The sequence below is a fragment of the Cryptomeria japonica genome, chromosome 7 (genome assembly GCF_030272615.1).
Source record: "Cryptomeria japonica chromosome 7, Sugi_1.0, whole genome shotgun sequence".
NCBI classification, from domain to species: Eukaryota; Viridiplantae; Streptophyta; class Pinopsida; order Cupressales; family Cupressaceae; genus Cryptomeria; species Cryptomeria japonica.
The window spans coordinates 2,321,585-2,393,673 of record NC_081411.1 but is presented as its reverse complement, the minus strand read 5'-3'; the positions used below and the strand labels follow the sequence as shown (position 1 = coordinate 2,393,673).

The 72,089-nt window shown below is 36.2% G+C and overlaps 1 protein-coding gene across 1 annotated transcript; it reads right to left on the bottom strand.

The window, feature by feature from the left end:
- Window positions 1-24,691: 24,691 nt before the first annotated feature.
- Window positions 24,692-63,890, bottom strand: LOC131050205 (uncharacterized). Its single transcript, XM_057984386.2, has 3 exons — window positions 63,635-63,890; window positions 63,080-63,245; window positions 24,692-25,627 (listed from the first exon to the last, which is right to left on the bottom strand). Exons 1-3 carry the CDS (start codon window positions 63,678-63,680, stop codon window positions 25,339-25,341), a joined length of 501 nt encoding a protein of 166 aa, XP_057840369.1. The 5' UTR covers window positions 63,681-63,890; the 3' UTR covers window positions 24,692-25,338.
- Window positions 63,891-72,089: the final 8,199 nt, after the last annotated feature.

Here is a 72,089-nt window from a genome sequence, read left to right as displayed (position 1 = left end):
TCAAAGACAATATCTTTGAGTAAACTAGAATTTGAAATCTTGGTCAATTTAATGAAAAACAGGTTTGCATGAAGTAAAATCGTTTTGCAACAAAGAATGACATAAATTGATTATTCTTTTTACTTGCCTAAAGTTGAAGTGTGGATTGTGATTTTTAAGTCCGGATTGATGCAAGGAAATCAAATTTGTGTTGTTGATTTTAAGCACCAAAAAAAAAAGAGTCCTAACTTGCAATGAAGGCAAATTTGAAGTCGTTGTTCTTTTTACCTTGTAATAAAGAAAGATGAATTTTCTTTTAAGCACCAAAAACAAGTTTGAGGTTCATTTTATGCACTCCAAAATAAAATGTGAGGTTTATTTTAACTTGTACAAGAAGGGAGAGTGGATTATTTTTAACCAACTTTTGTTGAAAGAAAGTAAAAAAAAGAAACTTAAAGCCTCTAAACTAACTCCTTCCCCTGCACAAAAAAGATTAAAACCTGCACATAGTCAGTGATCAAATGTTAGTGTGAGCTTACACAAGCCTAAATTCTGATCTTGGTTATAAATTCTACAATCCTGATCCTAGAATGCCCTGAAATTTGACTAAGTCTAAAATTTGGAGGATCTTCTAAAAACTAGATTTTGCATTATAACTCCTAGAGGTCTGAAACCCCTCTCAAACATCCTAACAATATATATGGAATATAACTTAAAGTATAAGAAAGAGAAAAGAGAAGAGGAAATGTCAAATATATATTCTGCCTCCCACAAACCTAAGAAAAATAATTTTATCGATTACAAGACCTTTTTTACAACGTTTTGTTATAATAGCGCTAGTCTGTGTAAAAACAGAAGCACTACTTTAACACAAAAGCGCTAAAAGAAAAGATTTTTACAACAATACAAAAGCGCTAATATAAATACAAAAGCGCTAATTAATGAACAAAAGCACCAAAATACTTGCAAAAGCGCTAATTCTTTGACAATAGCGCTATTGTAAGAACAAAAGCGCTAAAAGACAAAAAAATAATAGCGCTAAAACGCGACAAAAGCACCAAAGCGCGACCTGTGTGTCAAGTTCAACATTCAAACATGTTAGTTGGTTTTTTTTTTTTAAGTTTTTAAGTGTTTGTGATTCACGTCAGGTTCACCAAATGATGCTCTGCAAAATACCCAAAGGTTAGACTAGAACCTGTAGTCGTATAACACACAAAAACACACAAGAAATCATTAGTGTTATCCAACCAAGAACTAATCTAAGCAGACATATCAAAAGAGATATTAGAAACATGCTAAAATAATTAACTAGGGAAACAAGTATAATGAGGCATCTCCAAATGCCTTCTAGCATGCTCTTAGTTCCTTCTCCTTTGTTCCTCTCCTCTCCAAGTTCCAAATTAGTGTAGCTCTCAGCAACTTTTTGCACTATGGATGCTTATGGAGGTTCAAGATTGTAGATGATTACAAACTATGCTATGCAAGTATGAATAAAAGATAATATTAGATGCTATGATGCTAAAATGATTTATTTTAGGCCAAAATAACAATATATTAGTGATTTATGCTAAATGCTCTCTAAAATTCTCTATAACTTAGATGCATGCGAGTTTTCAGGATGATTGAGGCTTGAGGATTTTGAAAATGAGGAATGTGAGCTCTTATTTATAGGTAAAATAGAGCAATAGATGGTTGAGATTGAGTAATCTCAACAAGGGTCGGGATTGAATGATTTGAGATCCATGTGAGGGCTTTCAACCCAATCCCAGAATGACAAGTGTCAATGTGAGATAGGTTGAGAGGAGAGAGAATAAGCATTAAATGCTTGACATGACCTAAGAGTTAACTTGGGAGTTAAGGTCAAGGTTAGTTGAATGAATAAATTCTTTATTCAAAGAATAAAGCTTTTATCCAATGGATAAACTCTTGTGCAAAGGCAAAAGGGATAACCATGGTCAAAGCAATAAATGCTTGAGGAGACACGTGAGTGCAAGTTGAAATAACCATAAATGGTAATGTAAGAGCCATAAATGGTCATGTAAGAGCCATAAATGGTCATGTAAGAGCCATTAGTGGTTTGGAACACTTTGAAGGTTAAATTGTTGAACACACAAAGCATTAAATACTTTTCAAAGACTTTGAAGTCTTTGAGAAGTGACTCCAAGTTGCTTAGGAATGTGACAATAATTAGGGGATGGATTAGGCTAATTAGGAAGGGGTTAGAAGAGTCTAGAAGGAGTTTAGGAATGCAAGTGGATTTGGTGGGTGAGGGAAAATAGGATTTTTATTTAAAATAAATTAATTTATTTCAATAAATGTGTGCAAGTTGCATTTGTAGGAAAATGCAAGTGGGGGGATAAATGATTTAAATAAATGTTTGATTTTAATTTATTTAAAAGAGGAATAAGGGATTAAATGAAATAAATATGATTTATTCATTTAATTGATTTGTGAATTTGGTATAATGAATTAATTAAAATAAATTGAATAGGAGAATGTTTTGAAGATGAATTAATTAAATATTAATTTAATTAACTGATGGCTAGTGGATTTTTAATTAAATAAATAGGAAATATTCATTTAATTAAATGGACAGATTTATGTGACTACAGCATCCAATCACATCAATTCACCTGGATTGTGCTTCCTCTTGGAAAATCTTGACCGCTCATCATCATTTGATCTCAGTCGTTGGTTTCTTTCTGAATTTTTTATAAATTCGGGCTCTCATCTCTCATTCAAAAATCCTGGAGAATATATTGTTATTATGTTGTTTTTGCTCTAGGTTCATTGAGAATTTGCATTGAGGTATTGCATATTAGTTATTTCTTATTGTTTAAATCATTAACTTAAATATTCATATATTGCTTAAATAATGTTAGATTAATCTTGCATATCTAGCTTATATCTTGCATCCATTTAGCTCATACTCATGCTCATATAGATTTAAAAATCCTTCGTTTAGGTGTTGTTTAGTCACTGGATAGCTTAGCAATATGTGAGCAATCTAAACTCGCATCTACTAGAAGGCAATGGGTCGCTTTGTAATGGTTTATTATTTATTGATTATTGATTTACTAACCATACATCTAATGACTTAATTGAATTGTTGTGTATTCCAGATACAGATACAAGTCTACTTTTCACACTCACATTTTTTGCGTCCACCGTGGGGCTCGAACCCACGGCTACAAGATTTCTAATGTTTCTTGAACAAATTTAATGTTTGGTTTTTATAACTAATAAACATGTGTTAAATTTGCAAATAAAAATCTTTCTTTTTGCTTGTTCTTCTGTGACAGTCAAAAATGGTCTCTATATGGAAGGTATAACATTTTATTGAACCGTTGGATCTAAACAAATTTTTGATATGTTGTTTAAAACCAAGTTGTATACAGTTTCAGCAAAGCGATTTTCCTAATAATTTATGGTTTGAAAGTTAGGAATGACAGAGTGCAGTACTATCATTTTACTTATTCTTCTGTGACAGTCAAAAATGGTCTCTATTCGGAGGGCATAACTTTTTATTGAACGGTTGGATCTAAACACAATTTTAATATGTTGTGTAAGACCAAATTTTCTACTTGTCCACCAAAGCAATTTTTATAATTAACTCCGGTTGAAAAGTTATAAATGATCGATTGTAGTACTATCAAAACTGTCATAACTAGGATAGTCGTAAAAAATGAAAATTCTTGTTAGATTAGTTTAATTTACAGTTTGCATGCTAGAATTTTCTTTTGATGATTTTTTTTTATGTTATTTTGGCAACTAATCTTGGGCTTTGATTTGTGCAAGTCTGCTTGACAAATAATTCAATCATTAAACATACGCTTGCCAAAGATTATAAACTTGAACTACTAATATCTTTGTTTTGCAGGTTGCCTCCGGAGATACAAACAAACATTGTGTCTTCTTAATATTTTTGGGAACACTTCAATTTATATAAGGGAAAGAACTTTGTTTTACGTGTTTTTGGGAGAAATATAGAGTAGGAGAGTATGCTCTTATCCATTAGGACAATCAGAAATCTAGACCTTGAGTTTTTTTCTATTAGAGTTTGAGATCTATTGATACCTTTAGAGGGCCTGCCTCTTGAGAAGCCCCGAAGACTCGGTGAGAGGGAACGACCTAAGTGAGTCCAGCCAAAGCTAGGAATCCAACTCACTATAATAAAACGCTTCTGGGATGAAAGTCCCATGAAACGGAATAATCGATGGCACTGCCTCATTTATGAGGAGTGTCTCATGTTGAGCATCTTGTAGGGCCTCGCGGTCTAAATTACGCTTGCATGACTACATGGTTTCAACATCCTGTTGGGTGTGTATCTAAATCACGCTTGTGTGAAATTCAGGTAGTCCTTCTAAATGTAACCCTTACTAAAAGCTATAAGATAGAGGCTACCCGATTCACCTCCGAAAGGGGGATAATCTTTGTGCAAGAGAGATAGTAACTCTCCCAAGACACTTGCCATATCGTGCCCCCACTAGCATTTGGAGTCGGCTAATATGGCATTGAGAATCCATTGTGTGAGACTCAGCGACTGTATTCTGATTAGTTATTGGGTGTGTACCTAAGTCAACAAGCAAAGATTTTCTTCTCTAAGCCAACTTTTGTAGGGTTAGCATGTTGTGATTGAATTATTATACATCTTGCATGTTTTATGTGTTTTCACCCCTAAAAATGAAACTGGAGAAAAAAAATCAACAACTCAGTGATAAAATTTGTCATACAAATTCCTATTCTTGTCAATCAAACCTACCCAGATCAGTCTACAGTGAGCATAAAACTAGACATCATCCTCCTGAGCATAAATAATCTTGATAGTGTATCCCTGTTGTTGCGTTGCACGATTTTGTCGATCATCTCTCAGTTAGTTCAAACAACCTCTTATTAAACCTAAGTTAACTTAGATAACATCTTACATAGCATAGATCATTCCTTAAACCAGACCAAATCTTAGTTACTTCACTCAATCACTACATTAAACGAAAAACTAGCTTCGATTTGATCTTGACTTCTGCAACACATCTAGCTCTCAGTCCTGTCGATTGTAAATGCCTATTCAAACCAGAAGCTCTTCTAAAATTTTTGACAAAACTAAGAATCCCATGGCTACCTTAGGTCCAATTCCCATGGCTACCTTGGCTCAAATTCTTCAAGATATCAAGAAAGAAATATATGACATGAAAATCCAACAAAACAAATCAATGACTCCATTTGAAAAACAAATGCATTATATCAAGAGTGAGAAACTTCAAGGAATGCTAAAACGATTATATGATTTGAGAATAAAAAACCAGCGAATAATTGACAATCAAAAGCCAAATCTCAAACAAGCTCACAAGACACCTTCACCAAGACATAAAGACATTTCCTCCAAATATCCCCTAGATAGACAGTTTACACCTTTGGGGCAATCTATTGAGTTAGCTTTGGAAGAGCTTCTTAAGAACAATCTTATCATATTACCTAAAAAGACCACATGGGGATGTGAAGTTTTGAGTAAGTATTATGCATATCACAGACAAAATGAACATAAGACTTCAAAGTGTGTGGAAATAAAACATAAGATTCAAGATCTGATTGATAATGGTGTCATTGAAATTGAAGATCATAATGACTCACCTAAATAAAAAGAAGGAACTACTGCTAAGCATGATCAAAATCATGAACCTATGTCTAGCAAGGTTCCATATGTGGCCTACATCCCTTCCATGATGCCTTCATCTCCTTCAAACAATGAAAGTTCTCATGTTTACCTTCAAGGGCTATCTCCTATGGAAATCCAAGTTAATGCTACAAGTTCCTCTAAAGATTTAAATATCCCAGATCATATGCCATCATGCACTCCAATTCCAAACGTACCCACTCTAGAGAGTCCCACTCAAAATGCTTCCCCATCATGCCAAAATATGGAGACCTTCCAAGAATCCCCTATGCCTATGAAAAATCTTATCCCTTCCTTAGAAGTGATTCCATGCCAAGAGTATAATTTTAAGAATGAAGAAAAAACTCCTATCATAAATCAAGATCAAGACACTAAAACTCCTCAATCCCATCTAATGATTGAAAAATATCCTATTTTACTAGAATCCCATTATGATCCCATTATACCTTTCCATTTCTTCCAAGATGATCCCCTTCCATCTCAAGAACAAAGCATCCTTCCAAATCTCATTCCTAATCCACTTCCTATGCAAGATCAAGATATACCTTCCATTCTTTTCGATGATTCCATTGAAAGTCAAGAGAATAGCACCTTTAAAGAGGAATCCAGTGATCTTCCTCTTCCATGTCAAGATCAAAGTATCCCTTTATTCCCTTGTCATAATCCTCCATGTTCAACTTAAGGATCCATCATGCCTACAAATCCCCTTCGTGATCCTATCATTCCTTACATTCTACCTCCATCTCATAATGGACTCACGCCTTCTTTCCAAAGCAAAGTGTATACTACAAGTCAAAATATTTATAAAGGCAAAGGGGTAGATCTCCACAAGCAAGAACCCCTCCATATTAAAGAAAATTTTAAAGGCCATGACCTCAGGGACATTTCTCAAGATGTTGGTATCTCTCATAAATCCTATATTTCTTCAGTTAAATCCAAATATACACTTTCCCTGTCATCACTTCCATCCATTATAGGTCCCTATATCCTTCCATCCCTTATGCGGGATCAACAAAGGCACACATCTTTGAGTACCTTCCATCGATCTAAAATACCTCCATATCATTCCTATCCATTCATAATTCTTTTCCTTCTCCAAGCAATTTGGATGCCAAGAATAAAAGTCATAAGTCAAGTAATCCACATGTATTCAAGGATCAACATGTCCCATCTAATCGACATGTCAAAACAAAGAAAAATATGATCCAAAAAGAAAAAGAAAAAAAAAAACGCCACAAAGGCCCACAAAGAAAGAAGAAAAGTCAAAAGTTATATGGGTTCTGAAGGAACTTGTACAAGCAATGCGCTCTAAGGAACTACTAAAGCATGAAAAATCAAAAAACCATGGGAATCCCTGAGAGGTTGCTTGAAGCACAACAGTCTAAAGAAAAATCAAAATTGGCATCCAAAATTGTTGTTCCTCCATCCAAACCTTCCGAGTCTATTCTTCCATCACCTCCTTCATCCATTTTGGGTTCTTATGCCCCAAAATTTGTAAAATTTCCTCCATCCAAATCTCAAAATATGAGATTCACTTCTCTTCCATATGTCCACCATCCCTCAAGGTGTGTGCCAATGTTGATCTTTCCATTATTTCCATCTATCCATGCACAATTCTTCCAATATCCCATCCATTATCAAACACCTTTTTTTCACCCTTCCATCCCTCTTATCCAATCTTTCGCATAAATCCTTGCCCTAGTTTCATTTCATTATCCTACCAACATCTTTGAGCATACCTTCATAGCCATGGTCTATTGCAACTCATATTCTAAGGGTACCATCCAAAGAAGCGAGATGTTGGGGTCCTTCTTCCTTCCCTTATCATGCCTCCATTATCTTCCAAAAGAAAAAAAAAATGATGAAAATGTGAAAGAAAAAAAAATCAGAAAAAAAAAGTAAAGAGAAATAAATTCGTCCTTGTGTGAAAACCACTTCTTGTAGCACCTTGGGCAAGTACCATGATGAAAACCTGGCAAATAGGAATCATGCTTAATCCATTATCCTTTTGCACTTTACACTGGGGGAAAGTTCCATCCTTGTACATCCATCTATTATCCTTCTTCCTCCATTATCCTTCATCCTCCATTATCCCTCATTCACTCTATCTACATTCATATCCCTTTTCCACCTTTGATCTTGACAAGGTTAAGGATCTTTGTAGGCTTCATGTGTCCTATCTATTACACTTGATCTAGACCCTTTAGCTCCTCTCCATTGCTCGTTTACATCCTTCATTACTCCCTTTTGATCTTGCTTATCATATTTGCCTCCTATCCTAATCTATCCCTTGATCTTGATCAACACTATTCACAAAATGCAAAAACATGCTTTCCACAAACCTCTTGACATGGCCAATTCTTTGGACCATATGGATTCGTTACACTATATCCTTGCTTTACATTTCTAAAATCCTTGCTTTACATCGCTAAAATCCTTGCTTTACATTGTTATATCTGGTCCCTGTGCTTGGATTAACATTGTGAGATGATCCTTGAAAGCATCCACCATCATTCGCTTATCCATTCATGTACTCAAAATCCCTTTTACCTTGCTAGACACTAGGGGTAAACATCAAAATCCTAAAAAATCATAAAATGTCTTGAACAAAATCCTAAAAATCAGCAAAAAAGTCCTAAAGAAACTCAAAAAAAGAAAAGAAAAAAAGGAAAAAGAGATAAAATGCCTTGGTGAAAACCTGGTAAACAAGCACCTTGGTAAAAAAAAATGACTCTCTGTCAAGCACGTGAAAACCTGGCAAACAGGCGCCTCTTGTACTCAAGCGCTCCATCTATCAACGCAATGTTGGCATTCCCTCTTTCATGCATCTTTGATTTCGCTTGTACATATCTTTTAGTCACTTTTGTGACATCCTAGTTCTTTTGGAACCCTCATGGCTTGAAATTGATCAATGTCCTAGCCTTAGGTTAATCAACAAAGCACATTACATGTCCTAATCAGTATCAACCAAGTCAACTTTACGTCAGTGAAACCTGGTCATCCACTCTGAGTCAATCACCTGTCTCCTGACTATTGAAGAGTTTTATCACTGAGTACACAAGCAAACCAACATTACTAAAAACAATCACTAAACAGTTTGAGCTATGCATGAAATTTTCTTTGTGTGTTGTCTTTTATATTGGTTTTCAATTATTATTCCTCTAAGTAACTCAAGGAAGTCTATCTTGAGTAAGAGGAGCAAGGATTGAGGGTATAATATTTTCTTTGTGTTCTACTTGTAGGAATGATTTTGATGATCTGGAAACATCTAATTAGTTGGGCGTATGTGATAAGAGCCTTCACATTAAGGTGAAATCGCCACACATACCTCGACTCTACTTATTTGTATGCTACAGAGAGGTTTGCATCATTTGTTTGTCTGTTTTGAGAGAATTTCTTTAGCATGCAATCTAGGTCCCTACGAAATCTGTCCAAGGATACGAACAAAAAAAGGGTCATTCCGGACAAGATAATTGATATTTCCCGTGAAAAGAAAGGAACTCTAATATGCCTACTATGTTTGTAAAATGCTCAATGATGAAAATTAAGCATTTCAAATCCAGTGACTAGGTTTAGGTGGCATCTCATTTTGCATTTCATTCTGCATTTTGTGAATTTAGAGTGATTTCTGCATAATAACAATAATCTCTTTATCTTCTGAATGAGAGTTTGAAGCATTCGTCATTTCTCTGCTTCATCATTTCTCCAATTGAGTAGTTGTGTATTGAGATGTTAACTGCATACATGAGCATCTTCTATAGATTCATGCATCCATTATCACTTATTTGCATTCATATTATTGCATGAAGAAAAATAAACATTTGCATTACTAGTTACTCATTCTCCTCATTTATTTGCATCATCATTTATTTGCATAAAAAGAAACAAAAACAAACATCCATATTCCATTTGCATTCATTCATCTATACTAAAAAGATATAAATACATATAGAATAAAGCATATAGAACAACATCTCACAATCAATCAACACAAGTATGATGAAATCAAATCAAGAGCTCATAAATTGGCTGTCCTGAGTCCATTTTCGGGATCGAAATCAAAATCTGACGTCAATTCTCTAATCGAAATTTCATGACGTTGACGACTTAACGCTTTTATCAACTGCTCATTCTCTTCTTCAATTTGCGCTCAATTTCTTGTCAATCAACGCAAAGTGACAATTTTATTCCTTTGAATCACTTTCGTGCTCAAATCATCATCGTCACTAAAGCAATTACCTATAATCATGTACCCTCGCTATCCTTCGATTTCTCTCTCGAGGGGGCATACTCATGACCTCAAATTCAAAAATTTCTTTCAAAAGTCTGTGTTGCAAGTCGAGCAGATAATGTTTTCTAAACATCAAACAAGACCTCATCACCAGGGGCATCTCAAATTCATCTCTTTATATCAAGTTGATATTTCTCGATCATTTGAATCAAATCAATCTCTAGGGGCATGTCAGTTTCATCACTTCAAATCAAGTTGATATTGTCTTTGTTTGAATCAGTCTCTTAACGTTAATCAATTTATCACTTTTCATCAAGCTGATTATTCGCTTAAACTCAATCAAGGGTTTAAAGAGTATCTTTGATCACACACTCAATCTAAGCAGGTGTTCAATTTCATCGTATCAAATCAAGCTAGACAGTTTATCTTCGCTCAACGTATCTTGATCCATCAAGTTCAAGATCGATTTTATCTTCGCTCATTGTCTCCAGTTCAATCAAGTTCTAGATCAGTAAGATCTGCTTCTTGATCAATCAAGTTCAAGTTCGGTATCTTCGCTCTCTATCGTTCCTAGTTCAATCAAGTTCGGGATCGGTATCGCTTTAATCAAACTTTGTTCAGCTTCATCGCTTCAAATCAAGCTAAACACCTCGCTCTTCATCTGGTTCGTGATCAATCAAGTTCAGAACTGGTATCTCCTAGACATTAAATATTCTTTGAACCAACGCATTGGTCGCACATTAATTCAAAGAGGGGCAAATGTAACACCCTAAAAATGGTCATCTAAACTATGAGCCCCTAATCTCGACAACGTCACCAAGATCCTAACCAAAGGCAATTAAATCAATCTTGAGCACATTAATTAATTCTTTAATCATCAAATGTCACATGGCAAATCAATCACTCATTATTAATTAAATATTTATTTAATTAATTGATCATTCCAAATGAATCATTTTAAACAATTATCTTATTTATTTTAATTAAATATCTTTTTCATATTTAATTAAATAAATCAATTTGCCATTAAATCATCAAAAAGAGGAATTAATTTGAAAAATAAATAAAAATTGCCATAAATATTCAAAAAAGGAAACAAATCAAGAAAGAGGAATTGGAAATTATGAGCACAAATCTTCAAAAAAGGAATTAATTGACAAAAAAAGAATTAAAAAATTTGAGAAAAGAAATCAATTGGAGATAATCTTTTAAAACAAATTAAAAATTGATAAATAATCTCAAAGAAAGCAATTAAAACAATTAAATATTCAAATTGAATGAAATAGAGAATAAATCAGTTTTTTCCTAATTTTATCTTAATTTTAGTTCAATTTCCTTTAAAACTGAGAAAAGCATCCAATCACATCAATTCACCTGGATTGTGCTTCCTCTTGGAAAATCTTGATCGCTCATCATCATTTGATCTCAGCCGTTGGTTTCTTTCTAAATTTTTTATAAATTCAGGCTCTCATCTCTCATTCAAAAATCCTAGAGAATATATTGTTATTATGTTGTTTTTGCTCTAGGTTCATTGAGAATTTGCATTGAGATATTGCATATTAGTTATTTCATATTGTTTAAATCATTTAACTTAAATATTCATATATTTCTTAAATCATTTTAGATTAATCTTGCATATCTAGCTTAAATCTTGCATCCATTTAGCTCATACTCATGCTCATATAGATTTAAAAATCCTTCGTTTAGGTGTTGTCTAGTCATTGGATAGCTTAGCAATCTGAGAGCAATCTAAACTCGCATCTACTAGAAGTCAATGGGTCGCTTCGTAATGGTTTATTATTTATTGATTATTGATTTACTAACCATACATCTAATGACTTAATTGAAGTGTTGTGTATTCCAGATACAGATACAGGTCCACTTTTCACACACACATTTATGTGTAGGGGTTGCTTCATCGGCAAGGCAATTTTGTTTCCTCCCAGACATTAGACACTCACGGAGGAGATTCTGCACCCCATCAAATCATTCTCTAATCTAATCTCCCTCTAAGATATTTCTGTAATCTAACCCTAGGGTTTCAACTATAGTTTTCATTTTTGAGTTATGCCTCAGCTATCAAGGCATTTTTTGTATATTTCCTCAGGATCTTCTTCTTTCTTTTCTTTGCAAAATTCTTATGTCTTTTGCATTTTTAAAAAAAATCCTTGCCTTCACGTTAATGAAATTTATGTGTCTTACCTGATTTCAATTCTTATAACGTGTGTATCTCTCTAACCTTATTGTTCGAATGTGTTCTTGCTTGTTTTTCTTCAGTTGTAGGTGATTGTGTTAATCCATCTTCAGGTGTCATATGTGAACTGGCTTGGTTCCTCTTTTCACCTTGCAAGAAATCTAACCTTCACTCACACTTAGGTGATCAATTAGGATACAAATCGGTGCATATCCTTGGTTAGTTTCATTAATGTTTTATGCAAACATAGGCAGCGAAGATCACCATTTCAGTCTAGGTGCAAACCTTATTTCCCTTCTTTCATGCATTCCCCCTTTCCCCCTTTTCCTTGTCAAACCAGTAGAATAGATTTTGTTGGAATTTGCATGAAGATTGCATTGATGAACTATTATGTTGTCATTGATGTCAATTAACTGGTAATGATGTTGTTTTGCAACTGGTAGGTGAGCTAGTGAAGGAAACTGGTATTACTTGAGAAGTAGTGAGATCAACCAATAACCCTACATGTTGATGTGCCAAACCTTAACCGATGGAGCTTGGTGAATTGGTTGTATTGGTTTATGGTCAAATGATGAATGGCAATGATTATGCCACATATGCATGTTGTATGTGAAGAGTTTCAAATAGTTTTTGGTGCATAGAGATGACAGTTTTATCTTGGGAATGAGCGAGTACATTGCTTGAAGTGGAAACCGCGTGATGAGTTACAGGGATTGATGAAGCGGTGATCAAGGAGCGGTCGAGGTTGTCTTGAATGATGTGCAATGATTGCTATGTAATCCAACGATCATACTTGAACCAATTTGTTTGTAATCTCTATGAGATCTTAGGTTTGTGATGTGTTAGTGACCTATTATTTTTCTTATAAGGTCGATGAGTTGTTTTATTGTAATGTTGGCAATTTTGGTTAAGTGTAAGAGTGATTGGTTGCCGAACCAGGACACATATCTACAGTATGTGTGAAGGCAAATAGGAGCATGAAAAGGATCTGATCAAGCAGAGTAGTGTTATTCACCAAATTAGAAAAACCTTGTTGTTCTCTAACAATTACAACACTCAAATCCCTAAATAGGGTAAGCTCTAACAGGCTTAGTGCTATCTAAATCCTATAACAAAGTGATCCATTAGCTTGGATTTCAAATCCTCTACCGAGGTTACTCCTAATAGGGTATTGCTTCTAATACGGCATTATAGTCAATCTCTTAACTGAGTGGTCCCTAACAAGATTTGTTCTTAACAGGACTTTTTGTAAAGATTCAACAAGCTTGGCTCCTAATAGGGCAAACTTTAGAAGAGTTCAGAATACTTGTGGGTATTCATCCACACCGTGATTTTTCCCATTTTGGTTTCTACATCAAAAGCATTGTGTCAAGTGGAGAATGTTTTTTGTGGTTATGTTTGATACGATTAATTTGCTTAACTGCTAAATCCACTTAGATATGATATGATGACCGACAGTAGTCTGAAATGTGCTTTTACTTTTGTCAATAAAGTATTTGGATGTTTTGGTCAAATGGTTTGAGAGTTTCAGAGTTGTTTTACTGTTATTCTGATACACCAGTCAAACTGGTATACTGTCAGTGATGTTGCAATTTGTAGTTCAGTGTTTGAACCAGTTAGTTTTGAGTTTGACTTGAGAGGTTGTTTTTGAGTTTGGTGAAAGTTTAGTCAGTTTTCTATCTACTGATTCACCCCCCCTCTTAGTATTTGTCTGGATCCTTATTGATTCATCATACCATCAATTGGTATCAGAGCATTTCAGGTCCTCTAGTGTCTAAGCCTAACAACTTGAGGCAAAGATCTAGAAGAACATGATGAAGAAATAAGGTCTGAAGTTTAATAGGTAAAACTACAAAATATGGGGTGATAGAATGAAAATCTATATCAAGAGTCTAGGAAGTCAATACTGGGAACATGTTGTTACTCAATATGTTGCACCTAGTGGAACTATGTTTGATGATCAAAAGAAAGAGCAACAAGAAAATAATCAAGCGTTGGAGGTCATTATCAGTTGTTTGTCTTATTCAGAGTATGTTGATGTCCATGGTCTGAAGACTGCTTATGAGGCATGGAAGAAACTTGAGGAAATCTATAGCGGTGATGAGCATGTGAAGATTGCCAAAGAAGAGAGTCTGAGAGGTAAATTTCATGACATGCGGATGGCTGAAGGTGAGAATATTCAACAATATGGTCAGAGGATCAAGGAGAGAGTTGGTGAGATCAAGAGTGTTGGTGGTAAAGTGGAGGATCAACACTATCCGAGTTGCAGCCATTCAAGAGATAAAGTCTATTGATAAAACTAAGGTAACTCTTGACTCCATCATTAGTAAACTTACTGCATTTGAATTAAATGGCTATGATGGTAGTGCTCATAAATCTGAATCTGCATTTAGAGCTTTAGTTTCTAACCCACCTATGAGGAAAAGAAGAGATGTTAGTCACAGTTATGAGTCTAGATCTAGTAGAGAATTTGATGATGAAGATAGTCTGATCGAGCTTGAAGCATTGTTGGCCAAGAGGTTGCCCAGAGGTATCGGTAAGTACATAGGTAAATTACCTTTGAAATGTTTTGCATGTAACAAGACTGGACACATTGCAGTTGATTGTCCTAATGGTGACAATGAGCACAAGCATGAGAAGTACAAGAATTACAAAGGAAAAGGCAAAAGAGATTGTCTTATTGTAGTTGATGGCGGTATCACTGATGAGGAATCGATGCTAATGAAGACATTGTCTTTGATGCCATTAAAGAGGAGACATATGATCAGAAGGCATTAGTTTCTCGCATGGATAGTTCTGATGATTGGATTATAGATAGTGGTTGTTCACACCACATGACCGGTGACCGGAGTAAGTTTCTTACTTTGAAAGAATTTGATGGAGGAGCTGTGAGATTTGGAAATGACTCACCCTGTATGGTAAAAGGAAAGGGAGCCATTTCTCTTAATGGAAAGAGAAGTGCAGATGGTGTCTACTGGGTTGAAGGATTAAAGCACAATCTTTTAAGTGTAGCTCAACTCAATGAAAGAGGTTATCCACTGGAATTTAAGAATGGAATGTGCAAAATCTATGGGAGCAAAGGTGACCTGATTGCAACCGGCAAGTAGACAAAAGGTAACCTCTTTCACCTGAATCCTAAAGTCAACAACTGTTTAATTGCTAAAGTAGATGATAGTTGGCTTTGGCATCAGAGATTTTGTCATATAAATTTTGATAACATTGTTACGGTCAGTAAGTCCAAGTCGGTAAGAGGTTTGCCTCAGTTGGACAAACCGATGAATGCTCTGTGCAAGGAATGTCAGTTAGGAAATATGACATCCTCAACTTTTAAGAGAAAATCCTTCTCAGCAAAATATTTTTTAGAATTGGTTCATACAGATCTCTGTGGACCAATAAGGACTAAAAGTATTCAAGGTGACAGATATTTTATGATCTTCACTGATGATTGCTCAAGAATGATGTGGATCACATTCTTGAAGGATAAAACATAAGCCTTTAGTAAGTTCAAGGCATTCAAGGCCTTAACTAAAAAGGAAAGTGGTAAGAAGATAAAGTGTTTGAGGACTGATCAAGGTGGTGAATTTACTTCAGATGAATTCACTAGATATTCTGAAGACAATGGAATTAAGAGGCAGCTTTCTACACCGAGGACACAAAAGAAAAATGGTATTGTAGAGAGAAACAACCGGTCAGTTGTTGAAGCTGCTAGAACAATGCTTATACAAGGAGGAGTAGCAAAAACTTTCTAGAGAGAAGATTTCAGCACATCTGTCTACACTATGAACCGGATATTGGTAAAGAGAGGTAAGGACAAAAATCCTTATGAATATTGGTATGGTAGATCACCTAATGTCAGTTATTTTAAGATTCTTGGCAATAAATGTTTTATCAAGAGAGGTGACTATGTTAGTAAGTTTGAGGATAAAAGTGATGAAGGCATATTTATTGGTTACTCCACCAAGAGTAAGGCCTACAAATGTTACAACAATCGGACACAGAGAATCATTGAAAGTGTTGATGTCTGAGTGGATGAGTGTCTTGAAGTTTTAGGAGAAACTAGTAAAGAAAAGAAGGAAGATGAACCTTACATTCTGGTTTTGGAACCAGAATCAGTGAAGCCAGAAGCTGGTGAAGTGAATGATGTATTATCAGTTCAACCTGAATGGGTAGATTCAGAAGAAGAAGATAATAGTGAGGAAGAAGAACCTAAAGATAATGATAATGTCATTCCAAGGTATATGAGACTCAATCATAATCCTGCCCAGATTATTGGACATAAAGATGCTGAAGTATTAACCAGTAGAAGAATTAGAGAGAATTCTGGCATGATCTCCACTATTGAGCCTAGAACTGCTAAGGAAGGATGATCATTGGATTAAAGCTATGGAGGAAGAGCTTGACCAAATTGAGAAGAACAACACATGGACCCTAGTACCCAGACCAGAGAATAAAAATGTGATAGGTACTAAATGGGTATTCAGAAATAAACTAAATGAATATGGAGTAGTAGTCAGAAACAAAGCTAGATTGGTATGCAAAGGAAGAAGGAGAAGACTATGGTGATATATTTGCACTAGTTGCTATATTGGAAGGTGTTAGGACTCTACTTGCATTTGCAGCATATAGTGGATTCAAAGTATATCAGATGGATGTGAAATCAACATTTCTAAATGGAATACTGGAAGAAGAAGTATACATTGAGCAGCCAGATGGTTATGCTTTGACGGATGTAAAGAATATGGTGTGTAAACTTCACAAGGCACTATATGGTTTGAAGCAAGCACCAAGAGCATGGTATGAAAGGCTACATTCACACCTAATGAAGATAGTTTTTCAGAGAACCAATGAAGACAACAATGTATATCTCAAACCTGAAGGAGATAAGATACTAGTTAGTGAAGTGTTTGTGGATGATATCATATTTGGAGGCAATGATGACATGAGTGATGACCTTGCAAATGAGATGAAAAGTGAATTTGAAATGTCTCTAGTAGGAGAGATAAAATCCTTCATAGGTTTGCAAATTCAGCAGATGAAGAGGGGTATTTTTATCACACAGTCTAAGTATGTGAAAGAGGTATTGAAGACATTTGGAATGAGTGACTATAAACTAGTTGGGACACCTATGGTTACAGGTTGTAAACTATCTAAGGAGGAGGATGTTGCATCTGTTGATGAAAAGGAGTATAGATCAATGATAGGGAAATTGCATTATGTTGTTCATAGCAAACCGAGTATTGCTCATGCAGTTGGTTTAGTTGCCAGATTTTAGAAGAATCCAAAGGAGACACACTTGATAGCAACCAAAAGGATATTCAAATATTTGAAAGGTACTATTGACTATGGATTATGGTATCTATATGCAGGTAACTTTGATTTCAAGGTTTATACAGATGCAGACTGGGTAGGTAATGTTGATGATGATGAATACTAATAGGGGGTGAATTGGTATACTAAAAAATATTGTAAACAAACTTTTAAACAATTTAGCAGATAACCGGCACAGCATATTCACTAATGAACCGATTAAGATAAATGCAAGCCAAATAGAAAACAAAGCATTCACCCACAAGAGCACAATCACCATAACACAAGATATTTTACATGGAAACCCAAATGGGAAAAACCACGGTGAGCAAAAACTCACAAGTAACTATCTGCATAATAGAAACCAGACCGGTTAAGGTCATACAATGTTCTTCACCAGAACAGATCCTGTTAGGAATCTAGATCTCTGTTAGGAGATAAGTCATGTTAAAGACTACCTTGCTAGAGGATTTCAGATCCATAGTTATGAACCACCTCGTTAGAGGATTTACAAAGGCTTTGCTATGCCTACCCGATTAAGGGTTTCAGACTTGTCGAAGATATTAGTAATCAACAAGTGAATGATCTAGACAATAGCACAACATGCTTAATTAGATCCTTGTTTGCTCATTTGTTAATGCATTTCAACATTACTTCAGTCTTCAATATCTCCACACTCTATCTCTTCACACAAACCTAATCTTCTCTTCAATGATCGTACATAACCTTCTCTATTCTATCACTCTTACACATGCAAACCCTAGACATGATGTCCTTATAAAGGAATCTGATTTCATGTCGGTCCAATAGAATTAGACTACAAGTTCCTAGGTACAGTGCATCTAGACACATTTGGTAACAATATACAGGTTAATACAATATACTGATTACCAGTTGTCAAAAATGAAGATTGGAAAATCGTAGTGTTCCAATCAAAAGTTAATTACCGCTTGGGTCCTTCGTACCATTTCAGATCCTTGAACCACTTGGGGTCTTCATACCACTTGGGATCCTCGTACTGCTTGAGGTCTTCATACTGCTTGGGGTCTTCAGTCAACCTGTGACCGGTAAACATCTTCTGCAAAGTACCGATAGTCTAAAGACTATACATTCAATAATACATAACACCAGTTGGAACAATTACCGGTTGAGCATAACTCATACATCGAGAAAGTGTGTGTCCATCATCAAGAAAGTGTGTGTTCATCAATGACAATCAAAACATCATCACAATGCCAATAGATGATAGGAAGAGCACAACTGGTGGTGCATTCTTTCTTGGAGGAAGACTTGTATCATGGAGCAGCAAGAAGAACGGATCTATATCATAGTCCACTACTAAAGCTTAATATGTTGCAGCGTATATGAATTGTACCCAGACAATCTGGATGAAACACATTCTAGAAGGATTCAAGTTGAAGATCACAGAACTAGTAAAGATTTTATGTGACAACGCCAGTGAAATAAATATTTCAAAGAACCTGGTGTTGCATGCTAGAACCAAGCATATTGTGTTGAAATATCATTTCTTGAGAGAGAAAGTGCAAAGTAAAGATGTATTATTGGGGAATGTATCTACAAGGAGCAGCTAGTAGATATCTTTACTAAACATCTGCCTCAGACTACTTTTGAGTATCTTAGAGGTCAGCTAGGGGTTGTGCCCCTACATGAGGTCAATTGAGCAGGTGTGGAATGCATCAGTCCCAGAGCTAATTGAAGAATCTTGAAGCAAGATTGGTGTAGAGTGGAGTTATTCCATAGGGGGAGCATCAAGTTGCAGATTATTGATGTAGAACAGTGAAGTATGACACTGCATGTTTTACTTTCACTTTGGCATTGTTGTCAAAGGGGGAGAAGAGCTATATGATTGACAGAGAGAAGATCTATAGCTAGTTACCAGCTGAACACATTGAGACTTAGTTGAAGGAGAGTACATGGTAAAATGTAAACCAGGATTCCTATACACAATCATAACAATCAAGGGTATTGATACTTGTATTGCCATCAATGCCAAAGGGAGAGATTGTTGGCATTTGCATGAAGATTGAATCGATGAATTATTATGTTGTCATTGATGTCAATTAACCGGTAATGATGTTGTAATGACGTTGTTTTGCAACCAATAGGTGAGCTAGTGAAGGAAACTAGTATTAATTGAGAAGCAGTGAGATCAACCAGTAACCCTACCTGTTGATGTGCCAAACCCTAACTGATGGAGCTTGGTGAATTGGTTGTATTGGTTTATGATCAAATGATGAACGACAATGATTATGCCACATATGCATGTTGTATGTGAAGAGTTTCAAATGGTTTTTGGCACGTAGAGATAACGGTTTTGCCTTGGGAATGAGTGAGTACATTGCATGAAGTGGAAACCATGTGATGAGTTATAGGGATCGATAAAGCGGTTGAGGTTGTCTTGAATGATGTGCAATGATTTCCATTTAATCCAACGGTCATACTTGAACCGATTTGTTTGTAATCTCTATGAGATCTTAGGTTTGTGATGTGTTACCGACCTATTGTTTTGCTTATAAGATCGATGAGTTGTTTTGTTGTAATGTTGGCAATTTTGGTTAAGTGTAAGAGTGATTGGTTGCCGAACCAGGAGATGTATCTGCAGTATGTGTGAAGGCAGATAGGAGCATGAAAAGGATATGATCAAGCAGAGTAGTGTTATTCACCAAATCAGCAAACCCTTGTTGTTCTCTAACAATTACAACAGTCAAATCCCTTAACAGGGTAAGCTCTAACAGGCTTAGTGCTATCTAAATCCTCTAGCCAAGTGATCGATTAACTTGGATTTCAAATCCTCTACCGAGGTTACTCCTAACAGGGTATTGCTTCTAATAGGGCATTATGGTCAATCCCTTAACCAGGTGGTCCCTAATAGGATTTGTTCTTAACATGAATTTTTTTAAAGCTTTAACAGGCTTGGCTCCTAACATGGCGAACTTCAGAAGAGTTCAAAATACTTGTGGGTATTCATCCCCACCGTGGTTTTTCCCATTTGGGTTTCCACATCAAAATCATTGTGTCAAGTGGAGAATGTTTTTTGTGGTTATGTTTGATATGGTTAATTTTCTTAACTGCTAAATCCACTTAGATATGATATGATGACCGACAGTAGTCTAAAATGTGCTTTTACTTTTGTCAATAAAGTATTTGGATATTTTGGTCAAATGGTTTGAGAGTTTCAAAGTTGTTTTACTATTATTCTATTATGCCAGTCAAATTGGTATACTATCAATGATATTGCAATTTGTAGTTCAGTGTTTGAACCAGTTAGTTATGAGTTTGACTTGAGAGGTTGTTTTTGAGTTTGGTGAAAGTTTAGTCAGTTTTCTATCTACTGATTCACCCCCCCTCTTAGTAGTTGTCTAGATCCTTATTGATTCATCATACCATCAAATTTATCAGTGTTGAGTTGGTTCAACACTTGCATTAGATTGAAAAGGAAGTCGACCTTCTCTAGAGACTCAACCTCATTTCTACAAGTCCCACAATTGGGAGGTTGTTTTCATGTTGCACAAGGTTAAAGACCATATGTGGTCATCTAGCGGGTTCAAATTTTGTGACAACAATTACCAATCAATCTCGCATCAACCAAAAACATTTCCTTTTCCTTGCATTTTAGTTTGTAACTGTCTTAAAACTTTCTCTACATTGTATTGAATATTTTTCTTTATGCCTTGCAGATCTACATTCACACTAAACGTGGTCATCTACATCATATCCAGAGATCTTTCAATTTTCATTAAGTTATTGTATCCAAAAATTCATTCATTTGCCAAAACATTTTGTGTCTCTGGTGACAATTCACTTCTAGACCCTTCCCATGGCATGTGGATCTAACTCGAACATCATTTGAGACATTTGGGACCTAGGAGAATCATTTCTTGCAGTCTATAATACGTTTTCATCTTCCACGGTGTATCATCTTGTATTTTGAGGCCAGCCTGCATGTTTCATTACTCATTAGGTTTTGAGACCCTGTGGTCGACAAAAGTCTTTTTTGGAGCTTGAAAAGCATAAATAAGATCATTTTATAATCATTTTGAAGACAAATGATAAGTTCAGTAATTAGATAATAAGCTTGATTATTATATTCAATCTGCTAGCTCATGGGACTATGATCATGCCAATGCACCGTGTGTAAACTTGTAATGCCTTATGGTAGGCCTGTAAGCCCATTATCATTCTAGATACTAATTTATATGATATAATTGATGTTGTTGATGATGAATATAATAATTTCATTATTTTAAGAACACGATGTTGTGTTATTTTCACTATGGTGTGCAGTTGGATGGTCCTATTCTAGACTCTCCATCTGTGACTACACCATTTGTCCCGCCGCAAGAGTTTGTTGCACAAATCATTAAAATTTGAGTTAACACGAGTAGTCTTGATTTTGAGTGTTTCTATAAAATACTCATAAGACCATGGTAACATTTTTAGTGTTATAGCCACCCTGTCTTATTATTCCATCATGGGACCAATAATTACTAACTAATCACATATATCTTTGATCTTCATCAAATGATCCTGCAAATAGATCTTCTCGTCCATCATGATCAAAACTAACAATATTCTTCAAGAAGAAGGTTGTCCCCTTATCTAATGTCTCATGCAAATGTCAAAGGTGTTTCCAAATCTCTAAAGAATATTTTCTTGAAGGAATCTTCAAAAGAATTTCATGTGACGAATAATTTAATGAGCATAATGACTTCACAATTACACTCATCAAACTTGTATTGGCCTTTATCTATAGTCATTAGTCAGGGCTTAGTCATGTGGAAGATCTAATCAAGGCACTCATATTCAAAGATAATGAGCATCTTCTACTTCCAAATATAATTTTTTCAAGTGAATCTCTTGATGCCTTTCAATATTATATTGGTCAATGAAACCATCCCTCCCAAATGAAGAATTCAATATTTGTTAAAGAATAGTTTGGAAATTTTTAGAAACAAAAAATTTGAAACCCCAACAAGGTAAAACCCACAAATTTGTTAAAAAAAATTGAAAAAAATAACTACAATAAAAGTTCGGAAAATGTAGAAAATGTGCCCTAGCCACTCAAAAACCCTAGGCACCAAAAAAACATGATTTATCCCAAAAAAACTCCAAAAACTTAAAATAAACTATTTTGAAATTCAGTTGAACCCTAGCCACTGTTGGGAAGACCACAATTTTTGTTAAAAATCGTCAAAAAAAACACCAAGAAATGCATAAAAGAAGCTATCAGTTGCAAAAATGTTGTCATGTAACCTAGAAAATGTAGGCAAATCACCACTTCTTAAAAAAAATCGCTCCAAGAATAGATCTTCTAACCCATTGTTCGCTTAGAAAGAGTCCTTGCACATGAAACCAAAGAAAAAATGTGCCCAAAAACACCAAAACGTGTACAAAAAAGATAATTTGATGTGGGAAAAGAATAAAACCTAGACGCAATGTGGTTTTTGTCAAAAATAGTGTGATTCTCTACAAGAAATCTTGCAATATCAATAAAGAATGTGGCATAGCATGCAAGGAGGTTATGATTTACTCATAAGCAAGCAAACACAATTTTATGCCCAAAAAAAAAAATGTATATTTTTTTTAGAAAAAATCCTCTACATTTTGTAGAAAAACAATTGTAAAAAAAAAAATTCTTAGCAAATTTTTTCAAAAATTTAAAAATCATGAATTTTATTGAAAACCACTAAAAAAAACTTTGTACGTGAATGTACAAATTTATATGATAAATTCTTTGTCATCGATCCCAAGGCTCCTTCAAGACTAGAGCTCTAATACCATATTACAAAAAGCATTGAAAACTAAGAAAAGTATATTACAACTATAGGAACAAAAAATATTCTTAAAGTCTATCCTAACAATTTAATTGACCATCAGAGCTAAACATTACAATATTATTTTAATATATTTTCCTTGCCCTTGATACATCCAAATTCAAAATCATGTTCATTTACAAATTTCAACCATCTTCTTTGTCTTGAATTTAAAGTGGGTTGAATTAATATATACTTTAACCCTTGATCTATATTTAACTCAAAAGGTTTCTTAAAAGAAAATGCCTTCATTTTTGTAAGGCATGAATTTAAAGTGGGTTGAATTAATATATACTTTAACCCTTGATCTATATTTAACTCAAAAGGTTTCTTAAAAGAAAATGCCTTCATTTTTGTAAGGCATGAATGGTTTCTAACTCAGTTATGAGGAGCTTCATTTACTTAAGTTTTTGGAATCAATTACCATAATGAAGTGGCCATCAAGATCTAGAATCTTCAACAATTGATTTGTGGCCAATTTCTCCTTTAAAATTTGAAAATCTTTATCACATTATTCCTTCCATAAACTTTTTATTCTTTTTATTCTTCCTTTGCAAGGAAGTGATATGATTTGCTACCCTTGAAAAATCTTTTACAAACTTTCTATAATATCTAACTAATAAACTGTCACATTTTTAGATAACGGCCACTCAATTGTTGCCTTACTTTTATCAAAATTTACTACAGTACTTTTAAAGATGGATGTGGTTAATTTCTCCTCTTAAATTTGAAAATCTTGATCAAATCATTCATTCCATACTTTTTATTCTTCATCCGCAAAAGAGTGATAGGATATGCTACCCTTAAAATATTTTACAAACTTTCTATAATATCTAGCTAGTCCCATGGAACTTGCCTCGGTCACATTTTTAGATATTGCCGAGTCAATTATTGCCTTATTCTTATCAATATTTATTGCAATACCTTTAAAATATATGATATGCCCCAAATATTAGATTTTTTTTAAGAACACATTTAGACAAATTTCCCTATAACTAGTGTTTTTAGAAGCCTTTACATAACTATTCATTAAGCTCACAAAAACATCCAAAACATTGTTAACCCAAAAGTGACCACGCTATGAATACATAATAGTCATATCTAGTCCTGATTGATGATAACCTAATTGGAAGTCAATCTTGAAAAATATCGATGCTTCTTCATTGAATCAAAAAAGTCATCAATGCTGGCAAAATGATCTATTCTTGGTCTAAAATACATTTTACAAGAGGCTAGACCAAAAATGATGATCTGTAGTGGATACACAACAAAAATGATCTATTCTTGGTCTAAATTGTACCCTAAAACTACAATTACTCGACAATTAGATAAGTACAAAATAGATCAATTAAGAGCTGTAATCATTTAGATAATGATCTAAAAATCAAATTTTGGCCTTTACAGCTTCCAAACATGAAAGACAATTAGTTTAACAAAGTTGGAAAATGAATATCAACCATAACTTCTCTTGCAAATCTTGAAATTTGGTAACATCGATCCTTAAAGCTTAGAAAGAATATTATACAGCGAAGTTTGATAATTATTTTGTTAATGATAACCACCAATTCATTGTGATAGTAACATGGTATCCACATAAGAGGTGAAAATGTCGCGAGACCTCTTATGGCATCAGATGAATATTGCATTCTAGTAACGACACATTGACAAAATGTTGCTGTGATGGTCATTAACTAATATTGATATTCTTACTGCAATTGATTTTTAACTCATCTCTTAAATGTTTGTGCACTATGCACTTAAAAACCATTTGAGCCACATGCTACGGAAAACTCCATTGAGTAGACTTGATTGTTAGATTGCAACACAGGCAGCAAAAGCAAGAGCTATCTGCTGTTAGGCCTAAAGCTTGAACATGTAGCGCAAAATGTATGTAACTTTCTGCCGGTTTGTAATGCCACTGTTTGGTCTATTAAATTAATCTTTAAGGTTCTACAAAAGATATGTTTCGTCTTATGACAAATAAGTGCCAAAACATTTTGTGCAGTTTTCTCAATTTTAAATGGGCTTATGAAAAGCTACCAATTTGTACATAATTCCTCTTTATCCGTCACATCACCAACCATTGTTTTGGAGGGATTCACTCCACTGGAACTAATTTGAACTAAGCATAGCTTGGCATGACATTGAAAAAATGATAGATCTCATCTTCATCTAATATTGCAACTTCAGTCTGACAAACAGAGCAGCAGACTGGCTTGAAAACTTCATCTTTTAAGTTTTCACTGGTAGTTTCAGGCAATTTGTCGTTGTTTCTTCTGCATTGTCCCCTTGATATTTTTTTGCTCTCTCGCTTTCTCTTACTACCTGCAGGTAGTCGTAATCTCTGGTTGTCCACAATTTTACAGTTCAGAACAAACATAGCCCTATACTGAGTAACATATTTTTCATGCCTGTGACATCAAGACCAGAGCATAAAGACTTGATATTAGGTTAAAATGCATCCAGAAATCAAAATTGGCATCAAATGAACATCTATTCAAATATCAGTATGCTTACTAGAACTAGCTATCAGCAATAGAAATATAACCAATTTCCAATAAATTTGACTCTCACGTAACTCTAATGAATTTATTAACAATCACCAGGGACTTTTCTAAACAAGAATCTCAAACGGGTAACGAAATGGTAAAAATAAGGTCTAAAGTTTTGGACCATCCAAAGCTTTAGAACCACGGGCAATAAAAATTATTGCTCAGGATTCACCTTTACATAAATCAAACTTTGCTTGTAATATTATAGAGGAACAAACTAAAAGACATAACAAATTTATTATATCAAGGTAAGACCAGGTGTTCCTTTGGGACAAAAGCCCAAATAATTATTCAATGGTACAAGTATCTATTCATCACAAAAGAAATCCAAAAATGCATGTTTCCTTGCAACTTTCTCAGTTCTTACAAGTCTGATCAACTAGAATGGTAATTAAGAGATTTTCTCATATGATCTACAAGCATGGTCATTTTTTTTGTATTGACAATAACAAAACTAAGTTGCACTTACCCTAACCGAATAGGGTAACTTATAAAGTCACTGCAAAAAAGAAATTTGTTGCATGCTTTGACCTGAGGGTCTACTTATTACTGGTATTAAAGACTTCTGTTATACCATTGGTAGCAGATGAACAGATAATCAGCCTTCTGGCTTAAAGGACAGAGATATGCTTTGATCTGGAGGACTTTTTAAACTTTTGTATTTAAGACTCTAAACATCCCGTTGGCAGAAGGTGCATGGGTAATCAAAATTTCTGCAGCTTAGAAGACTGGGTATGCTTTGATCTAGAGGATTTAATTTTTTTTATTTTTAACCACTTAAAAACTAAATTTCAATTGAACAATGCAAGCAATCAAGTTACTATTAATTACTCACAGGCCACACTTACACTGTCTAAAAAGAAGATTATTATTCTCAATATCTGGATGTTACTTGTATAAATTCATTACAACTGGGAAAACTGTTAATATTATATACTTTTGACATTCAAAAAATATTGCCTTCCATAATGTTGCCCCACATAATGAATTAGGAGATAGAAGGCTGTCCACAATTCAATAGATGATGTCAGTCCATCATTAGTTTAAATATGGTGGATTGGCAATGCCAGTTCCTGCTAATGTTATTGTTTCTTGCAAAATATCAAGATTGGAACATTTATGGTGGCAGTGAAAATAAAGACAAGTCTCTGATTTCTTTTTTAAAGTTCATTTAATTGTTCTTGCAATTGGCACAACATCAAATAAACCTACGTTTACAGACTGGTTCAGTTGTGCTGGCACCCAAAATAAATATCTTTACTGCAAATTCAGAGGGTTTTTATCTATATTACAACACTCAGCACTTCACAAACATGTCTAGATCATGTGTCCTTTCCAGACAAAAGAAACCATAACAGATATTTATGAAATACTCTTTAACAGATTACTGTATACACATTGCAAGAAAAATTACTCAATGTTCAAGCAACAACCAATCTTCTATATGAAGACAAAATAATGTTATCCATCATATGTAACTCCTCATAACTTAGCCACAGCATATGGCCGAGTCATGTTTTGATCGTATACATTCAGCACATTTCTTTCCATTCTCCGTCATGCATCTTTACTGAGTTCGTAACATATAATAAAGCTAAGTCACAAGGTTCGAATTCGACAGCCATGAAATTCGGATGAAATTCGACCTGGAAAAATTCGAAAAAAAAAAATCGGATAAAATTCGCCTTATATAAATTACTATTATTTTTAAATATTTAATATTTTTATTCAATATAAATAAAAATGATAAAACAATAAATAAATCTAAATCTATTTAACAACGAGTAAATTAAAATAACATATATATAATATGAAATCTTTAATCTATTTAATATTAATAAGTAAATTAAAATAACATACATTTAATGTGAAATATTAACTTAAATATATAATATTTTTATTTAAAATAAAAATGCTAATATAATCAATAAATCTAAATCTATTTAATAATAATAAGAAAATTAAAATGACACAAATTTAATATGAAACTTTAATCTATTTAATATTAATAATTAAAATGACATACATTTAATATGAAATCTTAAGAACCAAAATCACAAAAGTAAATTTAATATGCCTTCTTGCGTTGAAAGCATTATCAGTCGAGTCTGCGAGGGACAAAGAGCTTCGATGGCGGCACTGCGTGGGAAATAGCGGTGACGGGGCAGGGGTTCACACTCACAAAGCACGAAAAAATAGCTTCAATGGCGGGCACGAACATATATCTTCAGTCACGCAACAAACAAAAAGAGCAAAAAACCCTCAAAACGGATAGATGTGGCTGAGCGAGGAGTATTCAGCAACCTTCAAACCTCTGAAAAATCCATCAAAACCTCGACAGATATACCCTAAAAAATGCTAACGTTTCTGCCATACGAATTTTACACGAACGTTTCTGCAGACACCCGCGACCCAGCAGTTGCCGAATTTATGGACGAATTTAAACGATTTTTTTATAAAAGTTTGAAATTCGATTAAATTCGAACCTCACCCATGAAAATCGCCGTATTCTGTGACTTAGTAATAAAGTGCTTATGCACTGGACAAAAAATTGGCAAAGATGTTACCATTCATATTTTGTTTCTAATAATAAGGAACCCTCGCAGGAATTCTATCCAGTTGAGTTTACCATCCAATAGCAATGACAAGACTTCATAAAATACTCCCAGATCCACATTAATGATAGGATTTTCCCCATGCTCCTGAAGATGCGCTGATCGTGCACATTTGATTATGCTGAAAATAGTTATTTTCTAAGCTGGTGAAGAGTCCAATGAAATCTGTTTGTTAGCCATTCTCCTGTGCATACAACAACCAAAAGCTAAACACATTGACGACCTGACACATACTAGCATATCTTCTTGTCTCACCCAAAGCAAACTGAATCCATCACCTTCTGCTGTAACCTGCACCCTACAACCTGCAAGAAAATACTGACCGACTGTATGCAGATTGACAAAAAGCATGAGCACTTCTATATTGATTCTAACACAAAATGAGATGCCAAAAGCAATACAATTATGGGATATATAGAAGCAAATGGTTCCTAGTGCTGGCCAATCTATTTGTGTTACAGGAATACCATAAGCATACTGGCAATCCAAATATGTCATACAGTATTCACTCATTTATGATACATATCCCTATTTATACATGCAGTGCTAACCTTTGACTACTTGCTATAGCTAAACATTATTCTTATTCTTAGGACATGTTACAATATGAGCTAAATTATGGTGCCAACATTCTCCTGGTGCTAATAATGTGTTCTATTCTCGAAACAATAAATTAATAGGAGAATGGGAACAAAAATTCACCAATATGAGCAAAAATAACAAACCCCAAACTTACAATCCTTCAAACAGAAAGCATAGGAAATTGCACTAGATTTGGTCCATCCTTCCAAACTATGTTCTGCAAAAATTGTTTGTATTGCACAAGGCAAGCATTCTTCAACCTTTGTTGTATCCTCCCTGAGGTACTTCAATGTATCTTCATCCTGTTGCAACTGGAGCTGCAAACTGCCGATTTCAGATGCAAGTTGTAAAGAGGTACCACCCATAGATTTTACTTGCACAAGCACTTTTGAATTAAGCCACCTCAGTTTCTTGTCTGCAGCTTATTGCAGAGAGATGTGGATTTATTAATCCCATCTTAATCTGAGAATTATTCCAGTAGTTCTATTCAGAGTGTAGAGGCACCAATCAAGGTCCTAACCATCTTTGCCGACCAGCTGAGGTGATTAAAAATTGTGTGCAGTTGCAAATTCTTGTGCAAACAACTGAGACTGACAGCTAACAGTGAAGATTTAATTCTTGACCACCTAAATGCACTTTTCTACTCTGCATTGCCCTTCCTTCTTGTGCAGCTCTTACCCTTGCTTCTTCTTGGCTTCATGTGCAGGTTCTTCATCCTCTTTCCCTTGCTTCTTCTTGGCTTCCTGTGCAGCTTCTTCATCCATCCTCTTCAATTATACTTCAAGCTGCTAGCATGTAAGCATTGGAACCAAGAGCAGATTAAACAATGCTTCAAGGGCTTACCCGATCTTCCCATTTATCATCAGGCCCTACAACTTGCCAGGACATCACGTCATTATGCACATGCAGTTGCACCATGATTATTTTATCTCTCAACTTAAGCAACTGATCACTTGCACCATCAACTCCTCTTTTGATTGTGTAGGCAACTTAGCAGTTTGCATATGAGTTGTTGAATGTTCATCCTTCTTCACAATTTGGCACGAGGAAGAATATACCATGTCTATGGCAACATCACATTCTACTTTCACCTTCACCAATTCCTCTTGTAGCTTGAGAACCTCATCTGATGATAGTGGTATGCTTAAGAACCAAGGGAAGCATTTGAGAAACATCTACTTTGGTGTCCAAGGTTGCCCCAATACTCAATATTGGCACTTTGAAGGCATTATATACATCAAGATCTGCAGACATGATCACCCAAAATACCCTCTTGATAATTGATTTGACATGTACCAGCAGACTCATTTGGAGTAGCATGTATTAATACTGCTTCTCATCATGTTGATGTCAGGCCCCCTTTCTCATTATAAGTATTTGGGAGTCCCATAGCCTATTAATTTATATTCTGTAGGCTAAACGGGTAAGGTGAGGGAAATGTAAAAACCCCTACTAGATATTTGCCAATTTTTCTATCACCCTGAGATCTTTTACCAAACAGTTTGCAAATTTGAGTTTAAGAGGTTTCAGTTTTGCAGATTTTAAAAGAGTTTTATCTTTGCACAATAGCGTTCATTTTATGGATTCATAACAAAATTACAAGAATGCAAATATACTTTCACCATATCTGATAACAAGTAGATTCTGAATAATATTGTCTAACCTTTCATTGCAGTTATTCTCAGCACAATGAAGATTACAATAGATATATTGAGGCAGCAGCAGTAAGACAGCTTGCCCAGTGTTCCAAGGTGCTGGGTTAAGATACAATATTCATCCCCCTCCAATCATAACTGGAATGCATAATAACATGAGCAGTAGTCAAAACTCAAACAGTAAAAACCCACGTAGAGAATAGAAATAGTGGTGTCTGAAAACTGTGTCTCCTATGCTCGTCCCAGTCCAAAACCTGTCCTCGTGTTCTTCTTGGAATAATGTGGTGCTGAAATAACACATAGCTGCGCATATTTCTTTATCCAATCTGTGCATTGCAGCTTGTACACAGCAATTGACACCTACAGCAGTTACAATGAAATGACTCTGTATTAATGTGTTCCAATCTTCACTTAGAGCTGGGTCAGATAGCAAACAACCTATGACTTGCTTACAAATCCTTGCGCTGGGGTAGACAAGCCTATCGGCTCTGTAAAATCACGATCCATTCATCACCTATTGAGAGTGCAAATCATTGTTTGCAAACTCTACAAATACTCTCCAAGTTGCAGTTTACTCTATTCTTTTTGCTGACTGACTTTTTACAAGTTTAACTCGCAATTTTTTACAGGCATAGAAAAAATGCAGGTAAATATGCCTACACGTAAAACGCTGATTAAACTTAATAAAGTATTCTTCGCACATTGTTTTTGCTATAAAACCATGCATTTTCTCTTTTGATGTGTCAATTTTTAATTTAATACATTTTATAATTAAATTTTGCAAAAAATTATTTTTCTTTAAGAAATTTTTATTTGACTGCCTTCTAAGTTGCCAAGTTTTTGTGGAGTTTTAGTTGAGTATTTGCCAAGTTGAAAATTTTGGCCTTGCTGAATACTCTCCGAGTCTGAGTCTCCAAACTATGGTGCAAATAACCTGACCTCCCTTGGACACAACAAACTCCAACTCCACGCAAACTAGAGGATGAATTATCTCCCATGACTCTTTATTTCTTAGCCGACCAACTTCACAATGTCAAAACACCCAACAATCATCCTCAGACAGAGGCAAGGAGTTAACAAATTTGGGAAGTCAAACTATTAAAACGACTCCAGATAATATTCACGCCAACCTTAATATGTTCCCTTCAAAGCTAGAGCCAGGTGTATTTCATATGGCTTCTTAGAGAGATGTTTCCATGCCTATTTTTTGATAAAATATCTCTTATTCAATTCCCTTGACGATATCGCGCCAAGACACCATAAAATATTCATAAATGCATCAAACGCATTCCCTTTTTAATCCCTCCATAGTAAGTTGACCCCCACAAATATTTCATGGCCAGGCACAATATTCAAGTCCGATATTTGATAACACAATAATCGTCCACACCAAATATATTTAAATAGTCTACAATGATAATTAAATCCCCTCAAAAGATAAAAACTTTTCCCTCAACAAGGCATAAAATTTCTCACGCCAAAGAGAGGGAATGTCGGTTGTTGTTCCCACAACTAACAAATGCAGACCTGCATCAAAATATCCAATCGCCCAAAAATAAATCTCCGCAATATTAAATAAAATCATCAAAACCCTCTAGGAATATGGCTTCCAATATTATTAAAATCCCTCGAAACTTCAAAATATTCATACTTGTAAATACCTTAGAAAATTGGTCATCAAAGAAGACTTCACCAATTTGCATTGATGCTCGAATGTGAAACCTAATATGAATCCATCCCCAAAATGGAATTCGGTTTTCGTCCAATCCATCGCAAACCCAAGGGTTTCCGTCGTAGGCCTAGCTGAACCGAAAGCTAGAAGCTCTCAAAGCTCTTCAAATGAAAATTAATAACTCAAGCATATGGCTTCCAATATTATTAAAATCCCTCAAAACTTCAAAATATTCATACTTGAAAATACCTTAGAAAATTGGTCATCAAATAAGACTTCATCAATTTGCATTGATGCTCGAATGTGAAACCTAATATGAATCCATCCCCAAAATGGAATTGGGTTTGCGTCCAATCCATCCCAAACCCAAGGGTTTCCATTGTAGGCCTAGCTGAACTGAAAGCTAGAAGCTCTCAAAGCTCTTCAAATGGAAATTAATAACTCAAGCATATGTGAAATGAGTCCCAATCTGTGTTTTTATAAGTTATAACCCTCTAAGGAAGCTTCCAGAAAACTTTTCAAATTTCCTACACTTTCTAATATTTAACTTCAGCCAACAGGAAATAATAAAGTGACCCTCTTTTAATTCTTCGTTGACATAAAATAAGTTAAATTTTTTGACAACTTAAATTTTAACATTTAATTATATTCTAAGGTCAAATAAAGGGGGACATTACAATCCTCCCTTCCCAGAGATTGCTTATCATCAAGTAATCCCAAACCTGCATGCCAATGCTAGGACCCCAAATAAACTTGTAGAATGCTCCATCGGACATGTCCATTGTACCATCCTAATACAACTAAACCTATCATCTTTGTTGAGCTATGTCACACTATGAAGCAATCCACTGTAATGCGAACCATTCCTCATAAAAATCCTTGAATCCCACGGCCACATTGGAAATCTAGCATTCTCATTACTTAATGACTTCAGCAAAGTATCTGTTTCTTTTCCCTATACCCCAGCAAAGTAACCATCCTGAAGTAGCAAACTGGAAGTCCTACAAGTTACAAACTCTCCTTCCATAGGAGAGAGCACCTCATACCATGGTGATGTATGAAAACCCTTATACCAACCATCCATCCCATTTTTATGTGTCATCATAAACATGGTCAAATTATCTATATGCGGGCTAAAAGAAAAATGATCTGCATAGCTTACAATGCAATCAATGTGAAAGGCATTAGCAGACTATATTGGAAATCCTGAACAATCACTAGGTTTCCATACCTTTTCATCCACATCGCATGGACCAGCAGGTGTGTCTCTAATCAAATCATGAGAAGATATAGTTTTGTGTCAAAAAATTGCGGATGTAAGCAAAGACTGATTATCAAACCCAACAAAATCACACTCATTATGATTTCCCCAAGTGTTATCAGCATGACAAATCTCCATGATGGTACAGCTACTACAGTCATTGAGTAATTTTTTAAAATACTTCTTACTCTCACCACATTTCCGCAACTCCATTCTGATATAATTAGTAGCTGTAAATCTTCTATCCCATGAAGATCATGAGTGTTCTTGGATCCCTTATGTTCAAATCATGAGGCATACTCAACATGAAATGAGGAATATTTCTCAACAAATCACAAAACATAATCACACCTGAATCCCCAAGGTTGCTGGAACAAATGATGTCAGCAGTATTAAGACTGCAAATCTGATATATAACCATCTCAGGAATGCATTTGCTGTCAAACTGGCAAAATCTCATCAACATTCAATTCCCAAATGTTATAGTGACGATCTCATGCACATAAAACAATGCAATCAGCTGCTTAACATCACTGCAAAGTCCAGAAATTTCATGATCAGCATCACAGCCTTTAAACAGGGACAGCAAGTCAATGAGTTTGTTTTGGCAAGAGTTGTTCAAGTTATGTCATACAGAATTGACTCCTAGCACTAGCTACAAATCTACCTTATCAAGATGTCTCCCTTCATGGCCTTGTATGGTTGTGAAGCTCCCAGCTTCATTAATTTACTTTTTGGAGACTGCAGGGTCCCTAAAGCCCGAGATCTTCTCTAGGAGAGTCACAACATCATGAGATCTTTAATGACTAGCAGACCAGATTCTCTGCAGATCATATTCATTTACAGGCAGATTATTGCAATCATTACTGAGACAACAGATTGGTATGCTGTGTCTTACTTATGCATTAAGTACTTACTTACAGATATTATATAGGAATTCAGTTAGGAATAAGAGCATATACATAGCCTATAATACAACACGTTTCATAGTTCTTATATCTATACATGCAATAGATTTATATGTATAGATATAAGAACTATGAAACGTGCTGTATTAATATAAGAACATGTTTCATAGTTCTATTATCAATTGTTCCTTAGTATTGATAATCTAATTATGGCATAATAATGAATAATGATGTACGTTAATCACTGGGAAACAGGCAGCCTCCTAGTAGAGGACATTACAAGAGAGTACACAAATGGATATGCAATACACTCCAACTCCCAAAACCGAGATCACAAAGTAAAGCTATCAGCAATAAGGAATCGATAGATTGCAGGAACCCTTCACAGGAACAAGTACTGAATGCAGCAATTAAATCCAATAGAATCCACATACAATTCATTAATGCCCACAAAGAGGAGAGATTGAACGATGTCTAGTCTAAAATCTCACCCAATGTAATGTCCCCTATTTATACACAGTCAATTCCCAAGAGCAACATCTATGTTATTAATTGAGCATAACTAACTAATTCTTTGTCATATAACTTATGATGCCATTAAAACCATGCCTAAACCCAAACCAATCTGACACCATTCCCAGAAGAGGACTTGGCTACCTAGGGCACTAAGAGGGGGGGGTGAATTAGTATACCGAAAAACACTGTATTTAAACACTTAAACAGTCTAGTGATAAACCGGTAGAACAATTTAACAGACAAACCGGTTAACACGCATGCAAACCAAAATGCAAATAAGACATTCACCCACAGGAGCAATAACACCATAACACAAGATATTTGACGTGGAAACCCATATGGGAAAAACCACGGTGAGATAAAACTCACAAGTAACTATCTGCAGAATAGGAACCAGACCGGTTAAGGTCATACAATGTTCTTTACCAGAACAAATCCTGTTAGGAATCTCAATCTCTGTTAGGAGATAAGTTCGATCAAAGACTACCTTGCTAGAGGATTTTAGATCCACAGAGGTGAACCACCTTGTTAGAGGATTTTACAAAGGCTACTCTGAGCCTACCCAGTTAAGGGCTTCAGACTTGTCAAAGATGTGAATAATCAACAAGTGTATGATCTAGCATATAGCACAAATTGTTTGGTTAGATCCAGTATGGCTCATAGCTAATGCATTTCAGCATTACTTCAGTCTTCAGTAACTCACACTTAGTTACCTCTCACAAAACTTGATCTTCACAGTTAAGATCGCTCTTGCAAAAACTCATCAACCACCTTAAACCCTAGCAACAACATAAAACCCTAACTACTTTATAAAACCTTAGACATGATGTCCTTATAAAGGAATCTGATTTCATGTCGGTCCAATAGGTTTACAATCCAATTCCCTAGGTTCAATGAACCTGAACATACTCGGTAACACGACACAAAAAGCACCGCCAGAGTGTCGGCACCGTCAAACAATCGATGGATGGTAACTCATCACAAAATGCCGGTTGATGGCTCTTTACAGAATGCCGGTTGGTAACTCATCAGAGTATTACCGCTTTACACAAAATACTGGTTGCCGGTTTGACAAAAATGAAGACTGGTAAAAATGTGTTTTGCCACTTTGATCCCTCGTACCGCTTGAGATCCACGAACCGCTTGGGGTCGACATACCACTTCAAACCGATAAACACATTTTGCAAAACACCAATAGTCTAAAGACTGTAATACAACATACCGGTTGCAACACATGCCGGTTGAGCTTTAACTCATACATATAAAAGTGATCTCAATGCAAGTGCGTGTCCATCAATGACAATCACAGCATAAACATCAAAAATGACAACAATCTCCCCCTTCGGCATTGATGGCAACACTTAGGAAAATAAAATTTTGACATCTAAGTGTTTTACAACAAAATCATGCCATAAGCAAAATTGCTCCCCCTAAGCATATACACTATCCCTTTAGCTAACAATACAATGTATAACTATTTGCATACAGAGATAGACATTAAGATATTCAGAGCATACATCAAAATTTTAAATACCAGAATACTTCTCCCCCTTTGCCAACAATGACAAAGTACAGCGGAACAATCCTTGTTTTCATTTGGTATTAAAACAATAAGAGTTTATGACAATAAGGAATAAAACTTGTCAAAAACAGATTTAAAGTCCTGCAAGAATTGTTTCATAGATAAAGACCAAGACTCAAGTAGGGAGGTGGCTACTTCTTTCTCTGTCTGCATCTGGGAGACCTGTTCTTCCATGGCGTCTATTGTGCTCATCTCTTGTGTCGCCGTTAAGGCATCCAGATTAAGATAGCACTTCTGAAGTATTTGCAGATGTGGGAGTAGAACCAGTTGTAGCTCCTGCAAATCTCATGACCGGGTGCTGATCTCATGCTCTATTTTAGCAGACTGGATATGAAACCGGTGAACGGTTTGCCTATAAGCTGTAAAGGAGTCATATGGCGGCTTGAAGGTGCTCACGTATCACTACAAATCAGATTGAAGCTTTTGCTTCTGTGCAAGCACATCGTCACAGAACAGATGGGGTTGGCAAATCTTGTTGAGTGGAAGATTCCCCTCATCTAGAGCATCCCTTATATCCTTTTGAGCTTTTTGTAGATCGGACTGGAGCTCGTTTAACTTTTTCACCAAAGCAATATTTAGAGCTTTTTGATGCTCTTTCTTGGCATTTGCCTCTACTGCCTCTTCTAGGCTCTGCACCTGATCATCCACTACTGTGCATAGGAGCTTTAGTTGAGCCAGTGATGAATCAGTATTCGGAAGGTTTGTACCAGGGATCAAACCAGTAAGAGTGTCCATTACCACTTGGATCACATCTTGCTCCTTTTTCCTCCGTATCACTTCAAAGCGTTCTTGAGCAACCTTGATGCTCTGCAGTAGCTCCATTTCACTTGCAGACTGGAGGTCAATGGGACTGGTGAGGTCAACCGGTTTGGCTTGACTACCGGTTGCCTTAGGTGTCTCCATCTGCGTGCTCTTTGCCACTTCTCCTTCCTTGTCCTCCTCTGTTTTCTTCTTTGCCGCTTCTCTTCTCTTTTCCTCTTCTTTATCCTCTTATGCCTTCTTCTTTTCTGCTTCCTTCCTCTTCTCCTCTTCCTTCTCTTCCTCTTCCTTCTTCCTTTTCTCTATTTCCTTCCGCTTCTCCTCTTCCTTTTCTTCCTCTTCCTTCTTCTTTTTCTCTGCTTCCTTTCTCTTCTCCTCTTCCTTTTCTTCCTCTTCCTTCTTCTTTTTCTCTACTTCCTTTCTCTTCTCAGCTTCCTTTCGCTTCTCCTCTTCCTTATCCTCTTCTTCTTTGCATCTTCTTTCTTTTTCTCTTCATCCTCTTCTCTTCTTTTCTTCTCATCCTCTTTTCTCTTCTCCTCCTCTTTCCATTTTTCCTCATCTTCTTCCTTTTTCTTCTTCTCTGCCTGTTCCTTTGCTGCCTCATGTTTGTCCGCTGCTTGCTTTTCAGCCTGTTCAACGTGCTTGTCCTATTGCTTCAGATGGAGTGCCCTGAGCAACATCTTCTACCTCCAGAGCATCGACATCAATGGTGTCGATAGGTTCAACAACCGGATTTCCTTCATCATCAAACACTTCATCCGGTTCTGTCACTGTCGGTTCTTGCTCAACCTTCTTGCTAGCTTGAAGCACTTTATGCGTATGAACCGCTGTTGTCATATGCAGATGAGTGTCTTTTTCGACATCATCAATTCTTCCTTCCAACAACCAGAGTCTTCTTCTTTTGGTGAAGAAGAGTCCTTTATTTTGGTTGATGACATCAAATAACTCTGAATTGGACAGGTCGGGAAAGTATTGAGCAAAAACTTTCTCCCTGATTTCCTATTCTTTCTCTATGGCAATGCACCATTTATTATCTAGGGACTTATACAAAGAATCCGGTGTCTCAAATCTAATTTCTGAGGGCGACCGGTCATTAGCACATAAATACTTTATTATTTCTAGCTCTACTTCTTCCTTCTCATCATCATTAAAGTCATCAAAATGGTCTACCAAATCATTTAATAATTTTCTCCTAATATTTTTAATTGTTCTTTGACAATGTGTCAGAGGTTTGTAAGAGGAAATATCAATATTTACCGGTGCAGACGATGCCAGTTCACTCTTTGTCTTTTTCCTTGTCTGTCCCACCTTCTTGGGTTGTTCCTCAGACACCGTTTCTTCCGAGTCCGGTGAGTTGGTTTTAGTCTTCCTCTTCCTCTCGAAGACTTTAGCAGGTACCGCTTCTGGTTTCTTCTTAGCCGGTGACCGCTTGGTCACTTTAGGACTGGCTGTAGTGACCGATGCCGATGTTGAAGGCATTGCCTTTCCTTTCTTTGTCACTGGTTCTGTGATCAGTGTAACCCTTTCAAGATAGGTGTCGGTTCTCTTCTTCTTCGGATTAAGAGGTGAGGCAATAAGGGTAGAGGCATACCCGTCCAGCATATCATTCATCACCTCATAGCCCATAGGCTCCACTTCTTCCTCTCTAGGCTCAACGGCCTCCATTATGCATTGATCCACTTTGATGATAAAACAGATGTCCTCTTCATATTTCTTGACTATGTCATCGGATATCCTCATCCTCAGGCTCATCTTGCCTCTGAACTCATCAAAGTACCTGTTCAGAACTTCAGGGTACCCGGTTCCAACTGCTTGCAGGCTTTCCTTGATCTGCTTGGTAACCAGTTGGTCCGCAAACCATTGAATATCTCCCACTCTTGGGAAGTAACTTTGAAAATAGAAAAATAATCCGACCAGTAGCTGACTAAACTTAAACTTCAATGCATTATCCTGTTTGATTGATTTAAGATTCAACAGAAGTTGCCTTTGCATATCTGTGCACAGGTCAAATGATGCATCTTCCTTGATCATCCGGTAAGTGGCATTTACCACTGCAACAGATACAGAGTTAATTCTACTGGCATGAAATGCCCGGTATCCAATCACCATGCATGCATATTTCACAAGGTCGTCCTTGATGGTATTAACCGTCATTCCTCGTGAGTCGCTCACTGAACCGGTGAGGTTGGTCATTTCAGTTTTGATGATCTTCCTCAGGGCTGGCACTTCACCGACGTTGCAGAAACCGGTGACGGCATGAACAGCTTGTGGTGTTATATCATGCGTTCTCTCCAGGTACATCTTGTCACCATGAACTCTGCTCAGGATGATCCTAATATGGTCATCTGTGAAATCCTCTAGGAAGTAAACCGCATTATGAAGTTTCTTCTTCTCCAAGATGCTGTACTCCGGTTTGATCTTCTTATCTTTTCCACAAAATAAACCTAGCTGTGAGTGGATTGCTAGAGACCCTAGGTCTTCAATCTTTCAATCTATATAATCGAAGATTCCCTCTTCTACTATTACTCCAGCAGGAACTTGTGACAGGGCATTGTATTTAGACTTGCATTGAATGAAGCTTACTGAATCGACAGATGCATTAGAGCTAGTATGAGATGCGGAAGCCATGATTAAAACTGAAAACTTCGAGAAATACCTTTCGGAAATCGTGAATTTAGGGCTTTCAGATTCTACTTCACCTCACACTCCGTCGGTTGCAGAATCACTACTTTGCTTTCTTCTCTTGACCATTTGCAATTTGCTTTTGAATCTCCTTCAAGGTTTCCAAATTTCTCTGAATCACAGCTCAAATCGCTTTTTCGTCGCTCTACACTTGAAAAACTTCTTCACTCGAAAAAATGATAGTGAGAAATAATTTGAAAATTCCTTTTAAGCATATTCCTCACCTACCGTCATTAATGCTCCATCATTAGGGCATAAACCCTAATTTGCCTTTTACCGTTTTCGGTCTTCCACCAAATGACAGGTATCACATACCGGTTAAGGTCTTTTACCAGTGTAAACTGGGGGTTCGAAACATTTCTCCGTTTGCTCCCCCTAAGCTTTTCTGAAGCTTAGTTTGTCGGTTCCGTGATTTCCACACTGTTGTGACGTATTCACACATCGCCCCATTGCAAATGGGGACCCCTTTTTTTTTTGCTTTCTGGGGTTCACTTTCTAGGTGTTTAGGGTTTGTCTGTTAGCCTTTGCATTTTGAGTGTCACCAGGGGATCAATAGGATGGTAGGCTTTGCTTGAGGGAGGTGAGTCTTTCGGGCCCCAGAATTAGGGTTTCTTTGAGAGTCTTCTTTAGGGCCTGGTTTTGCTCTTGTTGCTAATTGTGTCTTGCTTTGTGAGTGGGTATCATTCTTGAAGGTCTGAGTTAGGTCGAGTTGGTGAGTGATGAAGTCTGGAATGTCATCCTGATCTTCACAAATGCCCTGAAATTTGGCTAAGTCTGGAATGCCCTAATCCTGAAATTTGGCTAAGTCTAGAATGTCCTGATCCTGGAATTTGACTAAGTCTGGAAAACTAAAGAATCCTCCAAAAACTAGAGTTTGCAATATAACTCCTGGAGGTCCGAAACCACTCTCAAACATCCTGAAAGTATATATGGAATATAACTTAAAGTATAAGATCTTCTCACTTATGCTTAAATGTTATATTCCATAAAATGATCCTGATGGAGAGTTCAAAACGTCAAATTTCACTCCTGACCCTTCCAAAGGGTCCAGAGTGAAATTCTCCATAAGACATTCTACTTTGACCAAAACCTAGAACTAACGCATTCCTAGGCTTGAATGAAGGCAAAAGCACTTGTTAGAATGAAGAAATACGAAAAAATGAAGTCAGGATCATGGCCTAAGGTGAATTTCGCTCCTGACCCTTCCAAAGGGTCCAGAGCGAAATTCATATTTCCTCTATTTTTCTCCTTAGCTTGACCAAGTTTGTAGACTTTTGAGGCATAATTGAGAAGGTTTGATGCAACTTTGCCTTGGAGAGGAGATTTTAGACCTTGGGATGATGGATTCTAGCCTGGGAGAGGAGTTTTGCTCCTGACCCTTCCAAAGGGTCCAGAGCGAAAATCCTTATAAGCCTCATTTGCTCCCTTGTTTTGGATACCAACCTTGTTCCATGGGCGAATTTGGGAAGGAAATAACATGTCTTTGCCTTTTGAGGTGATGGAGCGTAGAAATGTGAAGGATTCTAGCCAAGAAGGTGAATTTCGCTCCTGACCCTTCCAAAGGGTCCAGAGCGAAATTCCTTACAAACCTATTCTTTTGACCTTGTTTTGACTTAAGACCTTATCCCTTGGGTGAAGGATGATGTTTAGTTACCTCTTGAGGTGATTTTGAGTTGGAAAAAGGAAGAATCAAGCCCAAATCATGATTTTCGCTCCTGACCCTTCCAAAGGGTCCAAAGCGAAAATCCTCCTAGACCTCATTTCCTTCCCTATTTGACCAAATTGTGATGTCCAAAGCATGTTGAAAGGGGAAATGGACATGATCTTGCCTTTGAGAGTGTTTGGAAGGTGAAAATGAAGGATTTTAGCCAGGAAAGGAAATTTCGCTCCTGACCCTTCCAAAGGGTCCAGAGCGAAATTCCTTATAAGCCTACTTTTTGACCTTTCTTGGACATGAAACCTTGTTCCTAGGGCAATGAAGGATGAGATTCTACCTTGCAATGAATTTTCAAGTTAAAAAAATGATGATTTTTGGTCAAGAATGAGAATTTCGCTCTTGACCCTTCAAAAGGGTCCAGAGCGAATTTTCTCAAAACCTCTCTTTGCTATCAATTTTTTGCTAGATCAAGTGTGGGATAAAGTAAAATCAAGGAGAAGTTGCCCCTGAGAGTGACTTTAAGTTGCTAGAAATCATGAAAGATGAAGGAATTGAGCCTAAAAGTGATTTTCGCTCCTGACCCTTCCAAAGGGTCCAGAGCGAAAATCCTAAAAACCATCTTTTCTTCCAAAATTTGAGCAAAGTTAAACTTGGACAAGGGTGCGAGAAGTCATTTGGATTGCCTTAGAGTGGATTTTGGTCGCCAAGAATGCAAATTTTGAAGCCAAATGAGAATTTCGCTCCTGACCCTTCCAAAGGGTCCAGAGCAAAATTCCTAAGATTCCTTATTTTCCTAGCAAAATCAAGTCAAACTTGGGTTTTTATAGCTTGCATGAGTGTGAGAATTGATGTCCTTGCCCTTTTGAAGTTGGTTGAGGTTGAAAGATGGAAGAATAGCCCTAAAACAAGAAATTCGCTCCTGACCCTTCCAAAGGGTCCAGAGCGAAATTCTAAAATCCATCTATTCCTCTCATATTTATGCCAAGCCAGGCCTAGACAAAGATGGTAGAGGTCCTTGAGATTGCCCTTGTATGGATTTTTGTCTCCAAAAATGATGATTTTGGGCTAGGGGAAGAAATTCGCTCCTCACCCTTCCAAAGGTTCCAAAGCGAAAATCTTAAAATCACCTATTTTCCTTGCAAGTCTAGTCAAACGTTAGGTTTTCATGGCTTGGATGGGTGCGAGGAGACATGTTCTTGCCTTTTCAAGTTAATTGATGTTGAAAAATGATGGAAATTAGCCCAAACCAAGGATTTTGCTCCTGACCCTTCCAAAGGGTCCAGAGCGAAAATCCTAATATCACCTACTTTCTTTGCAAGACAAGTTAAAATTTTGATTTCTATAGCCTAGACAAGAGTGAGGCAATGTGTCCTTAGTCTTGGAGGTGAATTGACGTTGAAAGGATGGAGGAACATGCTCAAAACTTGAAAATCGCTCCTGACCCTTCCAAAGGGTCTAGAGCGAAAAACACTAAAACCATCCTTTTCTCCAAATTTTGTGCTAAGTCAGGCCTAAACTAGGATGAGAGAAGCTATTTGAAATGCCTTGAAAAGATGTTTATCCACCAAAGATGCAAATTTTGAGCTAAAATTGGAATTTCGCTCCTGACCCTTCCAAAGGGTCCAGAGGGAAATTTTGGATGGGTCCTGTACCTGGCTAGGTTTCGAGCGAATTTGACCTTTTGGCCTTGTGAAGATCAAACCAATGTTGCCAAGTTGGGAAGTGGATTCAATGTGGGGGAGTCCAGATGAATTGAAGTGAAGGAGATGAGAAGAATTTGAGCTAGGAATGCAAAATTCGCTCCTGACCCTTCCAAAGGGTCCAGGGCGAAATTCTTATAGGGCTTGTCCCTGGAAAGACTCTTGAACAAACTTAATTTTGATGTCTTCTTGTTGATGATTTAAGGTATAAAATGTTATGTTGAAATGAATTTATTATGTATCCTTAATCATCTTTTTGTTTGTCTTGCAGTTAAAAGGCGACCTTCTCCAGTCCGGCATCAACAAGGACGACCTTCTCCAGCCCAGCATCAACAAGGACGACCTTCCCCGATCCAGCATCATCAGGGACGACCTCTTCCAGTCCAGCATTTGAAGGAAAGGTACACCATCCATCCTGCACATCAAAGACAAAGGAAGTTAAAGCAAGGGTTCGTTGAAGAAGCAGACAATTTCAGAAGAGTTAATTAAAGCTAGCTTCTCAGCAACATCAAATTGAATATCTACCAAGTTACAAGTGTCAGACAAGGTGGCATCCCAGTCATCACTCCTCCAGTCGGATTGGTCCACCTCAGCGTGTCCAGATTCAATGTACCTGAACTCATCAAAGATGGCACTAACTTCGATGTACCTACCTTAGTTATCCATTGGTCGAAGTTGAATATTCCAGAGAAGACATGTGTCCAAATAATGCAATTATTTCATTGGCCAAAATTGAGTTGGTTGTAACAAACCCTAATTAGGGTTTTCATTGTAAAATCTCGGTCGTTGATCTCAAGTTGATCTAAGCCATTGAATTGTATTGAGGGCACAATATAAGCCCTAGCTCCTCATTTGTAAAGTCTAATAGTTAGTCAGTGGTTAGCTAATAGAGAATAGTTAGTCAATAGTTGATAGTAGGTGAATAGTTAGCTAATAGTGAATAGTCAGTTGATAGAATAGCAATTAGAGTAGAATAGCAAGAGAAGGCAAAGATTGTTGCCAAGATGTTGTTGTAAAAGGCTTGTAAACTTCATTGAAGAAATGGTGAAATCTATGGGTCAATTCAACAATTTGCATCATCTTTATACTTCTCAGATTTGATTTCATGTTATTAGATGAGTGGAAGAAATGTGTTTGATTGATGGTGAAATTTGTATATCCATACTACTAGCAATTTGTTGATTGCAGACTTGCCTTGTGTAGTCAACTGGAATCATTCAGCTTAAGCTTAACTTCAATTGTCACTTCTTCACTAATATGCATCAGCCTAATGGTGTCTATGCCTGTAGCGATGATTTGAACATCATAAAGCTTTCCTCCGAAGATCGCACTAATCTTGTGGAGATGGTCCTGGGATGTCAAAACAAGACTTCGTTAGAATTTCATCAAAGATCATTCATTGCTCCTACATTCTTAGCGTCAGAATTAGATCCTTTCCTTGCCCTCATCCCTTTTTCCCTTTTTCAAAAATCTAGGCTAGTGAAATCCTGTGTTCTAGCAATATTCAAAGCAAATCAGATGTTTAGGTCGTCAAGTGTAAGTCCCCTTATGATTCCAGCAAAATCACATCATACCACAGAGAGCTTATCCACGAGTAGAGATCCTACATAACAGAACCTTGGAGTTACTCCGACTGATCCTTCAGCAGTCGGGAACTTTGCTCAAGAGAGGATAAGATACCTCTGGGTATTTTATTCTGTGTTGGTTGTGTACAAAATACACGTCAACACACACTAGGTGCAGAAACCAGTTCCTCTTGCAACATTGCTGGTTTCTTCTTCCAGGTTTTGTTCATATCTGCTTGAACAGTTTCAATATCAATTTTTCCTTCCGGAGTGATCGGTATATCATCCGATATACTCTTTCTATTTCTGCAGAATCTTGCTGAATGACCCGGTTTGTTGCAATGATAGCAAATCATTCCAGGTGCTCTCCAAGGTCCATTGATCATGTTTCCATTCTTCCTTCTACATGTTGCAGCAATGTGACCATGACCATGACAAATCCAACAGTTTGCTCTCCATCCAGTTGTCGGTTGATAGCCACTGCTACCTGACTGACGATTATAGGTATTAAACCGGTTGGGGTTCCGGTTCACAAAAGATTCTGAACCAACTCCTTGAGTCCTCTGAGGGTATCTTCCAGTGTTGTTCATAACAGACTTGCATTCAGATGCTCTATGCCCAAACTTGTTGCATGCATAACAATTACCATTGAATCTATAAGATCTAGGCTTATCATTTAGAAAATAAGTAAAGTTATTGTAAGCCTTACTCCTGCATACATTGGCAGTATGTCCCTATTTAAGACAGTTAAAGCAAACAGGTTTGAACTTTTGCTTACCTTTACCTTTGAATGCCGGTTGCCTCTTCAATGCTTCAGCATTTGCACCAGAGGTCTCACCTTCCTCATGACCGGAATATCCAAGCCCATCAGTATTCTTGACAGGTTTGGCTAATTCAAGTTTTTGTTCTAGCTTAACAGTACTCTTGTTGAACTTAGCAAGTATTTCCTTTGACTCAGAGAGTTCTTTGGAAATAGCAGCATTTGTTTCCATCAGGTTTTCATTCTCAGAGATGGCAATGTTCAGTTCTCCTTGCATGTCTTCCTTTTCCACTTTGCTCGCATGGAGTTGAGCAGTTAGGGCACTGATCTCTTGCTTCAGCTTGGAGATTTCATGATTTTTATCTTTTACCAGATCTTCAGTTTTCCTCCGGTTCTCAAGCTCTTGGCACATTCGAATAGTCAGTCCTTCCAGCTCTTTTCTCAGGTTGGAATTGGATTCATTCAACTTTTCTACTTCTTGAATCAGGGCTTCCATGTCCGCTTCATCAGAAGAACTATTTTCAGATAGCTCCATTAGTTTTTCCGCACGTTCTCTCCTTTTTGCCTGAGAGGCTTTATATTTGACCATAAGATCATCATAGGCTTGCTCAGACTGAGTAAGCCGATGAGTAAGTTCCCTCATAGTGTATTCCCCCATATCTCTTTCCAAGTGGTTAGACTTATAGAAAGGTTCGCACTGATACCAATTGATGAATACTAAGAGGGGGGGGTGAATTAGTATACCAAAAAACACTGTATTTAAACACTTAAATAGTCTAGTGATAAACCGGTAGAATAGTTTAACACACAAACCGATTAACACACATGCAAACCAAAATGCAAATAAAACATTCACCCACAGGAGCAATAACACCATAACACAAGATATTTGACGTGGAAACCCATATGGGAAAAACCACGGTGAGATGAAACTCACAAGTAACTATCTACTGAATAGGAACCAGACCGGTTAAGGTCATACAATGTTCTTTACCAGAACAGATCCTGTTAGGAATCTCAATCTCTGTTAGGAGATAAATCCGACCAAAGACTACCTTGCTAGAGGATTTTAGATCCACAGAGGTGAACCACCTTGTTAGAGGATTTTACAAAGGCTACTCTAAGCCTACCCAGTTAAGGGCTTCAGACTTGTCAAAGATGTGAATAATCAACAAGTGTATGATCTAGCATATAGCACAGATTGCTTGGTTAGATCCAATATGGCTCATAGCTAATGCATTTCAGCATTACTTCAATCTTCAATAACTCACACTTAGTTACCTCTCACAAAACTTGATCTTCACAGTTAAGATCACTCTTGCAAAAACTCATCAACCACCTTAAACCCTAGCAACAACATAAAACCCTAACTACTTTATAAAACCTTAGACATGATGTCCTTATAAAGGAATCTGATTTCATGTCGGTCCAATAGGTTTACAATCCAATTCCCTAGGTTCAATGAACCTGGACATACTCAGTAACAAGACACAAAAAGCACCGCCAGAGTGTCGGCACCGTCAAACAATCGGTGGATGGTAACTCATCACAAAATGCCGATTGATGGCTCTTTACAGAATGCCAGTTGGTAACTCATCAAAGTATTACCGCTTTACACAAAATACCGGTTGCCGGTTTGACAAAAATGAAGATTGGTAAAAATGTGTTTTGCCGCTTTGATCCCCCGTACCGCTTGAGATCCACGAACCACTTGGGGTCGACATACCGCTTCAGATCGGTAAACACATTTTGCAAAACACCAATAGTCTAAAGACTGTAATACAACATACTGGTTGAGCTTTAACTCATAGATATAAAAGTGATCTCAATGCAAGTGTGTGTCCATCAATGACAATCACAACATAAACATCAAAAATGCCAACATAGTCTAGTATCTCACCCAATGTAATGTCCCCTATTTATACACTGTCAATTCCCAAGAGCAACATCTATGTTATTAATTGAGCATAACGAACTAATTCTTTGTCATATAACTTATGATGCCATTAAAACCATGCCTAGACCCAAACCAATCTGACACCATTCCCAGAAGAGGACTTGGCTGCCTAGGGCACTTGACACCACCTCCTTAATGTAGGCCAGATTAACAGAACTCAGTCCATTCACCCTTGGGGCCTGCAGCCCAGATTTGAAGAGTCCTTTCACCCTTGAGGCTTTCTATTGAAGTGGTTTTACTCTACCCTTCCCTTGGAGAGTAGAAAATACATAGCTGATTGTGGTTTAGGACAGTTTTAAGACATTCTGTTTATGTTTCAGGAATTATCAATTATTTATTTATCTTGTTATCTATTTATTTATGATCCTCTGATTTGTATAATTGATTAACTCTTATTTTATATATTTAAATTAATTGGTAGTCATATTCTTTGATGAATTTATTTATTTATATTTGATGCATTTAGTATCACTGTAAATCTGGTTAAGTATTGTCTACTTATAATCATCAAGAATGGATTACTAATTACTCTCTGTATATATTAATAAAATTGCTCTCTCTCTCTCTCTCTCTCTCTCTCTCTCTCTCTCTCTCTCTCTCTCAATATATATATATATAAAATTAATTAATGTGTTCATATCCTTGAATAATATTAAATAACAAAAATAAAGGAATATCTTTTACTGTCTATCCTACAGTCAGGAAGGTTGGATATTAAAATACATACCAGGAAGTCAGATCGGGATGTCACCATGGAATGTGACCTTTCTCCTGCGATTTTCTCCTCTATATCTCCCCCCCCCTCCGTCTCTTCTACATCATCTTTATATATACCCTCACCTAACTCCTCATTAGTGGGACACGTCTCTTCACAAAGGGAGAGTCATACTTCATAATTTCTAACCGATTCTTATCTTGGATCATTAGGCTATTTGCGTATTACTAATTATTATCGTTGAGTTACGATTGCTGTTATGTTTATGTTAACCGTTGTCTTCCTTTGTTTCTGTTTATGGAACCAGCCTTTACCTTAGTCACTACATGCTTAATTTAATCAAAATCTTTATTATTAATCCTTAAATGTCTTAGATGCTCTGACCAAAATATGGATTGGTTCACCTAACTCCTCATTAGTGGGACACATCTCTTCACAAAGGGAGAGTCATACTTCATAATTTTTGTTGTCTTCCTTTGTTTCTGTTTATGGAATCGGTCTTTACCATAGTCACTGCATGCTTTATTTAATCAAAGTTGCTTCCTTTAGATGAGGAAGGCAAGTTGATATTGGTTCCAGAGACGATTGACTTCAGGGAGCATACTCTATGGGAAAGGGTTATCAAGGAGTAATTGGTGAAGTGGAAGAATTTACCAATGGAAGATGTTGCATGGGAGAGTGAGTAAATTTTACAACATCCAGATTTTTGATTTCTTGAAAACTAGCACTCTTGGGGAGAGGAGGTCAATAATGTCCCCTTCTTGCACCTAGTTAGTTTGAGGTTTCCATTAGCCTGTTCTCAAGTTCCTGTAGGCTAAGTGGATTTGGTTAGGGGACTCAATGTCCTGTGGAGAGCTTTAGCAGGTGTTTTTAGTGTATTCCAATAGAGTTTCTATTTTTAACAAATGACTGTAAGTGCTATTTTTAACACTTGGTCTTGGCTTCTGTGTCCTCTTGATTCAGAGAAAAATGCTTTCCAATTTTAGTGCCTTGGTGAGTTCTAAGGTTGAAAAAATAATATTTCATTTATTTTCACTCAAGTGCTTTTCATAAAGTCGCTTTATAACTTAAGTGAAAGGGGAAAGTGTTCATAAAGTGTTCCCCCTATTGCTACACCTAGCAAGGGGCTAACCAAAGTGTTTTTCGAAAAAGCAAGTGTTAACCTCAAAATGTGACACCAAGGTAAGGAGGGACTTCAGCAATTTTAAAAACATTTATATTATGAACTCAAATGGGGATGCCATGATGGGGGATTATAATATTGTTTTAATAGGGTGAAACAAGAGGGAAATGGATTCAAATTCAAATGTGTTGCCCTAATTCTTCCCTCTTCTTATAAATGAGTTTGAGCTCTCACTGCATATACTGGATTTGACAAGTTAAGTAGATGTTGCTGGAATGAGCTCTGAGAGTTCTGCATTTGTTGGTTGAGGATGAAAACAATCTTCTTGGTTGCTGGTTTCAGTGGTGAAACATCCACCCTAGTGTTAGTTTTTGTGTCTCAGACCAGCAATCAGACTTTTAGTATTTAATTTCAGATTAACATTAAGTAAATGATAAGCAAGTAAACGAAAGAAAGGAAAACAAGTACACAAGAGACCAACTCAATTACCCTGGGAAAACCTCCAAGGAGGAAAAACCCAGCACTAAAGACCCACAAGTCAGATTATGTATTCAATTCTGAATTGTAACAATACAATACTTAGCTCAAATCATGTGACTTGGATCTGGGATGTTCAAACTGCACACTTAAATGAATCAGATCTGCCCTTTTAATACACCAGATCTACACTTCTATATTCACCAAGTCTTCTCTTTAATGCACCATCTACCAGCAATGAGGAGCACCAAAATTTGCTATATCTTCCTTGGATAAATTCGCCAAGTTCATCTTTTATTTTCGCACACCAAGGAGCAGATGAATTTCGCTAAGAGCATGAATGAATGATTGATTTTAAACTTGCCATATAGTCTTTATTTATATGGTGCATATACCCTTTTAAGTCGGCTTTATTTAAATATATATTTGGCGCCAATTTGGTTTAGAGTGTGGTGTGTTCATTATAGGGCTGGCCCTATTTAGGAGCACGCTGTCTTCTTTGGTGTGAAGGGTCCAGCCCTACACGTTACCCTTTGGGAAAAGGGCCCAGCCCTTTAGGGATTCGGATGTTGCCTTAGGCAATCTAAATCCTGCCTTTCTTGAGCCTAGTTACAAACAACACTCCCTCTTAACTAGGGGAAAAAATGAATACATAATCAAAACCTTTAGAGTTCCATCTAGCACACAAGCATAGAATTACATCTTCCACCTAGCACACAAGCATAGAATGGATCTAGCACACAAGCATAGAACTACATCTTCCACCTAGCACACAAGCATAGAAGGTGTAATACACAAGTGGGTCTTTACATTATTACAATTTTCCATCTAGCACACAAGCATAGAATGGAACCTTCCATTCTTACACACAAGCGAAGAATGGACAAACCCTGTAACAAAGAATCACTGAGATTGAAGCTCCCTCTCAACCAGGGTTTCATTTTCCACAATACCAAGTCTGTCTCTGAAGTATTCAAATTTCACTCTGGATAAGGGTTTGGTAAGAATATCTGCAACCTGTTCATCTGTGCTGATATACTTCAGTTGAATAGTGCCTCTTTGCACCATATCCCGAATGAAGTGATAATGAGTTTCCACATGCTTGGACCTGTCATGAAACACAGGATTTACCAACATCTTTATACAGCTTTGATTATCACAATGAATAGTGGTAGGACCACTAGGTTGACCAAACAATCCAACAAGAAGTTTGCGGAGCCACACTGCTTCTCTAGATGCAACAAATGTTGCAATGTACTCATCTTCTGCAGTACTCAATGCTATCAAAGATTGCTTTCTACAGGCCCAAGAGATTTCTGCAGAACTCAAGCTAAAGCAAATACCCGAAGTGCTTTTCCTGTCCTTGACACTTCCTGCCCAATCTGAATCTGAATAGCCTTCCAAGGAGATTGAGGTGTTAAGTGAATACTTCAGCCCATAACCAATAGTGCCTCGCAGATATCTCAGAATGTACTTGGCTGCAACCAGGTGAACAAGTTTAGGCATGCTCATGAACTGACTGAGAGCATTCACAACATAACAAATATCTAGTCTAGTATTGACTAGATACATCAAGGATCCGATCAACTGTCTGTACTTAGATGGATCTGCAAAATCAAAGTTAGCTGCAGAAAAACTCAACTTCTTTAAATTAGATTCCATAGGAGTAGACATAGGTTTACAATCCATCATTCTAAATCTTTTCAGAATATCAATAGTGTATTTTCCTTGACTTAAAAAAATTTCATTGGATTTTTGCCATACTTCTCACCCTAGGAAGTAATGCATTAGACCTAGATCCTTCATTTCAAATTATGAGGCTAATTCTTTCTTACATCTCATGATTAGTTTATTTTCACCAGTGAGAAATAAATCATCCACATATAAACTAGAATCAACATATCATTATTACATATTTTCAAGTAAAGGTTAGCATCGGCATCATTCTTACAAAATCCTAAGCTTAGTAAGTACTTATCAATTCTTTCATACCAAGCAAGAGGACCCTGTTTGAGCCCATATAAAGCTTTCTTCAACCTGCAAACATGAGAGTCTCTTTTATGGACTACATAACCTTCTGGTTGCTCAATATAGACTTCTTCCTCAATAACACCATTAAGGAAGGCGGTCTTAACATCCATTTAATGTAGCTCCCAACCTTTAGCTGCAGCAATAGCTATTATAGATCTAATAGAAGTATATCTAGCAACAGGAGCGAATGTTTCCTCATAATCTATTCCTTCCTTTTGAGAAAAACCACGAGTTACAAATCTAGCTTTATATTTCTCAATACTACCATCAATATTATGCTTAATTTTAAATAACCATTTAGAGGAAACAACAAACTTACCTTTGGATCTGGATACAATGTCCCAAATATCATTCTTCATGATAGACTCATACTCTTCATCCATGGCTAACTTCGAAGCATGATGAGTCATAGCTTCTTCGACATTGTGAGGTTCAGACTCAATGAAGTTGCACATTACTGAAATGTAGTTGGCATGATTTTGAGGTCACTTGCTATCTCTGAAGGTTCCTTTGGGAGCAACAAATCTTTCAGCATCTTGAATGGTGTTTCTAACCCAAAGTGGCCTCTTCTTGCTGACCACAATATCCTTAGGTATATCTGTAGAGTCCATGGGTTCAGCTGGATCATCCTGAACTTCCTGATCTGGGAGGTCAATAGACTCCTTCTGTATCGCAGGGTTAGTATCAACATTTGATTCTTGATTTTCAGTCATAATATCATCACTATCAGATAATGAACCTTTAGATCTTTTGAATGCAATATCTTCTTCAAAAGTTACATCTCTACTTACCTCAACATACCTTTGACCTAAAATGTAGATTCTGAAGGCTTTGGAAGATTCATTGTATCCTACTAAGATGTTTTTCTTTCTAGAGGGATCCAACTTGGTTCGCTTTTCCTTAGGCACATGAACATACACAGGGCTCCCAAAAAATTCTTACGTGGCTGATGTCAAGTTTGATTCCTGTAGAGGCTTCTTCGGGAGTTAAATTCTTTAGAGAACAATAAGGACATCTATTTTGAATGTAAACTGATGTTTTGGATGCCTCCACCCATAGGAAGGGTTGCAAGTCTTGATCATGAATCATGGCTCTTGCAGCTTCAACAATGGACCTGTTCTTTCTTTCAGCAACTCCATTTTGCTGAGGATTGTAAGGAATGCAGAACTCCTCCTTAATTCATGTCTCAACATAGAAATCATGAAAACTACCTGAGGTGTACTCACCTCCATTGTCAGACCTTAAACATTTAATTCGCTTTCCAGAAATATTTTCAACCAAGGCTTTGAATTCTTTAAATCTATTTAAGACTTCGTCAGACTCTTTAGATTTAAGAAAGTAAATCCATGTTTTCCTAGAAAAATCATCTATGAAGATAACATAATAAAGGAAACCGCTAGGAGATACTACAGACATAGGACCACATAGATCTGAATGGATAAGCTCTAACTTTTCTTTAGCCCTATCATAACTTTTATGAAATGGAATCTTCACATTCTTACCCATTGCACAACCTTTACAAGCATCATCATGAGATAAACTAAGTTTAGGCATACCTTTAACCATTTTACCAAGAGTGGGAAGAGCCTGGAAGTGCAGATGTCCAAATCTTCTATGCCATAGCTCGCATGATTCAAGAGCCTCATGAATGAGAGCTTGAACTGGGTTAGTTGCAAGCTTATACAAACTATCACATCTATTTCCAATAACACAAGCAGATTTGAAACTAGATTTCTTAGACCAAGCAAGTACTTTACCTTCAGAAAATGCTACTTGCAAACCCTCATCTTCTAAAGCAGAAATGGAAATAAGATTTCTTTTAATTCCAGGTACAAAAAGAATATCACTGAGTTGTAAGGAAATACCAGAATCTAGTTTTAAACAAGTGGTACCAAAACCTTTTACCGAATATCGATCATCATCACCAATTACCACATGAAGGTTGGTATCCTTTTCTATCAGATCTATAAGATGCTCACGGTAACCTGAAATGTTTCTGGAGGCTCCACTATCAATTATCCAAGTATCACTGCCCGTAGGAACATTGCTCGATAGAACAGAGATAAGAAGATAGTCTTCATTTTGTTCAGCGACTTCATTTAAATTGGCTTCCCTTTCCTTAGGATCATTCTAACAATCTCTAGCATAGTGACCATACTTATCACATCTGAAACAACGAATGTGGGAGGAATCTCTTGACTTCTTTCTTGGATCATAGGAAGAGGGTCTAAAATCTTTGCTTCTCTTTTCTTTCTTCCAATGCCCACCTTTCCTAGACTTAGCTGTGAGAACATGATTATCATCTTTGTGAGAGTTCTTGTGTTTTCCTCTTACCTCGATGCGAGATTCCTCTTCAATGCAATCAGATTGGAGACGCTCAAAGTTAGGTCATTCAGCTCTTCCACCAATGCTATGAATGAATGGTTCTCATTCATCAGGTAGACCAATTAATGCAATCATAACAAGATCTTTATCTGAAATTTGGCAATCAAGACTACTTAGCTTATCCTTTAGTTCATTGATCTTCATGAAGTGGGCCATGATTGAGTCTTCTTCTTTCATTTTGATGTGAAGTAGTTGCTGCCTTAGACCAAGAGCCCTGCTGAGGTTGTTAACTTCATACATTCCTTCCAAGTGTTTGATCATTTCCCTGGCTGAAGCAAATTTTGATATGACGGTGACAAGATGATTCTTGATTGACTCAATTATGACCTTCCTGGCCTTGAGAGAGTCTTTCTTGAACTGCTTCAGTTCTTCAACATCTTCAGGAGGGGACAGCCTTTCCTCTTCTACAAATTTAAGCAGCTCATTCTCTTCAAGAATCAATAGAATACGGACTTTCCAAGCAGCAAAGTCAAGGGCTCCATCAAATCTATCTCCAGCCCTCAAACCTAACATTTTAATCTGAAAAACAAAAAACAACTAGATGCAACCAGATAATTTACTAAAATCTGAAGTTAGTAAAACCTTAGCTCTGATACCATGTTAGTTTTTGTGTCTCGGACCAGCAATCAGACTTTCAGTATTTAATTTCAGATTAACATTAAGTAAATGATAAGCAGGTAAACGAAAGAAAAGAAAACAAGTGCACAAGAGACCAACTCAATTACCCTGGGAAAACCTCCAAGGAGGAAAAACCCAGCACTAAAGACCCACAGGTCAGATTAAGTATTCAATTCTGAATTGTAACAATACAATACTTAGCTCAAATCATGTGACTCAGATCTGGGATCTTCAAACTGCACACTTAAATGAATCAGATCTGCCCTTTTAATACACCAGGTCTGTACTTCTATATTCACCAGGTCTGCTCTTTAATGCACCATCTAACAGCAATAAGGAGCACCAAAATTTGCTATATCTTCCTTGGATAAATTCGCCAAGTTCATCTTTTATTTTCACACACCAAGGAGTAGATGAATTTCGCTAAGAGCATGAATGAATGATTGATTTTAAACTTGCCAAATAGTCTTTATTTATATGGTGCATATACCCTTTTAAGTCGTCTTTATTTAAATATATATTTGGTGCCAATTTAGTTTAGAGTGTGGTGTGTTCATTATAGGGCTGGCCCTATTAGGAGCACGCTATTTTCTTTGGCGTGAAGGGTCCAGCCCTACACGTTACCCTTTGGGAAAAGGGCCCAGCCCTTTAGGGGATTCGGATGTTGCCTTAGGCAATCTAAATCCCCCCTTTTTTGAGCCTAGTTACAAACAACACCTAGCTGGTTGGTGTGCTTAGCTTCAATTTTACAGATGTGAAAACGGCAGGCAAAGAGGAAACCACGAGCACAGACGCACAGTGAAAACCTATGTCACCACATTCGCCGAATTTTCAGCTTCAAGTTCGATATTTGGCGAACTTATAAAAAACCTATGAAATTCGCAAAAAATCGTTAAAAATTCGCTCCATAACAAGCAGAAGATTTGTCGTCGCCGGGTGACCACTTCACTAATGCCATCGGGAGGTATGGGGACAGTGGAAGGGTCGTAGGTCGACGGTATGCCCAACTGTCGGTAGGGTTTCTAGTCGCATCAAGAGAAAGACGGTATAAATTTATTATCTTGCCCAATATAATGCCCAATGCCGCGTCAAGAGACAGAAGATATAAATTTATAATCTTACCCCGATATAATACTCGATTCAATGCCAACTAAAATGCCCAATAATATTGACCACCTCCTATAACGAAAACATTTTTGTATAATGTTGTTGCTCGGTTTAATATAAAGTTAACTAATATATTAACATTTATTATAAAAGTGTCAGATTTAACATTAATATACTAAAAATTAAATATTTTTATTAATTTAATTCAAAATTTTAATTATTTATATTTAAAATTTGACAAATTTAAATTAAAATATATAAATATAACTAAACAAATTTAATATTGTTTATTATGATATTTTTTACTTATTAAAATAATAATTATACAAATCAAAATTAAATATGATATTTAATTTTAATTTGTAGTATTATTATTTTAAATATGAATATTTTAACTATTGTGTAATTTAGAAGTTTGTAAATATTTAAATGTTGTTATAGGTTAATTTCATAATTATAATAATTTCACTTTCATTTTAAATTAAATTTAAATATTTATCATTTATAATCTATTGTTTAATTATTTAGGATTCTAAATTTAATTTTTGTTTCTACTTTTTAGGCTGCATATATGTATATATTTATGATTTTTACATCTTTTTGTAGACGTACCCAAAGGTACCCAACCCCCCCCCCCAAAATTGTCGTACCGGTGTACCGTACCCGTACCCATCCCCGTACCGGCAACTTAGCCAAAATATGGCAATTTATGCAATTTCAAAATTCTTATACAAAACATGCTTTCCCTTATATATTCCACTTGCTATCATCATGTTGCTATCATCATTTAGCACTATTATCACAATCTCATTCGTGGTACACTCATGATTAAGTTTCAAAACTTTTCCAACACCTAGCGATAATTAATGTAGATCCATCGATATTAATGGCATATCAAATGCAAATCTAATCATCATATATGTTCATATCCACCATCCCATCATACCCATATTTCTAATTTTCAATGTACTATTTCTCTCCAACAATCAACTTGTCCATTGTCATCTAGCATTCGCTCTATTGTTAATGATTCAATATTTTCCATGCATCCAATTCAAATTCCAACATCAAATTCTACATCTTCTTTTTCATTTACCTATGCACCCTATGCACAATCAAATTAGCATGTGTTGTGCCTTGTACCTACACTTTCCAATCCACTAATCTCAATTTGTAGCACAAACCTTTGTATTGTTTGTACAAATGCCTACAGTTGTTTTAGCTCTATTCATCTAATCATGAAGACAAAGTGTCCCTATTCTAACTATGCCATGCATATTGTTATCGCTCTAATGATGTACGGCCCCAAACATCAAACCTTTAGATTTTTGGGTGCTTTTGGTGACAACTATCATACAAAAGCACCATTTTTTCCAGCCCAAGGTTCTTTGTACTTGAAGTTCCAATCATGCTAGATCTTTTGCCATATTTTCTCTATTCCCTAACTCCACCACACAAGGAATCTCTTCTCTCCCAAGGGATCTAATGCATCCAATCATCCCCACAAGGTCTCCCAGTCATACATACACGTAAAATTTGCAATTTGTAAGATCAATAATAAGAATTATATTCGCTCAAGTACAACTACTTCTTTCATAGGCTAGTTGATATGGTGAGTATCCCATCACATGTTTGCTTGTGATTTTGAAGGCTCCATAAGACTACCAAAACATGCTCATCACAATCTCTCCTCCCAAAATCACATATCCAAGTAATCCTCCAAGATGCAAATATAGCAAAATTGAATAGCAGATACCTAGGACAAAATCTGAAAAAAGTGCATCGATGGCTCCTTAATACCTTTCCAATGCCGCAAGAATCATAAAAATAGGAGATCATGGCAAAACATTATTAGCTTAGGAGCCAAAAATGAAGATCCAACTTCAGTCAGCAAATACTTGTAATTTTATACACTAGGTTCATTAATCAGACTTATATCCTTTTATTTATGCCCTAGATTGTAATCAGATTTGTGACAAATAAGTTAACATTCAGTAAAATCAGAAAGTAAGTACTCAGTAGACAAACACACATACCCTGGGAAAACCTCCAAGGAGGAAAAACCCAGCATTAAAGTCCCACAGGTCAGATTATATATTCTCCTCTTAAATGCACAAATACAATACTTAGCTTCTCCATCAGATCTGGTCCTTTTGTATAGCAGATCTGCACTTTCTAAGTTCTCCAAGGTTTGTATATCACAGCCTATGTCCTCTTGGACAAATTCGCACAATCTTGAATGAATTCGCTTTCTCCCTTGTAAATTCGCCCTTTATTAGCAGAGTTGTTTTCGCCTTTGCTTGTTGAATGAATGAGTGAATATTGACTTGCAAATGTCTCTTATTTATACACATTTTAATCCTTGATTGCAAGTCGGCCTCCTTTGGGTTTTGGCACCAATTTAATTAGGTGGCGTGTATTTAGGATTGGGCTGGGCATATATTAGAGTCATGTTACCCTAGGATAGGGCCCGGACCTAAAAGGGGTTCGGATGTTGCCTTAAGGCAATCCGAACCCATACATAACCCTAGTTACAAACAACAATACTAACATCAAACAGCAAAATTCCAGAAAAAAACCTACACTGCTAGAAAGTAGATAGAACCAAATTTCTATTAACATCTCGTATTTGAAAAACTGACTTTGTTAGCCCAAGTTATTACAAAATGATTAAAAATGCTTATTTTAAACACAAGGGAACAAAATTGTAGCACCAAAGGCTGAGTTTTGGACCTCCATGTGACTATGCCTATTTGTGACAAACAAAAGGGTCTGCTGCCAATGGCTGCTAGGTGGCAATGTGGCAAAGGTGAGCGGAAGTGGAAAGGTGGAGCATCCTTGCAAAGGGGGTGTACTCAGCGCTAGTGTTGAATGGTAGTGCTAACACCCCACAATAAGTGTTGACCACAATAGTAAAGGAAGCCCACAGCCCACCAATATATGAACACAAGCCCAGTGAAAACGCCAAACAAACAGCTGACAAATATATGAACACAAGCCCGGTGAAAACGCCAAACAAACAGCTGACAAAGTTATACGCTGCCAATCATGAGGTTAAATGCACTATGCATACAAGAAAACACCTAACCACAAGAAATGTGCCGAGGTGATGGTGATCAAAGACCCCATAAAGTGCCAATGAACAAGGTTAAACCACCAACACAAATAGTAAACGCTCTCATAAATATAAGCGCTGACCACAAAGTGCCGAGTAAGCAAGACATGCAGGCTGACAAGGAACCTGCAGATCTACAAGTTTGTCAGATCTGCAGACCGCAAGTAAACAAAATAATTTTTTTTATTAAATTTTGTTGCATGACATTTTGTGTTGATATATTTCTTTTAAGCGACTACAGAAAAATTGTGCCCAACGATACAAAAATAAATTGCATAAGATAATTAACCAAAAGTGGACGAATTTACAATCAAAATTCATCAGATCAGCCTCTTGAAAACAATGGCAATATCAATTTCGGCCCAAAATGCTCAAAAAAATCAAGGACCTCTTGGATCAGCCGATCTTCATTCAACTTCAAACCCTTGTAGATCTAGCAAAATACAATGGATCTTGACAAAACAAAAGCCAATTCTGACTTTCTTTGACACCTTGGATTCAACTGTGGGATCCCTGAAACCCCAATCTGCACCCAGAAAATTCTTCAAGCCTGATGATGTCCCTCAGATCTGAGAAGTAGTCTGTAATCTGATACCATGTAGGAGTTAATGGTGACTCCTCAACACCCCCAAGATCAACTGCTAGACCAAAACAGCTTCCACAAAAGAGGAAATGGCAAGAATAGCTTGCTTCATTATGCATATGATTGATTGATTAAATATGAAATATACAATGAGATGGCATTGCTTATAAAAACACGGTTGAGACATAGGATCAAACAACATTATGACATGTGTCTTAATCCTATGTTATGAGACAACTAAAGTGTCAAATATTAAATGACCTATGTAACTAGGATTAAATAAAATTCATAAAGATAAGATATGATAAGATCTTATCTAGACAACTAAGACTTCTACAAAGGCAATTAGGACCTAAGTAAACTTGAGTCATGTAAATAAGTCCCCTATTAGGATCTAGCTAGGTACAAGACTTTACTAGATTCAAAACCTTATTGACACCAACATATGGATGAGTAATTCTTCCTTTTGGTTTATGTAACGTGAGTGCTATTTTAATGCATTTAATAAATGATGTCTCAATGGCATTCTACTTTTTGTGCTACATGAGAGAAACATTTAACCGGCTTTAGCCAAGATTTGCAAGATTTGAAGGGGAACCAGCTGTAATGCAACATGAAGAAATGTGAGTTTGTAAAGGAATCATTCATATATTATTATATTTGGGTCACTAGTCGGAGGAGGTAAGTTGATCCAACAAAGGTAAAAACTGTCAAGAATTGGCCAGCAATAAGGAGAACCATAGAGACATGAAAGCTATATAGTTGCAGTCCAATACATGTGCAAATTCAATCCAGACTTTTCTTCTGTAGTTGCCCCTCTTCACTCAGACCCAGCCTTGGGTGAGAAATTTCAATGGTACAAGGTACATGATGAAGCATTTAATATATTTAAGAATAAGTTTTGTCATGCTACAGTCTTCACTTTGGCTAATTTGAAGCTGCCTTTAGAGGTTGAGACCGATACAATGCTAGTGAATATGCTATGGACATTGTGTTGTTGTGAGGCAGTTGACCTGTTTGTTATCATTCTAAGATCTTTACTTCAGCAGATAGGAGCTATCCAGTGTGTGACAAGGATCACTATTCACCGGTTCAGGCTAATAATGAATGGAGAAACCATCTACTTGGAAAGGAAATTATAGTGCACACAAACCATAAGCCATTACAGAACCTGCAAGCTCAAAACAATTTACAACAATCAAGAAATAATAAGTAAATGGGATTCTTGCAACAACATAGTGGCAGGCTTGCCATTGCTGGGGCAGTTTCAAAATCCATTGCGACCGTCTTGACTGACAGGAGTAACCATTTTGCCACAGCTCAGGCTATAGTAATGGAAACAAACAGTCACGATGTTTTACACTCCAAAATTCCAAATTATCAGAGGAATCTTTCAGTGCATGGGAGAATTTTCAAACAAGTTGATAATGGCATTTGGAAGTCACTGGCAAGGTTCTAGGAGGTTGGAAGTGCATTTGTATACGTCCAGCAGCAGGAAAAGACTCAATTCCAGTTAGTAGGATACTTGACTGAGATCAACAACAGCTATAAAGTTGTAATCTTCTCTTTGTACATGTTTTCCAGATAATAGACTTTAGGAAGATGTGCTATTGGCACTTACCAGCTAGTTTTTCCTCCAGTAATAGAGGTTTTCCAGATTACAACTGAATGTTCTATGTTCAATGCATGACATTCTTCTTCATTTCCAGTTGAATGCAGAATCTAATGAACTCCAAAGAGCAAACTAACAGTTCTAAGTAGAGCAGAAGTTCATTTTGGTGATTTGTAGTTTACAAAGAAAGTGTTTGACAGAGTTACAAATCAAAAGTCCATTTACACCTTAGCCAACATTATCCTGCAGCACGTTATTAACAATTTGCACCAAATTTTCCGTAAATCTTATATCAAATTACACATGGAAGAAAACAGCTACAGAGAATTAAGAGAGATTAGGAAGAGCGTTCAACTTTTTACTCCTTGAACATCACTTTCTCAATTGCTCCTTCATTTTTCTTTAAAAAGTTGTCCCCTTGAGGTTGGCTTTATTATAGAAGTGAATAGAACATTGCAGTTTTTTTCTCTTTCCAAACTACACACTTATGTACGTATCCTGAGGTTAATGAAAAATCCACTTATCAACATTTATCAGAGATGATATTTATTTCATAGATTTTGGACTTATCCTTTCCACAGGCTAGGTAGAAGGACTCAAAGTGAAATTGAATACCCTTTTTACACATTACAAAGTAAAAGTGTTCAACCAATGGGTCCCTGCTCTTGCACCATACGGAAGATTGAATGCCAAATCATCAACCTGGCACATGTATTTATACAGGAAACTTTTATTGAACCAAAAAAACAATGGCTTTTCCTTAAGTCTAATTTCCAGAGGTTTTCCTTTGGGCCAAGGACTTTGGCATCTTGGTACTAATTTTATCCTCGAGTACCCTTTCTGTTCAAATAATAAGCCACTTATGTGTTCTATATTTGCCCTAAAGCCAAAGAAGCTTGGGACTGGCCTGCTTAGCTTTCTGGCCCTTCCATCCTTTTCCAATTCCTTTAAAAACTGCCATTAAATTATTGCAATTGGTTGCTTCTCTGTTATTTGAACCCTTTGATTTTGAGTTAAGAGGCTCAGAACTGAAGTACTAATTAGGATGCCTAAGTTCAAAGCTTGGCTATGTTGACATTGTTCAGCAAACAAAACATACCACCCATTAAAGCACGGCAAACCCAGTTGCTGAACGATTATGCCTGAGAGGAGTATTTTGGAATATTTTGCTCAGCAGATGAATATTTATATATTATGTGGTGTAAACGAGAAAGAAATCACTCTGTTCATGAACAGACTATTGAAATAACCTGCGATTTGATCGACATAATTCTCCCTACTATTTTTCAATGCACCCTTCTTGTGCTATATTAAGGATACACTGTACGTAACGGCCCATACGAAAGTCTCTACAATGGACGCAAGTTAGAGACAAAATAGGGATCGCCGTGGCTTCTAATGGTAATAGTAATCTAAGAAAAGAGGCAGGGAATGCAAGCGAACCCGCTGCGCCAGTGAGAAAGAGGTTTAAGGTCTGAACCACATGGAGGTACCCCCTCGCCCATGGAAAAAACAGAGGAAGCAGTGGTACAAATTTCGAATTATAATGTATACTACCTGTTTCCTGGTGACCTTGCCCCGTCCATTACATTGAAAGACACTGAAACATACAAAAAAACTAATAAAAATTACAAAATGGAACCAATGACCAAACACTTTTGTTTACACTTGAACCTTTGACAGTCGATACAGAGAGTTGTAAAGCAAGCCGGGCAGCTGAGTATTGCATCAGAGCTCCTGCCTTTCCTTTTACGCTCCAACCAGGCTTCATCCTTATCGTCACTACATGGGTCAAAAAATTCTGGTTTGACGGTGTAGTCTATTTCATCGTCATCGGAAACTGCACGGGAATAGGTTACAGTTAACTCTAAATTAAAAAAGAATAAATGCTCCTAATTATGAATATGAAACTTTGGCTGTTTTTTCTTCTCCGACAAAAATGGAAGAAACAAACATCTTAAAGAAAGATCAAAACTAACAAAGAAAAGGCATAATAACATCTTAAGCAAAATCGAATACAAAAGAACAGATCATTATTCAACTATTCTCTTGATATTTGCAGTGACAAAAAAAACCGAATGAGATAAGTCTACTCAGATTGTAAGTCTCTAAACCCTAAACCAACGAGGGCGACATGTTCTGAACAAGTAAGATATATACGGAATTGGCCCAAACCAAAGGTATTCAATATTAACAAATACTAAAAATATAAGTGTCCATTCAAAGTACCAATTTGGTCGACCGCGGTAGAAGAGGAGGGATCTTCAGAATCCATGCAATAATCCTGAGAAGTGTCAACGTTGTAACTAGACGGAGACAAATTGAAGGAACGCGTTCCTTGCGAAAGTAGCTTTTTATTTTATCGAAAATAGCAGGCAGAGGGAATTGCTGGATAGAATATACTTGGAAAGTGCAGCAGCAACTGTGGCTCCATCATCAGGGAAGGGTTTACAAGGGCAAATCTCCCAAGTTGTGACAGCTTGCATCATCTAAGTTGTTTTTATTATTATTTCAATTTAAACAAAAAAAATAAAATATATATATATATAATTAAAATGGAGGGAAATAGCTACATTCTTAGAGTCTAAATGAGGCTACAATTATGAAGCATAAAAATGACTAGATCTAAAGCAGATAGATGAGGGGGAGGAACCTAGTCATCTGGCTTGTTCATACATTAGCAGGTCTGAAGCGACAACTCATGAGTCTTAACCATTGTTATCATCGTTAGCATTTTTTTCTTGAGTTTCATTAGTAGTTATACAAGTAGGGAATGTAACAAGTGTCAACAAAGGAATTTGTTGGAATCAAGCCAGTCAATAAGCCCACTAGCAAGAGATGGTGGAGATGCAAAGTTGCAAGAGGTGGGTCATGACCCAACCCTACCAATCCTGTCTAGCAGAAGAAGGGGAAGCCTCATAATGGGCTTCGCAAATGCCAAGAGCAAAATGTCTCCATCTACAATGACGCCCTCAACGAGGAGAATGGCTTTGAAAAGAAACAAGAGTTAGAGTCACCTTAGTTATAGCACAAGGGGCATTACCCAGTAATCCAATAACACTTATAAGTAGGCAACCTCAACAAGAAGTTTATTTGCTTACACTTGAGTCTACAATAAAACATTAGAACAAATCATTTCTGTAGAGTAAAGTGAAAAATAACGATCGAGAGAACAATAATAAAAACAAAAATATTAAATTATATCCTTCTAGATGCTAAAAGAAATCTCCACCCTAAAAGAATGTCAAATTTGAGTATACTTGAAGGGAATGTCAATCACTTAATAACATCATATGCCAAGAAAAAAGGTTGAGACCTAAAAGGCTTAAACTCTAAGCATCTTAAACTCTAGGACAAAACGAGCAAAGAAGTTTGAAAGTCTTTTGATGCCAACAAAATGGACATCGAGAATATGAAATACCCAAATGGTAAAACCAATGGGAAGGCCTTGGAAAAAAATGCACAAGGCAAAGTGAGCCAACTTTTTCTTAAGAACAACAAACCAAGTAGATTGAAACCTACTCTACCAAACTAAAAAAGAAAACTACAAATGTCATAATTGGTTCAAAGTAGGCATCATAGGTAAGTAAGGAGAAAGTATATGCAAGGCTTATTATTTTGAAACAAGGTAACAAGATGCCACTTCCAATTGTTCCAATAAGGTTTCCAAGGTTGAACACCAATTTTGTGAATAATTTTAGTCGAGCTGGCTAACATGACCACCTCAAAAGTTTCACGATCCCAATCGAAAAGATGAAAATTAACTTTAACTTCATTCTCGGATAAAATATTTATGATAACCTTAGAAAGGAGATGAGGGAGAGCATAAACCCCTTTTTTGAAAAATATAGAGAACAAACCCATAAAGCCTTAGAAAATGAGAGATTTTGAAATTGTATAATAGGAGATTATTGAATATTTTATTGATTGACGGAGAAACCATTATGAAAGTCAAATCCACCAAAGAAGCTAAGGCTTCATAACTTCTCAAACATGCCTAATACTTTTTATTACAAAGGTCCCTTGAACCTAAACAATTTCTTTCATAATAAGAAGTGTATGAAGACCAACCCCCTTCCAAGTCAGTCTCCTAGTAAGGTGACAAAAAAATATATAATACCTCACCAGGAAATTTCAAGTCTCATTACTTTGTAAAGCATGACCGATTCTGTTGGTGCATAGAGTCAAACTGTCGTTGAATGGAAATTAATCCCAACTCACTTGAATCATGAGGGAGACAACGATATATCCAAGGTGCCCAATAGAAGCCACAACAATTCTCTATAGAGAACTAAATAAAATTCCAAATAAGACTTTCTAATTTCAAATAAGTGGTTTTAAAGGGCACCTAATAGGACGAATAGTAAATGTGGGTGGTAACAAGATTTTTCTAGGAGATCTAAAACTTTCCAACCAAAGATAAAGGTTTAGTAACCCAATAAGTCAATTTCTTCTCAATTCAAGCTAACAAATCTTGCTACAAAATTACAAGAGAAGCTTGGAAGACAAAAGAAATTCCTATAAAATTAAACACAATTTCCATTGTCAATCCACTTTCACGCATACAAATTGAATCAAAAATATTTGGGTAAGAAAGATTGTCTTTAGCATAAAGTCTTTTATCATTGAATAGTTGAACTTGAAGCTTTATAAAAAATATTTAAATTATAGAAAGCATACTTGATATTATTTTCGTCGTAAAAAATAAAATAAAAAATCATCAACAAAATGACTATTAATAAATTAAGTTATAAAATTAGATAAATAAATACATATAACCAAACCCTAAATAACACAATAGACAGGGCATACAACGTTGAAGCTCATCAACCTAAAAACAAAACCATTGAATTAATGGTCATTAAGGATGAGAGAGGTTAAGGCGTTATCAAATAACATGTGAATAGATTGAAGAAACTAGGGTACAAAGATTGAAGAAATAGTTATAAGATTAGGAAAGCTAATCTATAGAAGGGGATATCAATATTAAGCCAATCTAAGGGGAGATCAATATCATCTACACCAGCGAACTTCTGGGAGACCCAAAAAGGCTACATTGGGGATAGAAATCAAAAGCGTAGGAAGAAGATTTTTAGAAAGGAGATCGACGAATTAAAAGAATGCTCTATGATTTTACTATATCTGGATAATAATCCTCTCCTATACCCACGTCTATATGGTTTTATAATAAGCTACTACTGTGAACCTCACTATTATCGTACACTTGAGCAATGATACTTCTCTTCCCTTGAATTAACCTTTATTTGCATTGTTCTCCCATCTGTCCTGCGCCAAGGATTGAATTTGTTCATGAGTCATCTATTCGTGTGTTGTGCTATAATTCTTGTTTTCTATTTTGTGTTTTTTTTATCATTGCAATATCGCCTACATAAATAATATAACTGTTCTATTGTTCTCTGAAAGCTATTGTTAATAAGGATATGTGAATGAATCAGTCATGGTATTATAGTTTTATGAATTTCATCTAAATTCCAAATTAGAATAGTGAAGATCGGTATTATAGTTTTATGAATTTCATCTAAATTCCAAATTAGAATAGTGAAGATCGGTCCCTGTTTGTGCTCTTTTGATGCCTTTTCTTTTAACAACAGGGCTACAAGGCAGTGCCTTAGACCGGAAGAATAGTCATGATTATCTGGTGGTGTAGGAGTGCCTAAGACCGGAAGAACAGTCATGATTATTTGGTGGTGTAGGGTGGGGGTAGCATACAACCATTTTTGTGATATAGGGGAAAGGACCCAGTAGTTGTGCACCCTAACTTTGCACTTCTCAAAATCCTACTTGGAAATTTCAAATCACTCCAATTTTTTTATAGTAGCTTACTTGGCAAGTCCCCTACTTATAACTAAGGTTTCAGGGCCACATCAGCATGCTTTTTGCCAATGTGTCTAAAACAGCGCCAAAAAAAAGTGAGACCAATAAGCGTGCAAAAGAAACCTCAATAGTTGTGCAGATGACATGACATCACCTAATTGGTTACTTTTTACAATATTAGTACATTTCTTAACAACTATTGGTACATTTCCTAACAACTGTTGGTACATTTCCTAACAAAAATTGATATTTTTTGTTTCAAACAATAGGTTTAATTTGTTCAATTTTTGGAACAAAAGGTATCAACAACCCTCACAACAATTGGTACATGCTCAACTACTGGGTCCTTTCCCCTAACCATTAAAAAAAGCAAAGCTGGTAATCTAACCGATTGTACTTAAGAAAGAAAAAGTGAATTCTACACATTCCAACATTTTGTTTCAAATGTAGCTTGAAGAGGTCAAGAAGAAAGTAACATTTAACTGAACTCTTTTGAAAGGGAGGTCCTTGCTTCTTCTCCAATAACAAGTTCTGATAACTCAAGAAATTCCTACAATTTGGAGAAGTTTTCACCTATGTACACAAATTTATAAGTAAATTTCTTCTGCGCTTTCTTCAAAGCTTCATAATCATCCATTTCTACACTTTGCACAATGAATCCAATTCCAACACACATAAGAGAAAGAAATGTGTTCCATTGAGAAATAAAGCATTGTAAGACAGTTTCATCTCCTAATCAACATCACCCTTCTCCAAAGAGTTTGTAATTTCAGTTATCAATAGGGACTGGTTAACTTCCAGTTGAACTCACCTCCAAAGACAAAAAGACGCTTCATGGCATTTTGGGAAGCTTAAAAAATTAGAATCCTTTGTTTTAGGTATGCATGTACTTTGGGCTCTTTCCAAGAGAAACCATTTTGTGACAAATGAAGTAAATTTCCTTAGTTTTCTTATTAGTGTGACTGGTGGAGTACTAGTGCAAATTGTGGAATTCTATGGCTTTTGGGCATTGTTGTTTTTCGGGAAAGAGCACGTTGATATACACCTTAACCATTTGTTAAACAACTTTTGAGATAGCAAGCTTGAGGAGTTTAATACTCATCTTTTTGGCGTTTCAACCAAATTAGGTTCTCTATGTCATATTGTTGTTCTTTATTTTTGTGTGCTCTTATTTTCTATTTGATACCTCTTACATTGCTAGGCACAATTACATTACTAGATTTTTTATCATAGAAAAAAAAAATCTCATAAAACAACAACATCAGAAATCAATTTACTTTAAGATTGAAGAAGATATGTTTTGGGGAAATATTTCATAGAGTATTTAAACTAATTACAAATCAGATTGGTATTAGAACATTTTTTCTAGATTTTGTGGTTGTTTCTATTATTTTTTTGCAAATTTATGCCCATTATTAGAGCAACTAGTTCAAGTGGGAAATAAGTCCTATATTTAGGGAACAATCCTCCCTAAAAAATATTGAAGTCCCTATATCACTATCAACACAAGATATAACCCATCATTGTCAACATATAACTTAACATTGTCAACATAAAGTGGTTTCCAACTGTAATGGTATAATTTGGCACTAGGGTCACACCAAGTGGGTTAAGACCACCAGCTAGCCAAATTAACTAAAACATTAAACGAAGGATGAACCTTCAATAGATCCAACCTTAATTATATTAGGAAGAGGGTTGAATGTTGATTGAGGTCCTATTTCCCCTTTTGTTTGAGTTGAAATTGTGTAGCTTGAATTAGGTTTGGAAATTGTGAATAATAAATCTATTGGAATAAAATGATGAAAATACAATGTTATAGAAACCAAACAGAGCCATAAACAAAGATTCTGAGCAGTAAGAGAGGATCTGAGTCCGCACCTGAAAGTTCAAGAAAAATTGTTGGGACCAAGAGGCAACGCCATGGTTCTTAGTGGGTGTCATGGTCCCTCTGTAGCGCCATGGTCCTGAGGTATTTTCAAAATCTCTACAAAAGGTAGTTCACTTTGTCTCAATCTCATTTGTCCTTTCCCTCCTTGCGTGGCTCCCGAATCTACAACTTACACACGAAAAGAAGGCAAATTGTGTTGTGGGTGGCTATATAGGGTTGTGCCTTACTCAAACCCCTTGTTTTGGTGATTTCCACCTTCACAAATAGTCGATAATGTATTGAAAAAGTGTGTGCAAGATCCTAAATGAACAAGAAAGTAAATCTCGAGTTCCGCCCTACGCTTTGGAAAGTAAACCCTAAATCAAGGTAAATGTGTTGGTGTAAATAAATATTCATTATGGATATTATTACACTTACTTAAGTTAACTTAGGATAATGCATCTCATAGTAATTTGGAATTGAGACACTTAGGGAAGTGTGCACTTAGGGATAGAGCTTGTAGGAGAAATTCCACCTTTTGTGGTCTTATTTTGTTGTTACACTCCACATTCGGTGGGTCATCCACCTCTTGTGGAATATTATATTATTTCTCCTACCTACCCTTAGTATTTCTTACCTACCCTTGTTTCTCATTGAGCCACATGTCATATTTGTGTGCTCATACATCCATATGGCCTTACCTATATAAGCAGGCCTCTATTCATTGTATTGGTTAATCCAGTTGATCATTTTTATATTGATAAGAATACAGTTTGTTCTTGTCATTCTATTGTCTCTTTTATGCTTTTCATTGTGCCCTTGATCTTGGCAAAATCCAACAAAATGTAAAAGTAAGTGTAAATTCTTCAAATCACAAATGCAAAAATGGATCTAAAGCATGAATGTAAATCTGAAAATTATTGTTATGAAACTCATACAAAGACATGAAAATAACATGAAACCGTACCAAACCTTAAGGGAAAGGTACAAGCCAATCAACAGTCGGTGATCATCTATTATTCTTCAATGCCTTCAAAGCTCATATTGATGAGGAAAATAGTTGATGTAGACTTGATAGATGCTTGATTTGTTGATTGAAGACTTCACATAACCTACAATTTCACTTCATAAGAGGCTCCTTCAATTGCTTGTAGATGGATCTTTCAAATGAAGAAAGGAAAGGCTATATGTATGAAACCCTAACTTCTTTTTTTTATCATAGGCTGACCTAGAAATGATATTTTTTCTCAATTTCCTAGATTCAAACATTAAAATACTGCTAAAACATGCTCTTGAAATTCGGGGAGAAAAAGTCAGGACCAAGAGGCCGCCTCTTGGTCCGACCAAATTTTTTCCAATTTTTTGGGGAAGCAAGATATTGTGATTCTAAATTCAATTCCAGGAGTATGTGAAAATTCGAGATGTCTAGATGTGCGAAATCGGGCCTTGAAGGTCGAAATAGGACATAATTAGGGCTCTTGATGAAATAATTAATTGGAAGACTAAAATAAAAAGGGGCACACTTAGGGATAAGGGCCCAATTTTATGATGTGTAGAGTGATGAAATAATATTTTACATTTAATTTAATTAATAAATTAAATGCTTAAGGGGAATTTAAAATGCAACATGCAAACACACTAAGGTGGGTGCTAACCTTAAGCGTGGAATTTTACCACCCGAATAAGGGTGTACAATTTATGACACTACACCAATGACATAAAGCCTTTGTAAAAATCAATTAAGTCAATTCAAATCACAAGAAATAACACAAGGATAGATGGTGTTAGCATTACCGTGAGGTAGGGTTTAAATAAAACTATAAACAACAAAAATATTTTACAACTAGGGTTTTCTCACCCTCCCAAAGTCTATTTGCTATAGTTAACATACTTTATTATTAACATTATTCAATTACAATTTAAAAGCTTCTTTGGAAAGATCCAAAGGACAAGCACAATGTGTTTCCTAGAACCTAGCAGAGCCATAAATTACCCAAGCAATATTGTGACAATAGCAACATTCAACTAAATGCAATCTTCAATTTCAAGATAACCTTCATTGTTAAACCTTCTCACTTAGAGATTAGTTGTGACAAGAAAAGATGAATTAATTTCAACTCAACTCAAATAAAACTCAAAGAAATGCCTTCAAGATTTAGATTCAAGCATTCAACTTTTTCTTTCTAAACCTTCTTGTGTTAAGGCACAACCTATATCAATTTCATGCAAAGAAAGAGAAATCATAGAAGGTTATGATCTCTTACTACATAGTGAGCAAATCAAAAATTTGTCAACTCCCTTGAATCTTTCAAACCAAAAAGCTTCAAACACAAAGATACAAAATACCACCATAATATTGCTAAAGATGAAATTTTCATGCACCATTACCATAGCCAATTGTTAAAACATAAAATCTTGTGCATTAGACTTTTATGAGTACTTCTATCATTTATGTATCTTGTTAGCATGTTCACGTTATATTTGTTTCTTAGAAAAAAAATTGTATTGTTTCAAAAAAATGTTTGATGTGGATGACCATTGTACTGGTGCGGATGACTATCTTGTTGGTGTGGATGACCTCTATGCAGGTGCGGATGACCTCTGTATAGATGTGGATGACTACCACATAGATGTGGATGACTACTGAGCTAATATGGATAAGGGTTTATATGAAGATACAACTGACTTTAATGAAGGACTAGAAGACCTTGGAGATGGGGGAGATTTAGCTATCTTTGTTGAAGGCTTCTTCGATACTACAAAGGAGGTGGTTGTCTGATATAAGGTCAATCCAGATTTTGCATTCTATAATGAAGACTTCACCTAAGAATTAGAGAGTTGAACATTGTAGAAATATTTCATCATGTACCAAAAACTCCAACACAAATTGACATTTGTATATACTAAGGTAAAATAATTAAATTTATTAAATTTAAAATACCTCATAAACTCTATAATGTATTAAAAAACAAAGGCGAT

What these genes read in the sequence shown, in the direction of transcription:
- LOC131050205 (XM_057984386.2), bottom strand. Translation starts at nt 63,680, where the DNA reads ATGGATTCTGAAGATCCCTCCTCTTCTACCGCGGTCGACCAAATTG. An exon ending in TACCGCGGTCGACCAAATTG is followed by an intron (nt 63,246 to 63,634) that starts GTACTTTGAATG and finishes ATTCCCGTGCAG; the next exon opens with TTTCCGATGACGATGAAATA. An exon ending in CTCTGTATCGACTGTCAAAG is followed by an intron (nt 25,628 to 63,079) that starts GTTCAAGTGTAA and finishes TTGATGTCACAG; the next exon opens with GCATGAAAAATATGTTACTC.